General features: G+C 45.9%; 2 protein-coding genes and 1 pseudogene across 2 annotated transcripts; 1 reads left to right on the forward strand and 2 right to left on the reverse strand.

Moving 5' to 3' along the window:
* Positions 1-28,585: 28,585 nt before the first annotated feature.
* Positions 28,586-30,101, forward strand: LOC125361930 (olfactory receptor 52B4-like). Its single transcript, XM_048360552.1, has one exon. It carries the CDS (start codon positions 28,813-28,815, stop codon positions 29,755-29,757), a length of 945 nt encoding a protein of 314 aa, XP_048216509.1. The 5' UTR covers positions 28,586-28,812; the 3' UTR covers positions 29,758-30,101.
* Positions 30,102-37,938: 7,837 nt separating this feature from the next.
* Positions 37,939-40,277, reverse strand: LOC125362021 (annotated as a pseudogene).
* A 3,354-nt stretch (positions 40,278-43,631) lies between these two features.
* Positions 43,632-52,015, reverse strand: Trim21 (tripartite motif containing 21). Its single transcript, XM_048360551.1, has 7 exons — positions 51,961-52,015; positions 50,072-50,518; positions 49,629-49,724; positions 48,187-48,417; positions 46,108-46,130; positions 44,727-44,827; positions 43,632-44,429 (listed from the first exon to the last, which is right to left on the reverse strand). The coding sequence occupies exons 2-7, from the start codon at positions 50,480-50,482 to the stop codon at positions 43,861-43,863; spliced, it is 1,431 nt and encodes a 476-aa protein (XP_048216508.1). The 5' UTR covers positions 50,483-50,518; positions 51,961-52,015; the 3' UTR covers positions 43,632-43,860.
* Between the last annotated feature and the right edge of the window lie 12,847 nt (positions 52,016-64,862).

Genomic DNA, 64,862 nt, shown 5'->3' on the forward strand with positions numbered 1-64,862 from the left:
TGGCTATTCTAGGTTTTTTGCTGTTCCATATGAATTTATGGATTGGTTTCTCTATTTCAGTGAAGAATGTGGCTGGGATTTTGATAGGTATTGCATTGAATTTGTATAACAATTTGGGCAGTATGGCCATTTTCACTATATTGATTCTGCCTACCCATGAGCATGGGAGGTCTTTCCATCTCCTTGTGTCTTCTTTGATTTCCCTTATTAGATTTTTGTAGTTTTCATTGAATAGGTCCGTCACGTCCTTGGTTAAGTTGATCCCTAGGTACTTTATTCTTTTTTTGGCTACTGTAAATGGAATCGTTTCCATAATTTCCTTTTCTGTTTGTCTATTGCTGGTGTACAGAAAAGCTGCTGACTTTTGTGGATTGATTTTGTATCCTGCTACTTTGCCAAATTGGTTTATTAGATGTAGGAGTTTGGGTACTGAGTTTTTTGGGTCCTTGAGATATAAGATCATGTCGTCTGCGAATAGGGATAACTTGATTTCTTCCTTGCCGATGTGGATCCCTTTGATGTCTTCCTCTTGCCTTATTGCTATGGCTAGGGATTCCAGTACTATGTTGAACAGAAGTGGGGAGAGTGGGCATCCTTGTCTTGTTCCTGTGTTTAGGGGGAATGATTTAAGTTTCTCTCCATTTAATATGATATTAGCAGTTGGTCTGTTGTATATGGCTTTTATTGTTTTGAGGAATGTTCCATCTATTCCTGTTCTCTCCAAAGCTTTTAATAGGTATGGATGTTGTATTTTGTCAAAGGCTTTTTGGGCATCGACTGAGATAACAATGTGATTCTTGATTTTAGTTCTGTTTATGTGGTGAATTACATTGATTGATTTACGGATGTTGAACCATCCTTGTGACTGAGGGATGAAGCCTACTTGGTCATGATGTATGATATTCTTGATCACTTTCTGGATCCTGTTAGCTAATATTTTATTGAGGAGCTTTGCATCTGTGTTCATTAGTGATATTGGTCTGTAGTTCTCTTTTTTTGTTGGATCTTTGCCTGGTTTGGGGATGAGTATGATATTAGCTTCGTAGAATGAGTTCGGGATTTTTCCCTCCGTTTCTATTTCGCGGAAGAGTTTGAGGAGTATTGGAATTAGCTCCTCACTAAAGGTTTTGTAGAATTCATTGGTGAATCCATCTGGGCCTGGGCTTTTCTTAGTAGGGAGGTTCTTGATTACCTCCTGTATCTCACCGTAAGTTATTGGTTTATTTAGTTGATTTATTTCTTCTTGGTTCAGTTTGGGCAGTTTGTATTTCTCTAAGAATTGATCCATCTCTGTAAAATTATTGTTTTTTGTTGAGTAGAGGTTTTGGAAATAGCTCCTTATGATTGTTTGAATATCGTGTGTATTTGTTGTAATTTTTCCTGTGGAGTCCCTGATTTTACGAATATGAGTCTCTTCTCTTCTTTTTTTTGTGAGTCTTGCAAGGGGTCTGTCAATTTTGTTTATTTTCTCAAAGAACCAGCTTTTAGTCTTATTTATTTGTTGAATGGTCTTTCTATTTTCAATCAGATTTATCTCTTCTTTAATCTTTGTAATCTCTCCCCTCCTAGTCGTTTTAGATTCTGTCATTTCTTGTTTCTCCAGTTGTTTTAGTTTCATCGTGAGGGTATTCACCTGCTCTGCTTCCATTCTTTTAATGTGGGTACTGAGTGCAATGATCTTGCCCCTCAGTACTGCCTTAGCTGTGTCCCATAGGTTTCTTTGTGATGTGTTTTCTTTGTCATTGTGGCTTATGAATTCGTTGATTTCATCTTTAATTTGATCTGTGGCCCAAGTGTTGGATAGCAGCGTGGGGTTTAGCCTCCAAGAGTGTGTATAGGCTCTGTGGTATCCTTTGTTGTTGAGGGTTACCTTTAATCCACTGTGATCAGATATAATACATGGGATGATGTCAATTCTTTTGTATTTGCTGAGGTTCTTTGTGTGGGCTATGACGTGGTCTATTTTGGAATATGATCCATGGGCTGCTGAAAAGAAGGTGTATTGGGTCTCTGTAGGGTGGAAGGTTCTATATAGGTCTGTTAGATCCATTTGGGCAATGGTGTTATTTAGGTCCTCAGCTCCCTTACTAATCCTCTGGGTGTTGGATCTGTCTCTTGGAGAGAGAGGAGTATTAAAGTCACCCACTATGATTGTGTTTGCATCTATCTTGCTCTGTAATTCTGTGAGAATTTGCTTGACATATGTCGGGCCTCTTTTGTTCGGTGAGTATACATTTATCACCGTGATGTCTTGATTCTGGATTTTTCCTTGTATCAATATGTAGTGTCCTTCTTTGTCTTTTTGAGTGGACTTTAAAGAGAAATCCAGCTTGTCTGAGATCAGGATGGCTACACCTGCCTTTTTGGTGGGTGCATTTGCTTGGTAGATCTTGCTCCATCCTTTCATTCGAAGCCTGTTTTTGTCCCTTGCTGTAAGGTGGGTCTCTTGTAGACAACAGATGTCAACTTTTTGCTTGCGGATCCATTCTGCCAGTCTGCTCCTCTTGATCGGGGAGTTTAAGCCATTTATATTTAAAGAGATCAAGGATAAGGGTGTTTTTTCTCCTTCCATTTTCTTGTTGGGCTGTTTTTTTCCTGTTGTTTTTTTTTTTTTTTTTCTTCTTGTCTTTAGTGAGCTTGTGTTTCTGCTGGACTTTGGCTATTGAAGTTTCTTTCTGGATCTGTCTGTGTGTTTTTTACGATCTCTGTTGGGTGGGCTTCCCCTCTTAATATTCGCTGTAGGGCTGGTTTTTTATTCACATACTCCTTTAGCTCCTCTTTGGTGTGGAAAGATCTGGTTCTCCCTTCGAATGTGAACTCCAGTTTCGCTGGATATTTGATCCGAGGTTGTAAGTTGTTATTCTGAAGTACTTGGATGGTGTTCTTCCACTCACTTCGAGCTTGGTAAGTTTGTGTGGATAAGTCGGATGTTATTCGAATCCTCTTCCCATTGAAAAAAGTTTCCTTCTTCGCTTTGGCTGAATTCAGAATTTGCTCTTTAATCTTGAGGTCTGTAGTCTTGAATATTATGTGCCTTGGGGTGGTTTTCCTGGGGTCTGGCCTGCCAGGTGTCCTATAGGCTTCGGTTACCTGGATGGGGTCCCCTGTGAGATTGGGGAAGTTTTCTGCAATAACTTTATTGAGAACATGATTAAGCCCTCTGCTCTGATATTCGGCTCCTTCTTCTATTCCAATTATGCGCAGATTATATCTCTTGTCTTTGTCCATTAGTTCCTGGAGTAATCTTCCCTGAAGCTTCACCTTTTCTTGGAGTGTGGTCATTTTCTGGTTGTTGTCAGCTGCTTCATCGTCCAGGCGAGAGATTCTGGATTCCATATGGTCCACTCTTTGTGTTATGGTTTCAATTGCGGAGTTTATGGATGTCAGAGAGCTATTCATGGTTGTCATATCAGCTCTGATCGTGGAAATTTCTTCCTTTAAAGAGTTGTATTTTAAATCTATTTTTTCATGCATTTCAATTCTCAGGGTGTGGAGATTTTCTTTAAAGGCGGCTTGCATTGTATCCATTTTTGCTTCCATTTCTTTAAACGAGGCTTGCATTGTATCCAGTTTTGCTTCCATTTCTTTCTTGGCTTCCTGGGTGTCCTTCCAGATTTCCGCTCTAAACTCCTGGAATTGTTTTCTGATTTCATTTCTGACGGTTTCGATCATTCCTGTTAACATGTCCTCATTTGCTTTTTTATTCTCCATCTCCTCTCCAGTCGTGCTGCTTTTTGGAGCTGGCGAGTTGGCTTGTCCTTTGATGAACTGAGTTATGTTTCTTTGTGATTTGCGCATCTGGAAGTCTGTGTAGATCTTCCCTCCCTTCTGTGTAGGCGTGTCTGCGTCAGCAGGTGCTGTCGCTGTGGCCCCGCCCACCAGTGCAGGGCACGCCTACCAGCGCTTTCGCCGGGGCCCCGCCCTCCTGTGCACTGTGAGTCCCCTACAACAGGCACTTAAGTGGGGTCTGCCTCCCAGAGCGAGCCCTGGGTTGTTGGGTTGTGCTTGCGCCCTCCCGAGAGTCCGTTGGGGGGGGGAGGCAGTATGTGTGGGGCCCAGTGGGATCGACTGTCCGGGTGTGGCTTGGCACTCTCAGACCTCGCCTCCGCTGCGAGGAGGGGGAACGAGATCAGGCTCAGGTGACCCTGCTGGGCTGGTATTGCCCACCAGCGCCTGTGATTTTAGTTGTAAGAGTCCGCAAGGTCTAGGCGCCTCGGGTGGGGCTTGCCCTGCCGGCCGTCCCCGGCCCCTGTTGGGAAGGGGACGGGGCCGGTTCTGCCAGTTCAGGAACCTTTGGGGGCTTGGGGCTGTTCCGCCCTTCCCCTGCTAGACTGGCTTCCCAGCGCCTGATGGGAGCTTCCCCGCCTGATTTGGGGATCCTTTGTTCCCACGGGAGTGGGGAGGGGGAGGGAGGGAGCTATAGCTTCTTTGTCGGGCTTGGGTCTCCCGTTGGGGGAAGGGATTATGGGGGACTCACTTTTGCTGCTTTGTGTGTGTGTCCCGCACCGCCGTTGGCCCTTCAGGGGTTGGCGAAGTGTCGTGGTGGCTCCCCCGTTCCCTCTTTCTGCCGCGCTGGGTTCCCTTGTCCGAATCCGGTGTGGACCCGAACTTCTCGTCGCTGCCGGGTGTGTCTTGGTCCGCACCCTGCTTTGTGTCCGTGGGGTCTCCCGCTATATGGATTCTGCGCTCCTGGCAACCTGTCTGCCGATCGCCGGGTTTCCCTTTCCCAGCCTGACCCTGTTTGGGCCAGGGCCGGCTGGTGGGGGGAGGGTGCCCCAGTGAATCTCCGGCTCCGTGTAGGTTTTCGGTTCTTCTTTTTTGCTCCTTTTGTTTTCCTGCGTTTCTCCACTGCTTCTGGATGCTGGTTTTGCTGGGTTCTTGGTGGAGTGTTGGGTGTTGGAGTTCCCAGCTCGCTATTCAGTTGGTGCGAGTCGGGGTGCCTCCCTATTGTTTCGGCGCCATCTTTCTCCCCTCCCTCATTTAAATTCTTGATGAGGAAATATTACTGTAAAATAATCCTAGACTTGCCTATGTAAATATCACTACAAATCACTGAGGTTCTTTTCTTTTCTTTTGGCCAGGACTGGGGCTTGGACCCAGGGCCTGAGCACTGTCCCTGGCTTCTTTTTGCTCAAGTCTAGCACTCTGCCCCATGTTTTCATTTTTTAATAGTGGAGTGATATCCTATGACATACGCACAACATATAGTTGTTGGGCACCTTGACTGATTGCACGGTTTGTCGATTGTGAACAGAGGCCAGCAGTGCACATGCACATGGAGACCTCCCTCTTGCATATTGATTCATACCACTCAGATGTATGCCTAAGAGTAGCACGGCCTGGTCACGGGGTAGATCTATTCTTGTCTTTTTGAGGACCCTCCATACTGACTTCCCTTGTGGTTGCACCAGCTTACATTCCCATAATGTATGAAGATTCCCCCCCCCCCCCCATCTTTGTTGTTGGTTTTCTTGATTATTATTCTAACTCAGGTGAGATGGTGTAGTTTTTATTTGCATTTCTTTTATGACTAAGGCTGTTAAACATTTCTTTGCGTACTTACTAGTCAATTGTATTTCTTCTTCTGAGGACTGTCTTAATTTTCTGCTCACTTCTCTTTTGGCAGTCCTGGGGCTTGAACTCAGAGCCTGAGCTTCTTTCTGCTTAAGGCTAGCATTCTGCCACTTGAGCCACAGCGCTGCTTCTGGCTTTTTCCATATATGTGGTGCTGAGGAATCAAACCCAGGGCTTCATGTATATGAGGCAAGCACTCTACCACTAGGCCATATTCCCAGCCCCTGATAACTATTTCTTTTGAAGTACAGAAACGTTCATTTGTTAATTCTTGTCTTTAATTTATGGGTAAATGGAGTCCTGTTAAGAAAATACTGGACGCCAGTGGCTCACACTTAGAATCCTAGCTACTCCAGAGGCTGAGATCTGAGAATGGCAGTTTGAAGCCAGCCAGGGCAGGAAAGTCCACAAGACTGTTACCTCCACTAAACTACCAAAAAAAAAAAAAAAAAAAGAAAAAAGAAAAGAAAAGAAAAGAAAATCCAGAAGTGGGGTTGTGGCTCAAGTAGTAGGGTGCTAGACTTGAGCAAAAGAAGCTCCATGACAGAGCCTAGGCCCTGAGTTCAAGCTCCAGGACTGGTACATACACACAGAGAAGAAAATACAGGGTTGGATGTGTGGCTCAGATGATAGAGAGCCAGCCAATGAGTGAAAATATCAGATAGTGAGTTTGAGTCCTAGTTTTGGATAAAAAACAAAAGAGAGAGAGGGAGAGAAAATAATTACTGGGAGCTGGGCAGCAGTGGCTCACGCCTGTCATCCTAGCCACTCAGGAGGCTGAGACCTGAGGACTGCAGTTGAAAGGCCTCGTGGACAGGAAAGTCTAGTGAGACTTCTACCTCCAATTAGTAGCCAAAAAGCTAAGAGACAAAGTCCAGGCCCTGAGTTCAAAAGTTGGGAGGGGGGAGGGGAAGAAAAAGCAAAAGGAAATAACTACCTGTGCTTCTATCTTCCACTCCCTTCCCCCATTTCCTGCAGCAGTTTCGGTGTTTCATATCTGATATTTACATCTTGGAGCCATTGGAGTCGACATTTATGCAGTGTGATTGATAGGGCCTCAGTTTCAGTCTTCTATATGCAGATAACCAGTTTTCCTGGTACCATTTGTAAAAAATGATGGTCTTTTCTTCAGTATATGTTTTGGCTTTTTTTTTTTTTTGTCAAAAATTAGATTGTGGGGCTGGGGATATGGCCTAGTGGCAAGAGAGCTTGCCTCGTATACATGAGGCTCTGGGTTCAATTCCCCAGCACCACATATACAGAAAATGGCCAGAAGTGGCGCTGTGGCTCAAGTGGCAGAGTGCTAGCCTTGAGCGGGAAGAAGCCAGGGACAGTGCTCAGGCCCTGAGTCCAAGGCCCAGGACTGGCCAAAAAAAAAAAAAAAAAAAAATTAGATTGTGGTAGCTGTGTGTTTTCATTTCTTGTCTCCTGTTCTATTGATCTTTGTATTTACTTTTGTGACCCTGCTTTTGTGTATCTGCTTTTCCCCCTCTGATTCTGTAATATAACTTGAAATCTAGTATTGTGTCATCTCCAGCAACACTCATTTTCCTCAGGCTTATTATTATGATGATTATTTTGCCAGTCTTGGAGCTTGGACTCAGAGCCTGGGCACTGTCTCTGAGCTTCTTTGCTCAAGGCTAGCACTCTACCATTTGAGTCATAGCATCACTTCTGGCCTTTTCTGTTTATGTGGTATAAGGAATAGAACCCAGGCCTTCATGCACGCTACGCAAACACTCTACCACTAGGCCACATTTCCAGCCCTTACTCAGGATTATTTCTGAAGTTTGGGTTTTTTTGGTTGTTGTTGTTGGTCATGGGGCTTGAACTCTGCGACTGGGCGCTGTCCCTGAGCTCTTCAGCTACAGGCTAGTGCTCTACCGCTTTGAGCCACAGCGCCACTTCTGGTTTCCTGGTGGTTAATTGGAGAATAAGAGTCTCATGGACTTTTCCTGCCAAGGCTGGCTTTGAACCTCGATCCTCAGATCTCAGCTGCCTGAGTAGCTAGGATTATAGGCATGAGCCACTGGCACCTGGTGAAGTTGGGTTCTTTTATGTCTCCATATAAAGAGTTGTGCACTACCACAGCCAGCTTAGCCCCTCAAGTATGTGTCATTTTCACATAAAGTTTTAAGTTCATAGAAAAACTGAGCAGAACATACAGAGTTCTCCTATAGCTCCTATCCCCATACAGGTACAACCACTCACCGTACCTACCATATCAACACTTATTTTTAAATGTTTTAATTAGCATCAATTAGCTTTCATTTTGACATGTCCATAAGTGTGTGTGTGTGTGTGTGTACACACACACCCACTGTACTGAGATCAGACTCTTCTCCGTCACTCTCTCTTCCCCACTTTCCCAAGCCAAAATCTCAACAAGTTCACTGTTCTATTTTCACACACGCGGCTAAAGTAGGTTGTCCATTTTCATTTTGCTCCCATCTCTCCGATCACTATCCCCTTTCCCACGGGTGCCCATATCCTGGATCTGCCTTGCCTGGTGGGGGGTGGGGGGGGAGTTGAGGCCGAACATCTGGAGCAGGCGGCGGGGCAGCGAGATGCAGTTGAAGCGACCGAGAAACTGAAGAGCATGGCGGGCAGCACCAGGAGGCCCCGGGACTCCTGCAGCCCCGGGAAGCCACCAGGACGAAGCTGCTGTAGGACCCGTTGAAGCTGCCGTTGCTCCACCCGGACATTTTGGCCCCAAGATGGAAGAATGGTAGGATGTTGTTTTGTTTTTGGCCAGTCCTGGGCCTTGAACTCAGGGCCTGAGCACTGTCCCTGGCTTCTTTTTGCTCAAGGCTAGCACTCTACCACTTGAGCCGCAGCGCCACTTCTGGCTTTTTCTATATATGTGGTGCTGAGGAACCGAACCCAGGGCTTCATGTATACGAAGCGAGCACTTTCCCACTAGGCCATATTCCCAGCCCAAGATTCATAGTTTTGAATACATCCTTGCCTTGACGTCGCATCAGTTCCTCAAGGAAGATTTTGGAGGTGACCTTCCTGGGTCACATAACACAAATGGTTGACGGCGTCCGAGTGGGTTTCCGGGGAAGTGAGAGGGGCTCACACTGACTCACTGGTGCCCGTGTGGAACTCAAATGACTTAAAAGGTGAAAGCATCTCGTTGGGCGTATTCGCTTTGTGGATTGCTTGTTCCCGTGTAGGTAGAGAATGGGGGAGGGGGGCCTCTGGTGGCCAGGGCAGGCCGGCTTGGGGGTGGTGACCCGAGGGCCAACCTGAGGCCTGGGCTATGGCGAGATGATGCGGCTTGGATTCTGGGGCACCCCGCCTTGCTGGGCTGGGGAGGCAGCTTGGGGGTGCTCAGCGGACAGTCAGGGCTGGACAGCCTTGGGGACAGGAGAAGCCCTACGCGCCCTCCTCCAGACCCGTGTGTGGAGTTTATCAAGAAGAGGCCCTTCTTCACCCGTGGGGGGACTCACCGCCTGGGATCCTTCCCTGGGCCCAGCACCCCCAGGACTTGCTCCTCTCCCCGGGTGCCCTAGGCCCCTCTAGTCTGTCCCCATGTCATCCTCGCTCCTGTGGGGAGTCACCTGGGCCCGGCAGCTGCTCAGCGCCTCCTTTGGTGGCCCCAGGACCCCATTCCCGCTGCACACCCCCACTGCGCTCAACTCAGCCCTGGGAATCGGGTTTGCTGCAGGCTCTGTACGAGGGTCCTAGGGCTCCTCAAAAAATGGGTGCTTCAGACACAGTGTCCTCTCACAGAAGCCCCAGACCGCGGGGTCTGCAGGCCAGGCGCCCTGGGCAGACTTTAGAGGAGGTCGCGCCATGGTGGCTCCCCGAGTTCCTCGGCCTGTGAGGTGTCACGCAGCTCTGCCTGTCTTCACCCGTCTCCATTGACGGCTGGATTTACAGCCCATCTGGGTAACCCAACATGACCTCATCTGAAGATCCTGAAATGAGTCACATCCATCAAGACCCTTTTCCTAAAGAAGGCCACACTCACAGGCTCCTGGACCCGAACACGTGTGTGTGTGTGTGTGTGTGTGTGTGTGTGTGTGTGACCATTCAGTCTATTTCACCCTGGGGGAGCGGGGGTAGTGACTTGGCCTTGGCCGGCTTGGGGGCAGAGGGCTAATATAGGGGTGAGTGTGTCAGCCGTGGTGGGTGTTGGGGATTCATCTTGGCCTTAAGGGGGGAAGGGCGAGGAGAGCGCTCCCGAGACGCCGCCCTTCCCCCAGCCCTGGGTCAGTGTGGAAGTGAGCCACACCTATCTCCTTCTGGGTCCGGAACCAGAAGGGGTAGCTTTGAGACCATCCCCCACCTTGCGCCAGTGAGCACATGTGCTCCCTTTTCACGCGGGTTTTGCCCACAGGGCGGTTCTATGGGAAGTGACGTTAGCCCATGAGGGAGGTCCTTGGGAGCTGCTCTTGGATGGACAAGCTCGCCAGCCTATCGCCAGCTCCTGCTCAATCCTTGTCATCACTACTATATCACTGTGAGCCCCTCCTGATTAAATGAGATTGCTCTCCCAAGCGTCTCCGAGATCCGTCTGCGCCTGGCTTCCTTAGTGGGTAAGGAGGGAGGAAAAGGGGATCTCGTTCAGCCACGTGCACCTTAGGCTAGCCTGTGTCCCTTTGCCTCACCATGGATACCCGCGGGTCGGGCGCCCAGGGGAGAGGGTGAAAAGGGGAGCACTGATAAGGGAGTGAGCTTAGCATCCCCGCACCAGGGGAGGTGAATCTAGCCCGGCAGTGGGGAGCCAAGGCCTACTCCGAGGAGGCCCCCTCTGTTCCGTGATAAAGTCCTAGACTTCAGGGGAGCAGGTCAGAAGGGTGGGGCCCGGCCCAGTCATGGGTTTGGCAGAAGGCTTCACCCCTCAGTGGGTAAGCCTCAACAGCTTACTGCGGGGAAACACAGCCTCGGGAGGGTGGGGCGAGCGCTCAGGCCGAGGCGACACCTCGGGTCTCCTCCCCACCAGGCCCGCCTGGGTGCGTCTTTCCCGTGTCTTGTCACAGTGGAGTGGGCCTCTCTCAGGCTTGGGGAGCCCCCTGCAGGGGCGGCGTCCACTGAGGGGCAGGGCACCAAGGCAGGTTCTGAAGATCATGGCTGGGACTTTAAAGCAGGTCCACTGGGGAGGGGGAATGGAAGGTAGATGCCATCATGGCTGCCACTGGCCCTGCCCTCTCTGCCTGCTCCCAGGCTGGTCATCTCCTTTTACCTGTCTCCTCCCACCCTGTAGCCCAGGCTCAGTTTACCAGGCCACACTCAGTACTGGTAAGTAGCAGTGTTGGGATTTAGCTTAGAGTCAAGGCTGAGCCCTTAAGACTGTTGGCCCAGGGGTTGGAGGTGTGGGTCCGTCCACCCATGAGCAAAGTGTTGGATACCTTGAGTCCTGGTCTAAGGGGTGGGGTGGAGGGAGACTACGGGCCTGGGCCGGCTGAAGGGCATTCTGAAGGGACACTGCATACAGAGTCCACGAAAGCAGAACTGAGTCACGGCACTCTGCAGTTTTTGTTCAGGAGAGGGGGAGGGGCTTCCTGGGCATCCACCGTCCAGTGAGAGTCCAGGCCTTCGCCGGTGTGACCATGGGCCGCTTGCACCCCGCTGTGGCCTTAGGGACATGGAGAAAGGGTGGAAACAGTGCATTCCCGTGGTCCTTCCTGCTGAGCGTCCCAGCCCCAAGAAACAAGGCTTGGGACCGGGAGAGGGAGTGGGGTGAGGGGAATCTGGCAAATGGCTTGTGACATGGCTCCTTGTATGGAAGAGGCAGGTGAGAGGCTATCTGGGGCTGGTGTTCCAGAAAGTCACAGGGCCTCAGGACCCTATTGACACAGACAGCAACCAGCTGTACGAACTCCGTTCCTTCCAACCCAATACGCAAGTTATTTGGCTGTGGTGGTGGTGGGGGGGCTTTCTGAGCAAACCTCCTGGAGCAGCCTGTCCTTTGCATCCACGCCTAGGCTGGGGGAGGCCTCACCCAGGAGATGCCTCTTCTGGCCTCCAGACTGGCCTTGACCAGCAGCTTCCTGGTATGAGAGACTGCATTTCCCAAAGAAGCCACGAGGTGGCACCCAAGCACCACACACTGTGAGGCCGCTGTGCTCAGGCCTGTGCCCGTAGGACTGAGGCTGCTGGGAGACTACAGTGTGGCTTCTAGTTCTTGCAACAACCCAGTGTGCAGGTCCTATTATTATCTAACATGGAGGAGGGCACAAGTAAAGGCCTTTGCCCAGGGCCACACAATTAGAACTTGGACCCGGGCTGCCAACTCCTAAACCCAACACACTTAGGGATGGATATGGCTTCCTCCAGGAGTCCGGAGGACTTTGGGCCTTCCCCATCGGTCACCGCCAAGTCCCCACTCCTCCTGCAGGTTTGGTCCTGGTGGGGACTGGAAGGAAGGCCATTGGTCATCAAGAGACCACTGTAGGGCTGGGAATGTGGCTTAATGGTAGAGTGCTTGCCTACCGTGCATGAAGCCCTGGGTTTGAGTCCTCAGCACCACATACACAGGAAAAGCTGGAAGTGGCACTGTGTTTCAAATGGTAGGGAGCTAGCCTTGAGCAAAAGCTCAGGGACAGCGACTAGGTCCTGAGTTCAATCCCCAGGACTGGCACAAAAAAAAAAAAAAAGAAAGAAAGAAAAAGGGAGAGACCACTGTTGATTCATAGCTCCCCACAGGTCCCGGGCCCAGCTCACTTCTGCTGGAGGTAGGACTCAGGTCGTTAAAGAACATGGGCCAGAGGCCTGCATTCCGTTCTGGCCTTAGACATGAACACACAGGGCACAGAGTGGGACCTCTGAGCTGACACCCCTCCCCAAGAGTCAGTGCTGGGGGCGCTGAGAGCTCCTCCCTTGCCTGGCGAGGTGTAAAGCTGTGTTTGCTAGCACGCTCTCTGCTTCTGGAAGGTTGTGAGCTTATTTGGAGTGGTGGAAGTGGCAGAGAAAGAGAGAGAGAGAGGGAAAGAAAGAGAGAGAGAGAGAGAGAGAGAGAGAGAGAGAGTCCTTGAAGCTCACAGGAGACACCTAGAAGCAGGTCTGCTTGCACCAGGACCAGGCCTGTGTTTCCCTTTCACTGAGTCCTCTGAGCACCGCCTGCTGGGCCTACGACCGGATGCTATGCGTTCCCTGGGAGGAGGCCAGGCCTGTCTCCTACGGGGCCTGGGATCCTGCCTCTCAAGCACTGTCCAGCAGGAAAGCCCCGGGCTTCACGCCGGGCACGGCCGGCCTCCAGCTGTGCACCTTGAGCGGTGGTCTCGGGCTTGGCAACCTCATCTTTGAGGTGGCAGGGGCTATGGATCGTGCCGGCCACTGTTGAACGCCCCATGGAACTTGGCTTTCACCCTAAGCTGCGAGGACAGGCACCGCCCCATCTCACAGATGGCAAAGTTGGGCACAGAAAGCCGCACCGGGTCACACACCTGAGCCTGATCTCGCCTCCAGCGTCCACCGCGCTGCACTGCGTTCCCATCTTCCCCTTCCCAGACGCCATGCCTGCTACGCAAACTGACACCGAGCAAGGGAGCAGAACTTGGCCCTGAGTGTTGTGCTCTTTTCATTCCACCAAGACGTCACCCAGTCTATCACACCGCAGCCAAAGTCGCCATTTCCTGAATGGCTCCTGCGAGGCCAGGCCCACGTCAGGCCATTATAGACACTGTCTTCCATCTTTACAATGTTAGGAAGTAAAGGGAGGCGCGAACCCCCCTGCACAGATGAAGAAAAGCCTCACGGGAGGTAAATAACTAACGGGCGCGCTTGCATTGACGCAGCGAGCTGAGTGGCGGAGCCGGGGTCCAGCCCAGACTCCCCCAAACCTAGCTTTCTCTGCAGGGTATGGCTGCATGGGGTAGATGAGCTCCATGCCTTAGAATCTGTTTATTTATCTCCAAAACGGGGGTGGTAATGACGTCCCAGCGCTTCTCCGGAGGGCAAGGGGGCGATGCACGTATCTATGCCCTTTAGCTCCGAAATAGCAGCAGTTTCTCACATCACCCTGTGGCTGCCGAGGGGACCCGCCTGGGATGGGGTGTGTGTGGGGGGACCCTGCTCAGCTGCGTGGTCAGACCTCTTGGTTCCTTCTAGGCTGTAGTGCTTGGCCCTGGCCTTGTCCAGGCCGCCCCAGCGGTCTCAGGATGGGGCGGAGGGCAGAGCTGGGGTGCCCCCTCCCCCACGGAGGCCATGCTGGGAGCCTCGATGGCCAGGGAGAGGCAGTGCACCTGGGCACCCCAGGGACCTGCGTGTCCCTGAGGGCGGGACAAAGTTTGGGCTGCTGCAGAGCAAGTCGGAGGCCACGGGGGAGGAAGTCGTGATGGCTCCCACTTTTCCCCCTCTGAGCTCACCGCTCAGTCCCCGAGGCTCGCCGAGCCATCTGCCACTAATTAGGCCCTAATGAGCTGGACCGTGGTGAAGGAGAAGGGACGGGCTCAGTGGACACCCGGGGCCCAATTAGGGCAACCCGGCGTGATGCCAGGCCCAGCTGCGGCCCGCGCCCCCCAGGAGATGCCCTCGCCCCAGGCGCCCACTTTGCCAGCCTGGCCAAACTTTTAATGAGGAAAATGGCCGCATGTCTCCTTTGCCTGCTGATTGCCCGGGGCGGCCCTTCCTCATCCGCTGGTCCCTGGCCGGCCTTCTGTCTGCTCTGAGCGGGGCCCATCGAATACCACGCTGCTCACTGATGTTGCTCAACAGCCACTCGTTACACAAGGAGGGTGTGTGTGTGTGTGTGTGTGTGTGTGTGCAATGTCCACGCATGCGTGCACCGTGCCTTGATCATAGGCCGTGTGGGAGGAGACCGTTCTCACTCTGAGCTTAGCGCTCTGTCCCCGAGGCAGGCTTGCCGAGTGATTTGCAGACACTCCCATCCATCAGTTTCCTTCTCCTGTCTCAAACAAGCTTCCTGGTTCCACTTCACACATACACATCAAATGCATTGGCTCTGTTCGCCCATTCACCTTCTCCATCCCCGCCCCCCCAACCTATTTGTACCCACACCCCAGACAGGCCTCAGCCTGCCATTGACTTTTTGGTGAATACTGGTGGTTTAAAAGAGTTTTGCTATGCTCTGCCACCCAGGCCGACACAGCACTTCAACCAGGCTGACCCCCTGCGTGCTCTCACTTTCAGTGAGCTTCCCTTTGCTAACTTGGTTCACAACGTATCATTCACTCTCTGACGTTCCTTTTACTCTTCTCTAATCCTCCCAAACATTTCCACAGTTACAAATATTGTATATAATATAGTATACGTATGATATAGTATGCATATGTATATATTATATGCCCCTCCGTGTGTTTACATACCTGTTTATCTTTTTGGTCTCTCTCTTCCAGCCTAGCCTTCCCCTCCCCCTCTCCAGTGTTTCCTAGGTCTGCACACAGGTGAGGGCAGGGGCCTTTTATTACCTAGTGTTTACTGCACAGATGGAATGTAGGCCAGGGAGAAGCAGGCCCTGACGGGTACTCCTTCCTTTTCCAGGCTAGTTACAGTAATGCACTATGCACGTATAGCCCTGTCACAGCTTTGGACCGGATTCTCAGAGGTCCTGAGAGTATAGGTAGGTCTCCATCTGCCCACTTGCTTATTGTAGTTTATTTTGCAGACTCTAGTGCCTGAATGACTAGGTGCATGTACTGGTTTTTACTATTTTGTGGGTTCATCTTGTGCCTCTGTTTCCTTAGATGGAAAAACACTGACATTTACTGCATAGGCAGGTTGAACAAGAATCCACGTGAATCCATGCGAGATGTCTAGAACTGGGCCTAGGGTGCAGTGGCCTATCAATAATGAATATTAGACATCTTTCCAGTTATTATGGTTCAGTCATTAGGTTATCATATATTTATTGGGCTCCTAGTATGTGCTCAGCTTGATGATGCCAGTCCCTGTGGCAGAGCAGTGCCCACGGTTGGCCCCTAGGAGCTCAGTTTTATGGAGGAAATGGCACCTAAGGCTATACTTTCAAAACTAAAGGCAGGGGAAAAGCATGGGGCACACCAGCCTGGAGGTGGGAGGGAAGCACACTCATGGAAGGCTTCCCAGGGGAGTTGGAAGTGGGGTGCTTACTATATGGGCTGCATCTCACGCTAAGTGCTTTGCCTTCATTATCTCTCTATCCTTACATGACTGCTTTTTTTTTGGCCAGTCCTGGGCCTTGGACTCAGGGCCTGAGCACTGTCCCTGGTTTCCTTTTTGCTCAAGGCTAGCACTCTGCCACTTGAGCCACAGCGCCGCTTCTGGCTGTTTTCTGTATATGTGGTGCTGGGGAATCGAACCCAGGGCCTCATGTAAACGAGGCAAGCTCTCTTGCCACTAGGCCATATCCCCAGCCCCCATGACTGCTTTTTGTTTTTCTTCTTCCTGAAGAGGAACTGATGGTTACTTGTCTAAGGTCACACAGCCACTGAATGGTGAAATCAGGGTCAAATCTATAGCTATCTAGCCCCAAATCCTGTCCTCTTTCTCCTGTGAGGGTATTCATGGTGGTAGTTATACTAGGTAGTGACAGGAGGTATTAGGTAGACAAGAGACTCGTGTGTGTGTGTGTGTGTGTGTGTGTGTGCATGCCAGTCCTGGGGCTTGAACTCAGGGTTTAGTCACTGTCCTTGAGCTATTTTGCTCAAGGCTAGCTCTCTATCACGAGAGGCATACATCGACTTCCAGCTTTTTGGTGGTTGAGTGGAGATGAGAGTCTCTTGGGCCTTTCTGCCTGAGCTGGCTTTGAACCTTGATCCTCAGAGCTCAGCCTCCTGGGTGGCTAGGAACAAGCATGAGCCACTGGCGCCTGGCAAGAAGAGTCTCTTACAGGGAATTCTGGCTTAGCTACTGAGGGCCTGGTTCTGGGGTTTCTTGTGCACACATGGCCGAGGCAGGGTAGATACTACAGGGATACTATACTAGCATAGGCCCTGCCCTTGGCTGCCTGGGTTTCAGCTCACTAGCTACTAGTGCTAAGCACTGCATCTCGCTGCCTCAGTTTTCCTTCCTTGCAAAATGGGGGTGACAATATCAAATGCTTATTTAGTAATTCTAAGGACTTTAAAATTTTTATTTTTTCCTAAGAACTTTTTGAGTCCTGTAGATTTTTACATGGATTACTCATTTAATCCTCAGATATTAGTGCGTGCGTGTGTATACCTGGGTAATCTTGGAGATTGAAATGCTTGAGAAGCAGAGGCTGGGAGTCTCCAAGTTCAATGTCAGTGTGAGCAAAGTTAGTGTAACCCTATACCCAAAATAAAATACAAATGAAAGAGGCATGTGACTCAAGAGGCAGAGTACTTGCATGAAACCCTGGGTTCGATTCCTGGTAAGGGTGTGTGTGTGTGTGTTAGTGAGAGGAATAGCTAATGTTTGTCAGTTGGTGTCAGTTCTCAATGCCATATTCCCTTAAGGCCAGGGGCAGCACCCCTGAAAACAATGAACTTTTGAGGGGCCAGTGTGTTCCAAGGTGTATTTCACGAATTAGTTCCCCTGTATGTGAGTATCTTTTTTTTAAAAAAAGGACTCTCTGTTCAAATAAGCCTGGAAAGCTCCTGATTGAACCATGCTAAGCAGTTTTCTTCCCAGAGATTCCAACTCACCAACAGGAAGAGAATCAGCGGGATAAGTCACACAAAGCCCTTGCTTTATTCACAGGTTGCAAAACCTATGGAGGGGAGCCATTGCTGTCCTTACTGCTGTGAGCCGAGCTTTTCCAGCCCGGGGAAAGAGCTCGGGCACCCAGGCCGAGGGCGCTGACCTGGGTGCTCGCCCTGGCTGGGCCTCAGGGAAGGCCTGGGGTTCAGCGAAGGCCTCGGCGGCTCCCGCTATCCCACAATGCCCCGGGAGCCGGCGGCGGGGTGAGGGGTGTCGGGGGAAAAGAGACTCTCTGCTCCGCGGATCTCTATGGCGCCATCGCCGCGGGGCAGTATGGGAAGCGGCCCGCGGGAAGTTCGCGGGGAGGGACAGGGAGGGAGCCCGGAGCCCGCCTGAGGGACGGGGAGGGGGGGCGCGCTGGGTCGCCAACGCCGCGCTCCGGCGGGGCTCGTTAGCTCGCGGCCCGGCCCGGGGGGAGCCCCGCGACTTGGCAAACAAGCGCGGCCTGGCGCGCGCTGACGAGGCCCCGGGAGAGGCCCGGCGGCCCCGGGCCTCCGCGCGGACCCCGGGCTGGCGAGCGCTGGGCCTCGCGAGACCGGGCGCGGGGGAGTCGGGGCTGCGCCGCTCCGCCGCGGCCGCGCGGGGGCGCCCGAGCCCACGGAACGAGCCAGCGCGGAGCGGCCTTGGCCCCGAGCGGCCACCGGGACCGAGGCGCCGCTGCAGCGCGGCGTGTTCGCGCCCCGCATGGTCGCATGGTGGCCAGCGGCCTCGATCCGGCACACGTCTGTTTTTCTCGGCGACGGTTAGAAGTGGATCATCCTTTTCGGTGCAGCGTGCCCGTGAGCGCTGCCCGGCACCACCCCGGCTAGGATTCGCCCTCCTCCGCCGCCGGCCCAGCCCCACCCATCCTCTCCCGCAGTTTGCACTTGCTCTCTAGCTCCATCCTGCAGCCCCGAGCAAGGGAACGAGCGTTTGCGCTCATCAAGGCCCCAGTCAAGCTCGGGAGGAGCCCGAGATCACTGCCCTTGGGCCTCAGCTGCCTTTTGCCCCCCACCCCCCGTGTGGATCCACCACGGCCTGCCCTCCTCATTTGTAGTACTGTCCTCGTCTGCCTCGGCCTAGGAAGCCATAATGCTACTTGTTAGCTAATAGCTAATCCCAACACCTAAGTCCTCCTCTACGGCGTGCCCCCCTGGCTGTTGGGCCCACTGTACTGTCTGAGTTGGCAAGGAATATTCTACCTAACCATCTCTGGCTGCTATTATAAAATACAGACTAGGGAAGGTAAGCATTTCTGTCTCCCAGTCCTGGTGGCTGAGAAGTTCACCATCAAGGTGTTGACAGCTTCATTGTCAGAGAAGAAAGAGAGAGAGAAAAAAAGAGGAGTAACCCTTCTCGACTCCCGAATCCAGTTTACTCAGGGCCACACGAGACTTGTCACAGACAGCAGGGCTTTTGTATTGAAACTTCAGCCCGGGCTGGCAGATGTCAGCTAGCACAGAAGGATACAGCAATGATTTACTACTGACAGGGGAATCAGGCTTCTGATCAATAAGCAAAAGGGCAACAAGCTTTAATTGACTTTTTTTTTGGTAGGTGGGAGAGGCGGCTAAGATTTGGTGACTCATTGGTGATGGTTTTAGAAGATGCTTGCTTTCCTGTTTACAAGCGCTTTCTGGCCTTGAGGTTTTCAAGCTAACAGGGGACCCAGGTAACTCCGTGAGGGTGGAGTTACTCATCGTTTTGTTTAAATGAACCAGAGTTAGCGGGTTCAGTATGTCTACATGCAGAACCCACTGGCATCTGACCCGAGGGGTAAGACTGCACACAAAAAGACACAACACAAAGATGGATGCTGAGTCTTGTGCCCCCTTTTATCAGATATCTGTAGGAGGCTCCAATGAAGTCCTTTAAAAAATTCTAAGCAAAAGCATCCTTTAAGTTTCTGCAAAATAACCCACATAACTGGTAGCATGACCCAAGCACCACACGTATTTTCTACAGTGAAAACCAGTGTGAAACTAAGTGTATTGCTGAGCTGTGTGACACCAAAAATTAGTGACCTAAGGGCGAATAGAATTGTGCTGTGACAGACTGACATCAGGGTTGGTTCTGGGTGCTTCCTGTGGACTATTCACGAGGCAGGTTTTTCCCTGCTGTCATCTTTCCCCTTTGTGTTTATTATTTGTCATTTTGAATCCCACTAATTTTAACTTGGTCTGTCATAAGGGGCTTAGTCTAAACATTTGGATCCAATCTGGTGCTTTATGACAAATCTGCAGAAAGCATGTTTTTTTTTGGGGGGGGGGGGCGGGGGGAGCGGTGCTGCAGCTTGAACTCAGGGCTGGGGTGCTGTCCCTGAGCTTTTTTTTGCTCAAAGCTAGCATTCTACCACTTGAGCCACACTAAACATCTGGCTCTTTTGGTAATTAGATGTAAGAATCTGATGGTCTTTCCTGCCTGGACTGGCCCTGAACCAAGGTCCTCTGATCTCCGCCTTTGGAGTAGCCAGGTTTATAGGCGCCCTGTTGAAAGCATGCTTTTTATATGGGAACAGGTTAAGGGCCCAGAGATGACTTGCCTTGTGCTGGTCACTACCTGTCTCAAATAGACTAGAATAGGATAGGGAAGACTTTGCTGCTATGTGCCCTCTCTTTGTGGGTCTTCAAAATACTTTATTTTATAAGGTATTTTCTATTTCCCTTTCAAATGTACAGGCCACATTCGAACCCTACCTTCAAGGTAGGCTTGCCTGGATTCCAGAGGAACTTAGCCCCTGCTTTCTTTCTTTCTCTTTCTTTTTTGATAGTACTAGAGACTGAACTCAGGGCCTCATGCTTGCTAGGCAGGCAGTCTACCCCTTGAACTATACTTCCCGCTCCTTTTTGTATTGGGTAATTGTTTCCAGGTAAGGGCTCCCTGTTTGCTAGGGCTGGCCTGGGCTTTGATCCTTTTACTTGTGACCCTGGGGATGACAGGCACATGTCCACCGTGCCCAGACATTGTGCTTCTCTGCTAGCTGGAAAAATAGGAACATGCCACCATACTTGACATTGATTGAGTTGGAGGCCCATGAACTTTTACGCCCAGGCTGGCTTCTAACAGCATTCCCAAGGTCTGCAACTCTGAAGTAACTAGGGTTGCAGGCTTGAGATACTGCACACAGCTTTCCCCTAAGCATCTTCGTCACCATTTACTCTTGGTTGCCTCTTGAGGCTGCACCTAGGCTAACGGCAGTGTTCTTAGGTAAGGCTTGGTATTGGAACCCTGGCACTGTGTCATTAGGGAATGGTATGATACAGTGCATGACAACTGTTTGGCTCCAAGGCAGAGATTTTTTTTGTGAGGGGAAGGGTAGGCGATACCATGTGTTCCCACCCCTCCTGGCTTACTCTCTGAGATTGCAATCGTCACTGTAACTTCTGACAGCTGCACTGAAATAAGCACGTCCACACAGAGTGACAACAATAGCTTCTCTCTTTCCGAAGGTAGAGATGGTTCTGGAACCAGGCTGGTGTCTATAGGGCTTAGACACCTTGGTGGCACTGTCCTCCTGACCCCCCTCCCCCCACTGTATTCTGAGCAAAACAAAGCTGCCAACAAACCAAATCCCTGCAGTAGCCCTGCCGTGAGGCCAGCCAGGACGATCCCATCTGTAGTCCTTACTGTTTCCCAAGGCCTCGAAGTGGCCTACTTCTTGTTAAGGTTCCATGTCAGGGGAGGGAGCTGAGAACCGAGAAGGGAGGTTTCTTCCATGCTCAAAGGGTCTCTCCCGAGTCTGCAGAGCTAGTCTCTCACATGGAAGTTAGATACGGGTTCTACTTCTTTGCTCAGTCTCCAATTCACTGTGGTTATGGACAAGTCAGTTTTCAATCTTTATCAGAATCTTGGGCAAAATAATCTTTAAGAGAACTTTCAGTTCTTAAATGCCCCCATATCCTCATCTGAGCCTAGCGAGGCAGGAAGGAATGGACATCTTTGGCCTGCAGGAGGAAGGCCTTTTGTAAGAAATTGAGTACTACCCTGGATGGCAGAGTGACTTTTGGCTTGAAGATGGCCCAATGACCCTTGGTTCTCTCAAGACTTACAGAGGTGAACGTGGGCCATACATAGATGGGTTGGCTACAGCGCCTGTGTTTGGTTAATGGATTCTTAACTTGATGAGATACTTAGACGTGATGGGAACTTAGGAAGGGGACCTCGTTGAGGGGGCGAGTCATCAAAGATGTGTTCTTGGGCTTATATTTTGTTCTTCACTCCTTCCTCTCCGCTTGCTTTCTTCTTCTTGTAGGACTCAGGCCTGGGCACTGCCCCTCAGCCTTTTCACTCCAGGTCAGTGCTCTCCCACTTAAATCCCAGCCCCACTTCCAGCATTTTAGTGGTCAATTAGAGGTAAGCGTCTCATGCATTTTCTTGTCCAGATTGGCTTCAAATGCCAGTCATTAGCATCTCAGCCTCCTGAGTAGAGCGGATTATAGGTGTGAGCCACTGGTGCTTGGCTGTTCCCTGCTTCTTTATCTGCTAGAAAAGGAGCCCCGTGCTGTGCCCCGCCACACACTCTTGCCACCATGCTCTGCTTCGTCTTATGCTTAAAACAATGTAAGACAGCTGGCTAGGGACTTAGGACACCACAAGCCACAACCAATCTTTTCTCTCGTTGATGTGAGGTATTGTATCGCCATAACAAGCTGGGAAACATCCCGGAAGCCCTTCCTGTGGGCCATAGCTGATTTTGGGAAGCATTTAAGGGCAGCCTTGCTATTGAGCCCATGGGCCAGGTGTGAGGGAGCTTACTAAAATAGTGAAGCATGAGGTATAATTTGGAAATGGCTGAGGCCAGCCACTCTGGTTCTCTGGACTGTTTGTCTACCCTGGACTGTTTGTAGTCCATAGTCTATCAGCTCCTGTAGTCCTTGGGTCATGGTTCTTCTCTGGGTGTCCTCTCTTGGCCAGAAGGTGAACTTATCCAGGGAAACTGTTGGCATCCCCAGATGAACTTCTGGTTCCGTGGGCTGTGGCTTTGCCTCCACTAATGACCTGTAGGAGCTGACAGTCAGCACAGGTTTGCCTTGTTTAATGGCGGGGCTGCATTCTACGAAATTCCTATTAGGCAAATTCACTGTGTGAACATTGGAGTGTATGTACAGAACCTTGGACAGTCTATTATGCATCCTGGCTATATGGGGTATTGCACAGTGTAGCCTTTCACTGGTAATGATGAACAAAACAACACGAGGTTGGATTAAGCATGAGGAAATGATACAACTAAGACACAGGGTAAACAGCAGGTGCACGAGGTTCTGGTCAGTATAACGCTGGTTACTGCTTACAGCAAGGAGGAGCAGGCTGTAAAATAACAATGTGGGATGGGGGTGTAGCTTAGTGAGAGCACTTGCCTAGCATGTACAATACCCTGGGGATCGAGCCAGTACTGCCAAAAAAGAGACAAAAGTGTAGTATATAACCAGTAACATACTTGGTTACTATGATTGTGAAGGCCACACATGACTGGACGTGCTATAACTGGCACTTGTGTTACACAAGTGATATGCTGTGCTTCGACATGATGATGCCATAGGACAGGAAGAGTGAAGCTGTGCTGTAATCATTTCCGGCCCCTCTTGTACACTGGTTGTCACTGATAGACACATTGCTGTGCAGTGCACGGTCATATTGTGATACTCACCCTTGTACTGAGGGAGGAGGCAGGAGGGTAGGGGTTCTGTTCTGGGCACCTGGATTCTTCCCTCTAGTGACAGATCCTGGCAGGCATGCCATCGTTCTCAGCTGCAGTGAGGAGAGTTGCAGGTGCCAGTTCACAGTCCAGTTCACAGGGGGCTCTAATATCTACTCCCAAAGGTTGGCCACGAGTGTTCAGCAGACTGCCAGCTTCTTCTTTGCCATACTTGGCACGAGCTCCCTGCGCCACTCCTGGGAGCAGAGCCCTCCTGGGGGCCATTTCTGCCTCTGCCCTCTGTGAGAAGTTGGCAGGTCGAGGCTCCTTCTTGGAGAAGCTCCAGCTTCTCTCGGCCAGTTCCTGCCACAGCTAATCTCTTCCCTGTGGCCATTCCTGGCACGGTGCCCTCCTTGGCAGACAGACTATATGTGAAATATTTGTGTCAGGAAGGTCTGCTTCTATCGTTGGCAGTGCCTCCAGAATGTTCACATGCTAGCACAGCCCCTGGTCACCAACCTGGTTTCTCCCTTACGTGTCTCTACTATGTGCCAGGGGCTTTCACAGTTCATAATGCTCTTTCAGATATGATCTTATCAGCGGCTTATCGTTCAGCAACTACTTCAAGAACAAGTCATCTGTTTGAGACTCTGGAACAAGCAGTTCTGACTGTCTCTGGGCTGTTGGAAAGGCCGTTGTGTCTCGGAGAGCCCTTCCTTAGGCCTGTGGCTGGAGAAAGTGGCTGGCTGTGGGGTCTCTTCTTCCGGGAATCAGTCAGGTCAGGAGAATCTGGAGCTTCCGGTGTCCCCTCGGCTGCTGGACTGGACGCTAAGAGGGAAATTCTCTCACAAGAGAAGCAGCTTTGGTGTTAACTCGGGGCTGTAATCAGCCAGTAGATTTGAAAATTAGGTCTATATGTTATCCTGAATGCCAAATTTAGCGAGTCTGCGAGTCTTTTCTTTCCAACGAGTCACCAAAAAAGTGGAAGTGGAGCTTTCAGGAAAAAAAAAAAAAGGGCTGGATCTAGGGAAAGTGGCAGAGGGCTGGGTGTTACTGGGAATGGTGTGCTCAGAGAACCCGCCTGCAGATGGGATGAAGACAACAGACCTGACGCCCCTCCCTCTGAGGGCCAACAGGCTGTATGTGAGCAGGCAGCCCGAGGGCCATTCCCAAGAACTTAGCTTTCGTTCTACTCTCCAGAGGCGTGAGAACCTCTGCTGTGCGGCAAAGTTGGACAGGTTGGCATTTGAAGTGTGTGACTGTGTGTGTGTGTGTGTGTGTGTGATGGTGCATGTAGGGGGTGCAGTTTTACAGGACGGACCCTTTAACTTGGGGGGGTAAATTGTGATAATAATTGGGCAGTTAGAATTGAATTAAGTTATAGTACACCCAGTTGGCATTCAATAAATAAACAAACAAACAAATAAATAAACTACTTTGTGTAGGAAAAAGCAACCACACAAGTTTTTCCAAGGAAATATCAGAGACAATGATAGTAGTAGAAAATCAGTGGAGAAAATCAAGATTCTTCCTTACATGTCCTTACCCGGTTTTGATAAACAAAAACCTCTCCAGATCTTGGAAAATGGATTTGAGAGCCACTTTTCCTTTGTGTTATTTGAGGGCTGGTATTAGCAATGATAATGATAAACTTACACAATTAGAGATCAATGTCAGAAGCCCAGCATCTGACATACAACAGGGACACCATGTATGGACACAGATGTTTAGTATTATGTGATGAAATCCATTCTAGTGTGATGACCAAGGTCAGGGCTTCATTTCCAAAACTGGGGCAAAAGCAGGAGAAAATCCACTAAGGGATGATCCGAAAGTCTGATACTGTCAACTTGAAGGGAGGAGGTAAATAAAAATATGGTCGCCTTCACTCACTGTGGCTGAGATTTTAAGTTAAATATTTTGCCCCTTAGCTTAAGCACTATTTACATTATAACTGTTGGCCATCCTAAACACTACTATCTGCATTGAAAATGGATATGACTTTATGAATTGTTACTCTATTTCTGGAATACTCAAAGTATGTGCATAAATTTTATTTGGAGATTTCCCCCATCCTGTTTCTTATTAGTGATCTATGAAGGAGATTTATCCTCTGCACTTGGAACAAGTATGGGAGAGGGAAATATATCTCCCTTTCTTGCTTTCTTCCAGTTTTTGAATGGATAATTGGAGATAAGAGTCTTATAGGGACTTTTCTGCTTGGGTTGGCTTTGAACCATGATCCTCAAATCTCAGCCTTCTGATAGCTAGAATTACAGGTGTGAGCTACTGGCTTCTGGCTGGGATGAGGACTCTTGATATAGTTTTTGACTGGCTTGCCCTTCCAGCTTCTGCCACTTCAGATTCCAGCAAGAAGACTGACATTAGTCAAGAGACGATGGTGTCTTGGGCTTGAGACTGTGGGAAATTGTTGCGCTACACTGGTTTTGGGGACAGCCCTACACACTTCTCCCACCTTGCCGGCCACGGGAGGCTAGAGTGTGTCCCGGTTGGGGCTAAGCTGAGATGAGATGGGGCCGCCGAAACCCCCCGCATCCCCGCGCCGTCACCCCCCCCCCCCCCTTATGTGCAAGAGCAGACACTGGACATGGAGATTTCGGGAGAGCCGTCCGATGGTCTACCGGCTTCCAAAGGTTTTATTCAAGGGAGGGGTTTATATAACAGTAATGGCGGCAGGAAGAGGAGGGACTAACTGGGTATTAACGATTGGCTAATGAACTGTCCATCACGGTGATGTCATGGAACTTCCGGCAGAGGCGGAGACCACGGCCCACAGAACTGCCTTCTTGGGCTTGGCCAGGCGCCATTACGATAGCACATGTGGCCGAGGTGGAAGGCAGGGCTGGTTTGCTATCTCTTCCAGTAGAACCTGGAAGCGGGTAGGAGGGGATAGCAGCCAAGCAGCCCCAGGCCCAGAGAAGGGGCCTGTCTCTTAGGTATAGCCAGACCCCGACAGGAAATAAATTCCCATTGCTTATAAATTATACAGTCTATGTATTCTACTACCACCTAAAAACAGACCAAGCCACTCAGTCTCTGTGAGTAAGAAGGGAAGTCCTGATATATCTTTCCAGGCATGGCTACTTTAAACCACACAGATGTCAGCCATGTAGTCCTCTACCTGCTGGACCTCCCTGGCCTAGAAGACCAGTCCATGTGGCCTTCCATTCCTTTCTTCATTTTCTTTGCCATTGTTTGACTTGGGAACTTCTCATCTTCTTTGTCTGCATGAAGCAGACATCTCCCAGGAAACCTGGGGCCATGTGCCTCTTCTGCTACCTGCTGACCACAGAGGGCATTCCTCTGCATGCTCCAGGGTCTTGCTATCTTCTGGCTCCCTTAGAGGCCCCTGCATGGCTACGCCACTCAGTTCTCTTCATCCCTTCCACCTCCATTCCTGAGTCAGGGATCTTGCTGACAATAGGTTTTTTTTTTTGAGTGTTGAGAGTGCTTTGTGTATCATAGATATAAGTCTTTTATCAGATGCGTGCTTTACAAATACATATCTGGACTGCTATCTTCCTATTTATGCTTCCCTCGTAGCTGGGATGACAGGCATATGCCATCATGCCCTTGCATTTGTTAAGACGAGGTCTTGTGCCAGGTGCTGGTGGCTTATATCTGTAATCCTAGCTACTCAGGAGACTGAGGTCTGAGGACTGGTTTGAAGCCAGCCTGTGCAGGAATGTCTATGAAATGTTCATCTCCAATAAACCAGCCCCAAAACGTTGGAAGTAGAGCTGTGGCTCAGGTGGTAGAGTGCTAGCCTCGAGCAAAAGAAACTCAGGGATAATGCCCAGCCCTAGGACCAGCACGTGTGTGTGTGTGTGTGTGTGTGTGTGTATGTGCGCGCACACACGCGTGCATGATGAGATTTTGTGAACTTTTTGCCTGAGTTGGCCTGGAACCATGATCCTCTTGATCTCTGCCTCCCAAGAAGCTAGGATTATAGGTGGAAGGCTTCTTGCTCAGCAAATAATTATTTTCTTTTGCATGTAGAAACTTTTTATTGTGATACAATCCCATCCCAAGTTGTGTATATATGTATGTGCATATATAGATACATGCAAATATATATCCTGAAGATTAAACCAAGGGCCTCACACTTGGTAGGAAAATTACCATTGAGCCACATTCCACCTCAAATACATACTTCACATATCAATGTAAACAATGTATTTACTGAAAAGAATACAGGGACACATGTAATCTAGGGATGGATTGCACCACTAGATGTACTCCTCTCCAGGGAGGAGGTGGTGAGGGCAAGACTAAAGAAGTGGAATGACTTGACCCAAGTGCATTACTTCTGAGGTCCCTTGTGTATTAGCTGTGTGTGCCATCTTTAGACAAATAACCTGAAATATCTGGCTTCTTATGTTCATTGCTCAGCGTCCTCTGTGACTCATCCCATTCCAAACCATCAGGACTCCTGTTGAGGAAGGTGAGCGACTGCTTTTTTACTGTGGGATGAAATTTCCAGAGGAAGATTAGAGTTATGGGGGAGTAGATCCTAAGGTCAATGGCTGAGTATATATTAGAACCTTTGTATGGGATTAAGCGAGTAGAATGGGCGTGAAAGAGCAGGTGTGTGCTGGAGCCAGTTCATAACAGTTGATAAGAGTTTTTTCCCCCCAATTCTACCTAGAGGGACATTATATAGGCAGTTTGAAAATGCAGAAGACAAGTATTTTCTTTTTAAAAAATTTTTTATTGTCAAACTGATGTACAGACTGGTTACAGTTTCATATGGTAGGCATTGGATACATTTCTTGTACTCTTTGTTCCCTCCTCCCTCAGAAGGCAAGTATTTTCATGGAAGTAACTGCTAAACATTATAAAGTCTTCCCTTCCTAGCAGTTTACATATTTTTTAAGTGGTATCTTTTCAGTGGATAATGATGCAGTTCGGTGAAAGAACATTGCCTAGCCAGCTGGTATTGTTTAATTCTCATCACTACAAAAATAAAGTTGTATCTCTTCATAAATTTATTTATTGATTTACATTTTTATTTTTTGTTGGTTGTGGGGTTTGAACTCAGGGCCTGGGTGCTGTCCCTGAGCACTTTTGGTCAAGGCTAGTGCTCTACCACTTTGAGCCACGGCTCCTCTGCCAGTTTTCTGGTGGTTAATTGGAGATAAGAGTCTCATGGACTTTCCTTCCTGGGCTGGATTTGAACCATTAGCCTCAGATCTCAGCCTCCTGAGTAGCTAGGATTATAGGCATGAGTTACTGGCACCTGGCAACAACTTTATTTTTAATTGACAAATAATAGATTTGTGGGGTCCAATGTGGTATTTGAGTTTGAATATACATTATGGAATCATTAAATCAAGTGAATTAGTATATCCATCACCTCACATACTCAACATTTTTTTATTGTTAGGACACTTAAAATCTACTTCCTGAGTAATTTTGACATGTCATTACATTATTATTAGATTGTTAATAATAGTCATATTGTAGTAGATCTCAAATATTATTTTTCTCATCTAACCAAAACTAAGCAACTTTTTGACAAACATACATATTTCTCCTTCTCTCTCTAGCCTCTGGAAACCACTTTTATGTTTTCTAACTCTGTAAACTCAAGCTTTCTGGAGTCCACATACAAGTGAGATCATACAGTATTGTTCATACAGTATTATATTTGGATATGAGCTCATTCTCAAGTCTCTTACAAACATGAACCATAAGAATTATTTCTATTGGTTTCCCATATGAAGATTTTTTTCTTGTGTCACTAAAATGTCAATAATTTTATTTTCATTAGCTGCATATATGTCTATCTTATTTAGGGATTGAGACTGCATTCAGAAAACAGGCTATATTTGATTTCCTTTTATATAGCAAACTCAGTGGTACCCTCAGATTGGGGTAAAATTAGACACATGTGAAAATCCCCCAAGGAATACATGAAAATCTTTGAGTGTAATCTGGACTTTATTCTATGACTAGGAGGTGAGGTTTCCAGGTTATCTGTTTCACATATGACTACTTTAAATCACACTGGAATTAGCCACCCAGTCTTCCGGTTGCTGGGCATCCCTGGCTTAGAGGACCAGCACATCTGGATTTCCATCCCCTTCTTCATTTCCTACGTCACGGCTCTGTTTGGGAATGGCTTACTCATCTTTGTTATCCTCACTAAGCGAAGTCTCCATGGACCCATGTTCCTCTTCCTCTGCATGCTGGCGGGAGCAGACATTGTGCTCTCCACAACCACAGTGCCACAAGCTTTGGCCATCTTCTGGTTCCGTGCTGGGGAGATCTCCCTGGACCTCTGCATCACTCAGCTCTTCTTCACCCATTCCACCTTTGTCTCTGAGTCGGGGATCTTGTTGGCCATGGCGTTTGACCGCTACATTGCTATATGCTACCCACTGAGGTACACCACTATTCTTACAAACTCCTTCATTGGGAAAGTTGGAGTGACTGTCTTTCTGAGGAGTTATGGTACCATTTTTCCTATAATATTTTTAGCGAGGAGACTAACATTCTGCAAAAGTACTACCCTCCCAAACACAGGTTGTAAGCACATCGTCCTGGCTCATGCTTCCTGTGATGACATCCGCATCAACATCTGGTATGGGTTCTTTGTCCTCATGTCAACAGTGGTCTTAGATATCGTGCTAGTGTTTATTTCCTATGTGCTTATTCTCCGTACTGTCTTCCACATGCCATCCCAAGATGCTCGCCACAAAGCTCTCAATACTTGTGGCTCTCACGTCTGTGTCATCATCCTTTTTTATGGGCCTGGCATCTTTACCACCCTTACTCAGAGATTTGGACGCCACATCACACCACATGTCCATGTCCTGTTAGCCGATGTCTGCATTCTCTTTCCACCTATGCTGAATCCCATCATTTACGGGGTCAAGACCAAACAGATCCGGGACCAGGTGGCTCATGTGTTGTTTCTAAAGCAGAAATGACTGCTGCTGGAAGCTGGCATTCTTTATGGCTGAGCCATTTTCTCCATGTCTGAGGTAAGCTTTCATATCAGTACAAGGCAGCAGGTAAGCTATCAGACGAATTACTCTTGGTGTTGTGTGGGAGTCCCCCAAAGCCAAGCTGTGAGACGTGAAAGGATTGGGAGGATGGACTAGCTCCTCCCAGAACCCTCAGAACACCGAGAGTTTCCCCAAAAGGTCAATCAGTTCTGGCTTGAAGGGGATTCAGATTCCTATCCTGGGTGCAGGCTAATTCCACCCCAAACTTTCTGGGAACTTGGGGATACCCAAAAATGTATGCTAACCGTAAGTCATTTACTGCTTACACCTGCTTCTTAAGATAAAGAAGATACTTATCACTTGAGTGATGATATACCACATGATTGGTGTTTGTAGCTCCAAGGAAATTGTGACTTCACTCTTTACTCAATAAATAACTTGTAAAATGGAGCCAGGGCACTGGAAGCTGGCGGAAGCCTTCAGGCCCCAGGTGCCCCAAACCTCAGTTCCACGGTCTGGTGTCCATTATTGTCTTGTCCCCGGTTGCTGCAGGTTGTGAGAGTGTTGTGTCCCAAGTAGTTTCCTCAGTGAGCTTTTAGAGCATATTGATTCCAAAGCCTCTAATCTGACACTAAATAGCAGTGTCTTTGGGGGCTTAGTTTCCTTTTATTTTTTGCCCCATAGAGTTGTGAAGTATGTTGGACCATCTCATGAAATCTTTGTTGCCTCTGTAACCTTGGAGTAGAAGCTATGCCAGTGGCCTTTTCTGGCAATTGCAGAACTATCCTTTCTCAGGGAATCTGATGCTTTGAACCATCTTATCAAGCATAAAACATTCTTCTCTTTGTCCTCCACATTTTAAAGCTTTATTTATTTTGCCAGTCCTGGGGCTTGAACTCAGGGCCTGGGCACTGTCCCTGAGCTTCTTTTGCTCAAGGCTAGCACTCTACCAGTTGAGCCACTCCACCACTTCTGGCGTTTTCTGTTTATGTAGTACCGAGGAATCGAACCCAGGATTTCATGCATGCTAGGCAAGCTCTCTACCACTAAGCCACATTCCCAGCCCCTAAAGCTTTCTTCTTTACAGTTCATTCCTACCCCATTCATGACATTCTTTCTCCAGTGTAACAGCATAACAGAAAATTAAGAATCCTTGAATTCATCTTAAATTGCTGTTATTTTATTTATATTCTTCATCTTATAGTAAAGTATCATCTATGGCCTTTTCCTTTTATAGATTTCAGTTTTTGGTCCTCTACTGTTGACTCTACCCCATTTAGTTTTTGGTATTGGGGTTTGAAGTCAGGTCTTCATGCTTACTATGTAAGTGCTCTACCACCAAGCGATGACTCCAGCCCTTTCTGCTTTTATTGTTTTTTGGATGTGGACTCATTTTTTAGCTGGGCTTGGCTAGATTGAGATTTACAATTTCTCTCAAGTGGTTTGGGATTACAGACATGAGCCACCATGCCTGGCTTTACTTTGGCTTTTACTCATACATCTCAATGAAACTAAACTTGGCAGAGTCGTAATAATATTTTTTCTTTTTGGTTAACTATTTGTTTATTCCAACTAGAATATATGTGTAGGAGCTCAGCAGAAAACAGCTGCTTACATCTTTAAAGGTACATAAACTATATTGTATTTCTTGAGTTATATAATTGAGCTATTATTATCCTTAAGTTGTTATACAAAGGAGTTTTAATTCAACATGCTGGTTTATGAGTACAATGCATCTTGATCAATATGACTGCTTCTGTCATTCTCTCCACATCTCTTTTAGCCCCATCCATCCTCTCAAGATACCTGGTGCCATTTTCTGAAGTAGGTCAGGATTTTCATTTATTTTTTCCTTCTCCTCCTCTTCTTCCTTCTGCTCTCCCTCCATTTTCTTCTTGGAGGTACTGGGGTTTGAGCTCAGGGTTTCATACTTGCTCTGCTGACACTTGAGCTGTGCCTCTAGCCTGGTTATTTTGGAGATGGAGTCTCATGAAGAACTTTTTTTTTTTTTTTTTTGGTCTAGGCTGGTTTCAAGCAGTGATTCTCCATTTTATTTTATATCTTTAAGTAGTTGGACAAACAGGGTTTCAGGTCAGCATATGAATCTCTGAGGGGTGGGTGGGAAAGGTAGGGAGAGCGATGGAGGGGGCGGCGCTGATCAAGACGTCTTGCACTCGTAAATGGCGCCATGCAGCCAGATCACCTGTCTTCCTGTTCATGTTCACTCTTGGCTTTTTACATCAGTGTTTCTCATTTTTAAACGAGTTCACTGCTTGCACTTTTTGTTCTGTTTGTCTTAGCCTTTAAAACTGAAATTTATTAGACTAATGACATCTTTTCCTTACAAATACTTTATAAGTAAACATTATACTTCCAGATAGTCATTCCTATGAAATATGATTAATATCTAGAAAACATCTGTTTTTCAGCTTTTCTTTATATGCTATCATATAATGTTATTTAATTCTTAAGAATTGTTTCATTAACGTATACTGATAGTGCAAAGAAAGAGGTGTTACTATATTTCCAATCATGCTTATAATGTAATTTGTTCACGTGTCTTCCCTTTAGTCCTACTGCTGGTCTTCTCCTTCCTCTTTCCCTTTTTACCTCCCAGGTAGTCCACTTCTTACTTTCACCCGTTTTAAATTTATTTATTTATTTAATTACTTATGTGTTTATTTTTTGAGTTTGAGCTCAGGGCCTTGTGCTTGTTAGGCAAGTAAGTGCTCCACCACTGAAGATATATAAAAAGCCATTTTTTCTTTATGTTTTCAGATAGGATTTTTATACTTTTTGTCTGGGACAATCTTGGTCTTCTATCTTCCTACTTCCATCTGAGATTACAGGTCTGTGTTACTATGCTGTATCTGATAAGATGGAGTCTCTCAGGCTTTTGCCCAGGCTGGCCTCGAACAGTGATCTTCCCAATCACCACCTTCCAAGTAGCTGAGATGACAGGAATGAGATAAGTTTTTATTTAATGTTACACAGCAATAATTTTCTTTGGCATGTAAAATTCTACACAGTTATTTGAAGCTTCGCTCAATACTGCATGGTATCCAAAGAAATGTAAGTCAGGATATAAGGGAGGCACCGCACACCCATGCTTAGTGCAGCACAATAGTCAAGCTATGGAAACAGCCCAGACGCCCTACAGCTGATGAGTGGAGCAAGAAGATGTGGTACGTACACACAAGGAAATTTTAGTCAGAAAAAAAGGATAACAAAATGTCATCAGCAAGAACATAGATGGGTCTGGAGGCCATTAATGTATAATAGATAATAATACTGTTACATAAAATACACTATGCAGTTCATATGATCAATACGATTAAAGCATGGTATCTGCATGTGTGAGATATAACAGTGAATCCCCTTTGAAAAAGTAATGTACGTTTTTATTTTTAAAATTATCTTAAATCTTTAAGTAGTTGGGCAAAGAGGTTGCCATTTAACAAGGCAGTTGTAATATATCTTGATCAGTGGTACCCCTTTCAACATTCTCAACCAAACATGCATTTGTAACAAAAATGTTAGGGAGGGGAGACATGTCCTGTGGGTGTGGGTACTAGTGGGGGAGGGGGAGAGGGAAAACCAGAAGAGTGTAAGAGGAAGAATATGATCAAAATGCTTTATGTACAATTGTGAACATGGAACAATAAAGCTGGTTGAGACTGGTTTGTGAGGGGGTAGAGGAGATGAGGGAGAGAGACAGAGATGAGTCTGATCAAAGTATTTCTGATGTGCATATGGACATGTAAAAATGAAATGCTCTTGTGCAACTAATTGATGTTAATAAAAAAGAATTTTCTTTGGTGTGCAAAATAAGCCACACAACTATGAAGCTACATTTAATATCGCATGATATATTTTATATGATAATATGTTGTAAAATATAATGTGTTCCATTTAGCCTGCTACTAAATTCTTGTTGATGCTTTTCAAGTGGCTGCTAGTGTCAATAAAGTTGTAAAAACAATTGTCCTATACAAAACCATTTGGTGTAAACCAACTGCACAACTTTTGGGGGGAAGGGAGCAGGGGAAGGGGGGGAAATGAGGGAGGAGGTAACAAACAGAACAAGAAATGTACTCACTGCCTTTCATATGAATCTGCAACCCCTCTGTGTATCACACTTTGACAATAAAGAAAAAAAAGAATGAGAAAAAAGAAAAAAAAAACCCAATTGTCCTAAACTTTTGTCTCAGTTTTCCACTTTTTTTTTTTTGCACAGGTGCTTTTCTTAAAATTAAAAAAAATATTTCATTTATTTCTGGCCAAAATAAATGTGAACAAAGTGTCAAGAAAGTACATGTTAGCCAGGAGCTGGTGGCTCACGCCTGTAATCCTGGCTACTCAGAAGGCTGAGATCTGAGGATCGCAGTTTGAAGCCATCATTGGCAGAAAAGTCTCCATGAAACTCTTATCCCCAACTAACCACTCAAAATCCAGAAGTGGGGCTGTGGCCCAAGCGGTACAGTGCTAGCCTTGAGCACAGAGAGGCTCAGGGACAGTGCCTAGGCCCTGAGTTCAAGCCATACAACCGAAAAAAAAAAAAAGAAAACAAATAAGAAAGTACATGTTATAAATACTAATACCATGTTTTTTCATAGATGCTAGAAAGAATGAAAGTTGAAGCAAAACCAGGTACCAGTGGCTCACTCCTGTAATCCTAGCTACTCAGAAGGCTGGGATCTGAAGACTGAAATTTGAAGTCAGCTTGGGCAGGAAAACTTGTGAAGCCCTTATCTCCAATGAACTACCAGAAAGACTGCAAGTGGACCTATGGCTCAAATGATAGAGTGTTAGCCTTGAGTAAAAAAGCTCAGGGATGGTGCTCAGGCCCTGAGTTCAAGTCCCAGGACACACACACACACACACACACACACACACACACACACACACACACTTGCAAATTTGTTAAGATAAAAATTGTTCAGATGACAGTGCAAATTATGTCAGTCATTAAAGCTTCATAGATGTGGGTGTTATTGAACTTTGGTTATACTGCACTGCTTGCCAACCACAGGGATCTCAATAACTCCCAAGCTTGACGAAGCTTCCATGTGATGGCCCAGACTGGTTGGTGGAATTCTCTTAAAGGTTGAAAATTGAGATGATTACGTTCTCTCCTGTCTTTCAAATTCTAAGAAGCTCTCCTAGGGAGCGAGGCAGTGCTCTGTCTATCCTGTGTGAAGCCTAGCATTCTTCTACAAACCAGTCCTAGTTTGATGCCCAGAACAGTGAGTGAAGTGTTTACAGAGTAAGAAGTCCTTTCTAACGGGCCTATTTCATCTTTGCATATTGTTTTATTGTAGAAGTACGATAAAATTTATGTTCCATGATCTCACTTTCTCTTATAATTTTCAACAGACAAAAAAGAGTATGTATTTATAATATAAAAACAACAGGTGGAAGGAGGAGAATGAAGTCAGGACTTCATTGTATACATATCACAAAATTAAGAAAACAAAGCTAGGAGCTGATGGTTCATGTCTGTAATCCTAGCTATTCAGGAGGCTGAGATCTGAGGATCATGACTCAAAGTTAACCCAGGCAGGGAAGTCCATGAGACTCTTAGCTCTAATTAACCACCAGAAAACTAGAAGTGGCACTGTGGCTCAAAGTGGCAAAGTTCTAGCCTTGAGCAAAAAAAGGTCAGGGACAATGCCCAGACCCCAAGAAAAGTGGGGAAGGGGTGGATTGAAGGGGAGTGAGGATATTAAGGGGGGTGGTAAAACTGATCAAAGAGGCATTATATTCATAAATTGCTTTGTTAAGTGGCACCTGCCTTGTACAACTACTTAAAATAAAAATGATAACACTTGGAAAAATATAAACATACATACATACATACATACACATCAGATAGGCTGAAATAAGCGTTGCCTCATATGCTATAGTTTTTTCTCTTCTAATAAAGACCCTAATCCTTCCATGTTCACCTGAACAAAATCCCTTTTGCATGGAGCCCGAGACATAGTACATTTGTTTTCAGAAGCCATGTGCCCTGACTGGCACTAGCATGATGTGTGGAGCTGTGTGCTGGTCTTGGGATTTGTTTGGCTGCTCTGAACTGAGTTTCTCAGGTGCTGAGCCATTCATTCTATCTCTGGAAGACCACAGAGAAATCAGTGACTCTCAGGCTTTGCAAATTATTTTGTATCATAACTTGTAGCTTCTGACTATGCAAGTCTGAAAGAGAAGAATGTAAATCGTGTGATTTGTATTCGGTGAACAACCCTTGCATCTGAGCCTGAGCCCTCTTGTACTGGGATGGGACTCATGCGGTTCCTAAAGGGAAGGTGTAAGCTGGAAGGAAGACCAGGAAGTGGAAGCTCTTTAGTCTCCATGTTGGGCTGTGCTCTTCTGTGATCCACTCCTCAGTGGGTCATTCAAAGTGTTTAGGTCTCTTCACACACCAGACCATGCACTGACCAGACTCTTCGTGAACCTGTACTTTGCCTTAGGAACCTCCCAAGACTTGTAGAAAATGATTGTTCCATATCTAATCCTCATGTCATCTCTTCTGGGACCTTCTCTTGAGCCCTAAGTCCTTTTCAACATATTTAACCTGAAACTTCCTTCATGAGAAAAACAGCCTGTTGTCCACATTTTATGTTGTCATTTGACAAAAATCTATGGTGTTGTTTTTTTTGGTAGAAAACAGAAATTATCAAAAGAAAATTCTGGAATAAACTTACAAACCTATAATCCTATAACTCACAATTTTGTGATCACAAACTTCTTATAGCTGTACATTTGTCTTTAGATTTAAGTCCACGTATTTCCGTATGTGTAACTACCTAGTTCTGTACTTTATCTTCATTTATATTAACACCTTTGTCTGTTTGGAAATATATCATATGCTACAAACACAGTTATGATAAATAAAAACACGAAGTGAAGAATATCTGTGCAGCTAGGCACAGGTGACTCATGCCTGTAATCCTAGCTACTCAGGAGGATAAGATTTGAAGATTGCAATTTGAAGTTAACCTAGGCAGGCAAGTGTGTGAGACTTTAAACTCCAATAAAGTACCCCCAAAAAGGAGGATAAGAAATGTACTCACTGCCTTATGCATGTAGCTGTAACCCTTCTGTACATTACTTTGACAATAAAAAAGTTAAAAAAATAATATAAGAAATAAGTCAGAAGTGGATCTGTGGTTCAAGTGGTAGAGAGCTAGCTTTGAGCAATAAAAACTCAGAGACAGCACCCAGGTTCTGAGTTCAAGCCCCAGGATGACACCAAAAAAAGTCTCAACAGTTCTTTCAGGATGTTTTGTTTGTTTGTTTTCCACCAGTCCTGAGGCTTGGACTCAGGGCCTGAACACTGTCCCTGGCTTCTTTTTGTTCAAGGCTAGCACTCTGCCACTTGAGCCACAGCACCACTTCTAGCTGTTTTCTGTTTATGTGGTACTGAGGAATCGAACCCAGGGGTTTCATGTATATGAGGCAAGCACTTTACCACTAGGCCATATTCCCAGCCCTTTCAGGATGTTTTGCTGTAATGGAGAGGGAGTAGTAACAAGTGAGAATGGAAAGGACAGGGAGAAGAAGAGGAAAAGAGAGAACAGGGCTAGGGCAAAGGTGAGGCAGAGTGGGAGACAGGGAGGGAGAAGGAATAAAGAAAAGGAGGGGGAAGGGAAGAATGAAAGAGTACAAGAGAAATACGAATGCTGATTTTTTTCCTTTTCTTCTTCCATCTCTTTCCCTTCTTTCCTTTCTTTTTCCCATTAGGAAGAAAAATGTATGAAGATAGAAATGCTCCTGTAAAAGATAAAAATTTCAGAGGGATTGAAGGCAGAATATCTAGAGCAGTATCCCAGCACTTGCTTTGGCACACAAAGACATGAAACAAACCAGGAAAGAACAGTTCAGCAGCTATCCGTAGATCTTCTCTTTTCAAATAACGATAGAAGATGATAGACTTAGGGGTGATTTAAAAGGTTGAGCAGGTTTAATTCTAAGATTTTGAGTGAGAAAATTCATTTGCTGTCCAAGAATTCGATCTCTTATTATTGATTAGTGAGTTTAGAGGCAATGGCATTGCTATATCTAGTCTCAGCTGTCCCTTACCTACTGTGGTTGCTGAAGTTTACCGCATGCATACCTAGAAATATTCAGAATGTAACAGTTGTTTTAACATTTCTGAAGTCATATAGCTTTTGGAAACAATATGCGAGGCACTTGGTTCCAAATCTGTTTGGTTTTGACCCCATCAATGATGGAATTCTGCATAGGTGGAGACAGAACACAGAAACCTGCTAGAAGAACATGTTGAAACATGTTGTCCAAACCAGTGAGTAGGGATGGAGAAGATCCCAGGCCCATAGAAGAAGAGTATAACACAGACATAGGAGCCACACATATTGAGAGCTTTGTGATGAGCCTCTTGAGATGGGATGCGGAAGTCAGCATGGGGAATAAGCATATAGGAAGCAAAAATTAACACCATATCTAAACTTAGAGTTGACTCGAATGCCATTGCAAGTATATTTGGCCAAACCAATGTGCTCACCACCAATGTTGGGGAGAATGTTACTTCTGCAAAGTGTTGATCTTTTCAAAAGAAACACTTTAGGGAACAACTTCTTAGAAAGACAGTTGCTCCAATTTTTCCACTGGGGGAGTCGGTAGGAATAGTGGTGAACCTCAGTGAGTAGCATATAGCAATGTAGCGATCAAACACCATTACCAACAAGACCCCCCCAACTCATAGCTGAAGGTGCAATGGAGGAAGAAGACTTGTGTGACGCAGGAATGCCGAGAGACCTCCCTTGCTTGGAACCCTAAGATGGCCAAGGCCTGAGGAATTGTGGCTGTGGAGAGAACAATGTCAGTTCCCACCAGCATGCGGAGGAAGAAGTCCATGGGTCCATGGAGACTGCTTAGTGAGGATAATGAAGATGAGCAGGGAGTTTCCAGACAGAGCAGTGACAAAGGACCGGAAGAATGGGATTGAAATTCAAACGTGTTTGTCTTCAAAGCCAGGGATGCCCAGCAAGTGGAAGACTGTGTAGCTAATGCCCTGTGTTTTATGGTAGCCATACCTGAGGCAGATGAACTGGGAGACAGAGTTAAGACCTCATCTCATACTCCAAGCAGAGAAACTTACATTGTGTGACTGAGTATTAATCACAGACAGTGTGCCTGGGTGTAGATTATTGTCATTGCTTCAGTACAAGATAGTTTTACACAGATTGCTAAAATAATGTATCAAGGGAACATACTCATATACAAAAAAAAGGTCTATGGGAATACAAAGGAAAGTGTCATTTGTTCTGCTTATTTGTACGATCTTGTTGGATGTAGGTGAATGAGGTGAGGAATGGGGTAAAGTCATTTGAGAGATTAAGAAAAGTCTATCACCCTACAAATATTTAATGCATTAAGGCAGGTGTGTGATTGCATATGCAATGGTAAAAAGATAGAAACAAAAGTATACCAGCTATAATTACAAGTTGAGGAGCAAGGACATTATCCAGAAAGGATATGGGCAACCACTGTGGATTTCTAAGCTTTTGAAGGGCATTAATTGGATGCTCTGTAGTAGTTAAAGAGAACAGATTAGAAAAGAGAAATAGTTTTTAAAGGAATGTGTCGGCTTTTCTTTACTAGAATAAATATGGGATTGACACATGAATTTTTTTTACAGTGAAATAGAATTCATAAAACAATTTTTAAGATAATATCTGTATCAGGCACAGGTATAAGAACACATCACATGCAGTACCTCCTTTATGTTTGAAACAGTGCAGGGAAGTAGATGTTATCATCTTTAAATATTCAGAGTAAACAGTTGAGTGTTGTCGAACTTGGTTCAGCTGGAAAGGAACACAGCTTGTAGTTAAAGTTTCTTTAAGTGTAGAGTACACCATTTTCTGCCTTGTGAACTAAATCAAGGGCAAGTGACTTTAGAGAACTGAGAAAAATAGACAAGTCTGTGTTTGGGGATCAAACTTTGAGGGCAGCCCTGAGTAGATAGCCAGTCTTTCCATCTTCTTTCCATACAACAGATCAAATACCACACGCAAGTGGAAAGAATTGGTGATCAAAATTCCAGCAGGTTTTGATATTTCTGTTTTCTGTGTGCAGAAAAATAATTATGTACCCAGGTAAGTTGAATGTTGAGAAACAGAAAAGGCTGTCTTGCACAAAGCCCAGAAAGAAAGGTGCCCAGCTGCTAGCAAAGCACAGCGTCAAATGGACCCAATCTAAATGATGTGGAGATGAATAAGTCAAGCAGATTCCGATTTAAATAATCTAGAGGAGACCCCAGTGATTTAATAGCCAGAGGATGAATTATTACCCAAGACAATAAATGCTTTTATTTTCAAGGCCAATGTCTAGGTCAATGGTCTTCAAATGGCAGTAATTTCATTCCCCAATAAACATTTAGGAATTTCTGGGGACTTCTTGGTTGTCTTTCCTGGCATCTAGTGGGCAGAGACCAGAGATGCGACTGCATCCGCCAGTGCGTAGGCTAACGTCATCGACACTCACCTCAGTCAAAATGTCAGCAGCCCAAGGCTGAGAAGTTCTGCTCCAGGGCATTCTCTCTCCACACCATCACAGACGTGCATTAAATTTGATCTGCACATTCCCAGTCTCGAGAATGCGCAGAGCCCCATGCAGTGACAAGTTCACAGGTGATGAGGCATTTGGGGAGCCAAGAGATGAGGAAGCACTAATGTCCATCCGCTAGATTCTGCGGTGACTTAGTGATGCTTGCCTCTGTGCCTAGTGCATCGTGATTACACATAATCATTCAGTCCTTCCCTTTTGCCATTTCTGCCCCACTCTGAGGAAAATCCTGAACTATATTGGCAAGAAAGCCATGTAGCAGAAAGTCAGGACAGACTTGCGCTGGGGCAGGTGTGGGTGGGGACCAGTTGATCAAGCCCTACTGTGGACTTTTGACTACCACACACCAGTCTGGTACACAGACAACATGAAAATATATGCTCCCCTGCTTTGAGAAAGCCTTCCTTCTAGAGGAAGGTGACAAGAATAAAAACAAATATGAAAATTCTAGAAGGGGTTGCAAACTGTGTGTACCGCACTCTTGAACAAAAAGCATTGAAAAGGAGATGCAGAGAAAGCCAAATAATTCTGAGTCAATAAAGAGGAGCTATCAAAAGGACTAGCTTCTACCCACCAGTGGGTGTTGAATGCTCTTGGAGAACAAAAAGGGGAAGTCTTGACTCCTTTGACAAGGAGTTAAGCTTCCTGTGGAAATCCCCATTTACTTATTCAGAGTTTGTTCATTTCTGAGACTTGTTTTTCTTATACGTATTTTCAGAATGTAACATGCTGGGTGACCCAGTAAAGAAGTGACAGGATACACTCATCAGGACCTACATAAACCTTCTTAGGAGAGGTGTAGAGGACTGGAAATCTCCCTCCCCCCCAGCTGTCCCATTCTGTTCTCTCCTCCTCCTCCCAGGCACATTTCCACTCTACTCATTCCTCATTCCTTCTTAGGATTTGACTTTTCACTTTTTCTGGTTTACTCTAGGCAAAGCTCTGAATACTATCAGACACCCATCATGAGTCACGTTAAGTCCACCCTGTAGTCTTATTGTGATACACATCTATTCCCCTGCAAAATATTTCCACACACATCAATCAGTAACTTACTTGCTTTGAATTCAGTTTTCAAAGCCTAGGAGAACTGGCTTAGTGGTAGAGTGCTTGCCTAGCATGCATGAAGCCCTGGGTTCAATTCCTCAGTACCACATCAAGAAAAAAAGCCGAGTGGTGCTGTGGCTCAAGTGCTAGCCTTGAGCAAAAAGAATTTCGTGGACAGTGCTCAAGCCCTGAATGCAAGGGCATAAAAAACAAAAACAGAAAACAACCCCAAACCCTGGCTTATCTTTATGCAGAACATAGCTCTTGACATCCTCTGAATTGAACGGTATAACGCAGGTGGCCAAAGTACTGGTGGCAGCAAAGAACACCTCTGAGTGTAGTCTGTATTTATGTGTGTCTGTGTATAGATAGGTGGTGGTGGTCTTGTCACATGGCTGCCCTAAATCATAGCGGTGTTAGTCATACCATCTTCTGCTTGCTGGGCATCCCTGGCTTAGAGGACTAGCACATCTGGATTTAGGTCCTTTCCTTCATGTCCTATGTCACTGCTTTGAATGTGATGAAATATGAGTAAATATCTGATATTGTTGGTTTGTCTTCATGTCAACAGTGATCCTAGACCATTGCTATTGCGTTGATTGTTCTGATTCTCCACGCGATTTTCCACATCCCTTCCCAAGATGCACTCCACAGGCTCTCAGCACCTGCGGCTCCCACGTCCGAGTCATCAAGCGCTTAGGTGAGCCTGGCGTCTCCTCAGCTCCCCCTTCGCACTTCGGAAGACAGCTTCCACCTCAGGCTCGTATCCTGCCGGCCAGTGTGTGCGTGCTGGCTCTACCCGTGCTGAATGCCAGCCTTCGTGGGGTCAAGACAAAACAGATGCCAGACCAAACGGTTTATATCTTGTTTTCAAAGCAGAAATGATTTTAAGGATGGAAGGGATGGATTCTGTAATACTGGAAGTGACATTGGGAGTAGATTATGGAATATGAAGACCTTTTTTTGAAATTAGAATATATTAATTGCACATAGCAAGGGGGATGTTATGACATATTCACAGATGAGTATGATATCGTTGGATCATCCATTGGATGGAACTGGATACCATGATATTAAAGGACATAAACCAGCTCCACCAGGATGGGTGCTGCAGGTGTTTGTTCTGTCATCAGTGGAACCTGGTGGGAGGAGACGTGAGAGTAAAAGAGGACAGGAAGGGTATGGAAGGGGGAGGAAGAGTTTGCCATCTTCTGGGAAAAACACTGAAATTAGAGGCATCCCAACTTGTCCCTCTATGGACAGAGAGCTCCAGAAACTGATGTGATCTCTGGGAGATGCATGGGAAAATGGCTAGAAACGGTCTCAGGTCTCTAAGTATCAGCGACAGAAGTCAAGTCTTTCAAAATAATGAACTTCACTGTGAGGAGGGAACATCCCTTTGGGTGGCGAATGGCCTTTAGCACCATAGTAACTGCTATGGGGCATCTTGATATTCTTTTTTTTTTTTTTCCAGTCCTGGGGCTTGGGACTCAGGGCCTAAGCACTGTCCCTGGCTTCTTTTTTCTCAGGCTAGCACTCTGCCACCTGAGCCACAGCGCCACTTCTGGCCGTTTTCTGTATATGTGGTGCTGGGGAATCGAACCCAGGGCTTCATGTATGCGAGGCAAGCACTCTTGCCACTAGGCCATATTCCCAGCCCGGCATCTTGATATTCTTGATCTGTGCCTTCAGATGTCAACATGGACAGGCCACTCCAGGTATGGGCAGAACATGTGCACTTTTAAAGGCACATCAACATCAGTCATGTATTTGGAGTCCCCTAAGGGCCAGTACTGAGTGACTGAATGGGACAGACGTAGGCTTTTTTTTGGAGTGTGGGGGAGGCTGTGAAAGATACAATAATGGAGAGGTGACCAAAAGCAATGGCCTAGCGACAGAGACAAAAAAACAAAGCAAGTCAGACAATGGAGGCAGAAACATTGTGTGTGTGTGTGTGTGTGTGTGTGTGTGTGTGTGTGTGTGTGTGTGCCAGTACTGAGGCTTGAACTCAGGGCCTGTGCTCTTGTTTGGCCATTTTTTTCATGGCTGGTACTCTACCATTCAAGCCATGCCTCCACTTCTGGCTTTTTTTTTTTTTTTTTTTTTGCTGGTTAACTGGAGATACAATCTCATCGATTTGTCTGCTGGGCTGGCTTTGAACCCTGTCTCTAGTCTCGACCTCCTGAGTAGCAAGGCACTGGTGTCTGGCTAGTAACGAGTTTGGGCCAAATCTGAGGAGTTACTTCAGGAGATGGAATCATAAAGGACTCCAGGGCTAGGGTGTTGTGTTGGAGGTTTTTTTTACATGAACTTTCAGTGCCAAAACTTGGGCTCATCATGACCTCTGGAAGAAAAGGGGTTTCACAGTTAATAAGAAAAGGAGGCAGAGCTCCTGGCTGAGAGGGTCACCAACAGGAAGGGGGTGACAGTGTCCTGGGGAAGCCTTCAGTCATCTGCGGATGCTGGTCTTCCCATCTTGAGGGGACAGAGGGTCAGAGGGGCTGCGTTTCCTCCTCCGTCGTTGAAACCAGGGCTGAAGAAGGGCCGCAGGGGCCCACCGAAATGACACTCAGGGAAGGTGTAGATGAGGGAGCCGTGGTCAGTGACGTTGTAGAAGGAGACAATGCCAGCCTCATAGTCCAGGAAAATGCCGATTTGACACGGCGGCACCTGAAGGTGGAGAGAGGACTGGGGGCAGGTGCCGGCCTCGTACTTCTCGTTTTTCCACAACCAAATGGTCCAGAAGCCATTGTCAGGGCTCAGCAAAAAATGTCCCTTCCTCTGCACAGAGTTCCTACAAACCCCCAGGTCCCAGGACTCTTTTCCTGTCACATCTACCTCCCAGTAGACTTTCCCAGAGGTGATGAGCTGGGTACCCAGGACCATGGGGTACGAATCAAATCTCGCTTCATTCTCGGGCACCTCTTGTTGCATGTTTCCAAGCCTCACTTGTCTCCGATCCTCAGAAAGGATGAGCCAGGGGTTGGCGGTGTCTTGATCCAGAGTGATGTATACTGCGGAAAGGTGAGAAAGATGGTGACAGTCAGGAGTGCGCATGCGTGGGGATGGGGCGAGTCAGTAACCACGCACCCGTGGGTGAGAGGGCTGAGCTTGGCGTTCATCGTGGCAGGAAATGCCGCGCAGACAACTTGGGCTCTTTCTCTCATCTTTGAGGGACATTTTCTCAATCTGTTTTTGTCCCACCTACTTCAACCCTCCGACTCTCCTCCATGCTGCCTTCCGTCTCTTCTCCCTGAGCCTACATCCACCCTTCTCTCCTGCTCCAGCCCAGTGCTTAGAAGCCGCCTCACCTCCGTATGTCCTCAGCATCTTCTTCAGCCCTGGCACGTGGCACACACTTCTTATGTCTGGGGAGATAATGTCCAGCTTCTTCAGCTTCCAGGATTCAATCCTGGGGGAAAGAGAGTTGGAGACCATTCTTTCCCCTTGCCCTAGGGCCCAAGGACCACCTTTGTGGAAGAGTCTGATAATTTAATTCAATACAAATTTACTAACACCCGTTACACCTCAAGCATGCAGATAAAAGGCAAAAATAAAGTAGGGTTCAGTTTCTATCCAGGAGTTCCTGGTTCCGTGAATGTCTGTAGCACACGGTCTCTCTCTAAAGCTCAGGTTAACATGCAGATGCATTCTATTTGAGTTTATCAGCTGGGTAGGCATCTGGTACAGGCTGAGCTGCTTCTATAGTATCCCTCAAGGAGTCTTATCCATGCTGCAGATCTTACTCATGACTCATTCTGAGAGTTTTCTAACTTGTTAGATTCCAGTTATAAAAAGAGCCCCGTGTCAGGCTCCAGTAGCTCACACCTGTAATCCTAGATCCCTGAGAAGGCTGAGATGTGAGGATCACAGTTTGTATCCAGAGTGGGCAGGAAAGTCTGTGATTCTCTGAGCTCTAATTAGCCACCCAGAAGCCAGAAGTGGAGCTGTGGCGCAAGTGGTAGAGTGCTAACCTTGAGTGAAAAAGCTCAGGGGCAGTGCCAAGGTCCTGAGTTCAAGCCCTAGGGTCTACACAAAAACAAACAAACAAAACCCCCAAGTTTCTTAGCCAAGGTGTGGTAGTTTATGCTTATAGTTCTAGGTACTCATGAGGGAGAGATTGGGAGGATTGTGGCTTGAAACTAGTCTTGAGGGAAAAGTAAGTATGACTCTATCTCAGTCAATAAGCTCGGTATGGTGCTGCGTGCATTCGTTTCAACTACAGGAGGTGCAGATAGGATTGGGGTATAAGACTGGCCCTGCTAAAAATATGAGACTCCATCTGAAAAATAACTAATGCAATAAAGGGCTGGGCACGGGGCTCAAGTAATACAGTGCCTGCAAGAATGCAAGGCTCTGAGTTCAAGTCCCAGTGCTTCTAAAAAACAAACGGAAAAGAAAAAAAGGAGTTCAGGAAGCTATAGACTCAGAACTTTCCAGATGTCCTTATTTGTTGGGCCATACTATGTGAAAATATTATAAATTGGGGTAATTTTCTAGTTGAGATGACCATTTATTAGTCTTCTGGGACCAGAAGTTTGTTTTTTAAATAAATAGAGGATCAGTTCTTTGAGAATAAATAATGAAGCACAGGAGAAATTTCAGTGCATGTATTCCTAACTCAAAAACCCTTTTCATAGGCAGGCATGGCCTTTTCCACCCTCTCTGCCAAGGAAGAAAACGTCTCCTTACCTTTCCAGTACAATTCTCACCTCCTGAGGAAAAAAGAGACAAAGAGTTAAGGGTTGGCGATGCTGGTCCACTACTGAGATTTCACACAGGTAAGGGCCAGGCCGCCTCAGGGCTCTTGTCTGATGTCTCCAGACAAGTCTGACCAGCTTGCATGGGAAGGGATGTGTGCACATGTATGGAGTAACCGGAAACCCAGCAACACTATGACCTATAGCTAGAAAAACCCTCAGGTTAAAGATTCTGATGCCAAAAGCCAAAAGGAAGGCCAGATTCTTGGTTGGAGGAATGGAGTAGAGCAAAGAGCACAACCTGGCTGAAACCCAGAGATGGTTATTGGGGAAAAAAAACAGCCAAAGTCAGATGCCCAGAACGGCTTCCTTTCACTTGCGGGCTCGAGTTGTTTGGGAGAAAGGATTGGTTGGCTAAAGCTCTATCTTGTATATTACTGGTTGGTTAGAGCTCTCTCTTGTATATGAAGTTAAACCAGCTGAGAATGTTATTTGGTAGGGATTAGGAAGGTCTCACGTGAAAAGCTCCTAAGCCCAAAGTGGGATCTAAAAATTCAATATGGGGCAAGAAGAGAACCTGTTGGGTGAAATGAATACAATCAGATGCTTTACACAGCCAGAAAGAAACATCTTCATGATTCTAACCAAGGGACCGTGAGAAAGTATGGAAAAAGAATTCTAGAATGTTAGAGCAGCATGGACTTCTGAACCCAGGAAGTCCATAGTTTGCCAAACGGAGGCCAACGTATCACTGCTGGAAGCCAGAAGATTTCCAGTAGAATGGGCTTCGATGTCTTCTTAAAAAGTTACAGGCTTATTTTAATCTGAACTCTTCCAATTACCACTCTGGTGAACCAATCGAGTCATTTAGCTTTAATGTCTCGCTAAGTCTCTTTGCATCTCTCTTTCATTTTCTCACCTAAAAAATGGCATTCTTATTCCCACCTGAATTTTGGGGAGTGCTAGCTAGGAATGTGCTGTTACGATTACTGGTAGGAATAAGTTAAAATGACTCCTCTCTGCTCCCCCCGCCCCCCCAGCAGTTACATCAATACATGATATTTTAGCTAGTACTTCTTTGGGGAAAAAAATTGTCTTAAGCTCAATTTATTCAGGGAAAAGTGTAAGATAATGTGTAAGATATATGTTAAGATCATTTACTAGTCCAGAGAAACTGCAGGAAGTGTAAAGATGCATGTATGACTAACAGGGAGAATTCTTGATAGTCCGGTCATTCCATTCTTTCAGAAATTGAGAAATTGGATCTAGACAGAAGAAATGGTCTAACTTATTTCCACAATGCATAGTTATGTAGAGAACTAGGGAATGAAGCTACTGACTCAATTTTCAGTTCAGTATTTTTAGGCTGAACAGTAAGACCATAACAATGAAACTAATTTTTATAGTGTTATCACAGGCAGATATTCATTTAAAAGCTATAGTGCATTTCCTCATATAATTCTCTCCCAATCCATGTAGGTATGCAATGTTACAAAATCCATTTAAGCTGGGTGCTCCTGGTTGTTTCCACCTGCCATCTAAGCTACTCTGGAAGCAGAGATCTGAAGATTGCAGTTTGAAGCCAGCCTGGGTGGGAGATTCTCATTGCCTATTAGCCGCCAAAAAACTGCAAGTAGAACTATAGTTTAAGTGGCAGCATGCCAGCCTTGAATGTAAAAGGTAAGGCTTTAAAATCAAGCTCTAGTTCTCTCTCTCTGTCTCTCTCTCTCTGTCACACACACACACATACACACACACACACACACACACACACACACACACACACACACAATCTGTTTAAGGTATGAGAAATCTGATGCCCAGAAAGATTGAGGAACTTTCTCAAGTTTCCCTACTTGCTAAATGTTAGATGCTTACCAAGGATGCTGATTCCTGTTATTTGTTGTGCAGAATATTTCTTCCTAAATCTACTGTCTTCTATGCCTTGAGTGTATACCATTCATGAGCTGAATTCCTATTTAAGAATACCCCAAGGATTAGGATTCTGCTTGTTGTAAGAGTTGCTTTTGGCTTTTCTCGGTTACTCCTTGAATCTCTCTCCTAGTTTTACCTGTAACATCTCCACTGCTGAACTCCGACTCCTCCACTCCAGCTCTGAGATTAGCTCCTGGAGGGCCTGGCTCTGCCGGGCCAGCTCCGCCTCTGCCTCCCCCAGGATTCTCAGCTCTTCTCGCTCATCCTTCTCCAGCTTCTGCATCTGCCTCTGTTCCTCTTCAGCCAGGAAGCTTTTCTGCTGTGCAAACTCTGCGTGAATCCTCAGTCTGTGTGTCTCAACCTTCCGCTTTGGTGTCAAGAAAAGGAAAGAGAGCGTTTTCACTGAATGTTCTGGATCTTTGGAGATGGAGGTGTTTCTCTCTCTGGGAGACTCATCGTTCTGGTTAGGTTTGGGAATACAAACACGGGACACTCAACGTTGCAGGGGAGATAAGGCAGGTGAGTACGTGAGGCTCCTGGGGACACTTATGTGTCCTACAACCATAGCTATAGTAACTGCTGCCACCAGAAGACTCTTTTCTATACCACTTCCAAAACCTAGTCACCACCCAAATGAGTCTCTTTTCTCAGTGAGTTATAGAGTGAAAGCCATCCCTACTCCTGACGACTTCCAAAGGATGGGCTCTCAATACTATTCCTACGTCCTGGGGTAAGGGTGGCATGGACATTCTTTGCCTGCTCTTGTTGGCAGCTGGGGGTCACCTGTGACACAGGATGGTGTCCTGTGTCACCACAACCTGGCTCAGCCTTCCTCAATCCCAATTCTTTCTCTTCTGATAGCTACTGGTTGTAAGCTCCTTCTATTCCTTTCCTACTAGCAAATCACCAGTGCGGAACAGGCTTTAGTTTTCCATTAGACTTTGAACCAGTGATCTGGTCGCGGCTAAGAAATTAAGCGGCCAGACTGGTTTTTCTACCTCAAAGCTTGATAGATCTTTGAAGTCTGTTTTTTTCCCAATTCTTCTTTATCATTTTCTTTTTTTTTTTGCCAGTCCTGGGGATTGGACTCAGGACCTGAGCACTGTCCCTGGCTTCTTTTTGCTCAAGGCTAGCACTCTGCCACTTGAGCCACAGCGTCACTTCTGGCCATTTTCTACATACGTGGTGCAGGGGAATTGAATCCAGGGCTTCATGTACACGAGGCAAGGACTCTTGCCACTAGGCCATAGTCCCAGCCCTTCTTTATCATTTTCTAAAAGGCCTAACAGTTGGGCTTTTTTCTCTGTAGAGATTGGGCTCAGAGCGGTGAGGACTTAAAAAAAAAACACAGCTTGAGCCTTTCAGCATCAGCACCCTTTCCCAGTGATTGGTGATCTTTGTGCCTCAGTGGGAGTTTTCTTTGAGTGAGTTGACTTCCCTGTATCTGCAGATAGAGGAGAGATGTTCTTGGATAGTTAGATATATACCAACTCCATCACTACTTAGATAAGACAAAGGTTTGGTGAAGGGTTTCTTGAGCCTAAGTCCCTAGACCCTGCCCAGCCTCTGGGCTCTTGCCTTCCAGTCTTTTCTCTTTATCTCAAGATCCATCTCCAACTTCTCAGTCCACAGCTGCTCTTGTCTCAGTTTTCCTAAGGCCGTTTGGAGCTTTTCCTGTGGAAAAGAAGAGATGGTTACTCCTCAGACAGGTTAAGAAAGTGTGTGTGTGTGTGTGTGTGTGTGTGTGTGTGTGTGTGTGTAGGAGTAGGGCTTGATCACTGGAAAAAAGCTGAATTGAGGGGAGGAAAGAGGGAGGACTAGAGTCTGATTGGAACAGGAATTCTATTTCCTGATGGCAAAGCTCCTGCGGAATGGGGAGGTTAATGTTTAGCCTGAAATGTTCTCTTGCTTCCCAGCTTCTCAACTCCATCCGTGGCTCTCTCCTATCCCCTCTTTGGGGGAAACAAGGCATTTATCAGGATCCACCTTTATACCTATTTGTCCCTGCGTTAGGGTCTTACCTGGTACACCTGAGCAGCCTCCTCAATAGGGACCATGGTGTGATCTCGGTGTTTCCGGGATTGGACGCACACCCAGCAAAGGGCCTGTTCATCTTTCTCACAAAACAGGTGAAGCTTTTCTCCATGAGTCACACACGGTTTCCCTTGGGTGCCCTTCTTGGTATTATCCTGGCCTATTTGTTTAAGGTTTTCCACCATGTTGGCTAGGTGTCGGTTGGGCCTGAAGTTCTTGAGCAGAAAGCGTTTCCGGCACACAGGACACGAACTACCTCCATCTTTCCCCACCTGAGAGATGCATTCCTGGCAAAAGCTGTGGCCACAGTCAATGCTCACCGGCTCCACCATGGGATCCAAGCAGATAGAACAGGTGACCTCCTCCCACATCTTTGCCAGGGGCATTTCTGTGTCCATTGATGCGATGTCCCCGTGAAGGAGCACTGTTGAGACCTTGAGGGATGGGGAGAGAAAAGGTTTGCATGTGAAAAACAAAACGAGCCAGGTGTGGTGGTACATGACTGTAACGTCAGCACTAGGACGCAGAGGCGGGGAGGGTCAAGACTTTGAGACCAATCTGAACTACATAGCAAGTTCTAGGCCATTCTGGTTGACACAGCCAGACGCTGTCTCCAAAAACCAACTTCCCTGAAACAACGTAAAGGAAAACATGTGGGAAAATAAAAATAGAGGAGTAAAAATGAGGGAAGGCAAGAATGTCAACCTGAGACTTTCCTCCATAGTGTGGCCTATTGATCCAGACCAACAAGAAAAGAAATGGAGTTTCCAGAAAAAACAGAGAATCGTGATGGGCATGTCAGAAACCAAACATCACATCCACCCCTGCATACATCCTCACTGTCGGTGCTTTCCCCACTGTCTCCCATTGTACCGCCATGTTGCAGAGAATCAGAGCAGTGACCATTTGCGTGCACCTTCCCATTGGCAGTCAGGAGAACGGCAGTCACGTGCCGCATGGCATTCTGGTCAATGATGGACTGTGTGCAGTATATGAGGCTGTCGTGATGGCGTATGCCGTACAGCCTAGGTGTGTAGCAGGTGAGGCTCTAGGTTAACCTAAATCCACTCCGTGAGGTTTGCACACACAGTGAATCACCTAAGAGCGCATTTCTCAGATTAGATCCTTGTCCTTAAAGTTGAGGGACGCATGGCTACATAAAACATGTATACACACGTGTGTTTATCCTGATATAGTCTCATATATGTGAGGCTATATATATGAGTCTCATATATATGAGACTATATCCACACCTATATACATAGACTATATCTCTATAGGTGTATTATGTGCTTATAAGTGTACAAGTGTATATGTCTATGTGTGCATGTGTGTTCATGCATGTGTGTGCAGTGAGCAACTGCCTGAGATTTTTTTTTTTTTTCTGAGCTGCTCAAAACCTAGTTCCTATCTCAGTTTCCTCTAGGGCACTGAGCCCACAGAAGCCACAGAAGTTTCTAGCTGACCACCCCAAGCAGGCAGCCCCTCCCCTCCCTCATCAGGAAGGGTCAGGGTCTCCAGGGGTCTGGATTTTCCCACTTTCCCCAGCCCCCTGGGGCCCCAGCTCAGGTGACAGCAGCATCAGGCTGGCCGGAGCCCTGGCAGCAGCAGCAGCAGAGCCTGAAGTCACAACTCAGAGCCCGGCCTCCGCCCAGCCAGCCCGCCAGCCAGCCAGCCGGGCAGGCCGGGGTGCAAGAGGGCGCTGGGCCACCTGCAGCGACTCTAGCTTCAAAGAAGGACCGAGGGGGAAGGCTCTAGGAGGGTGACTGGAGGGAGGGGAGGGGGCCCTCAGATCGGGGGCGGGGAGGGGGGGGGCCCAGGGTCCCTAGGGCGGGGGTGGGGGGGATGGGTATCACCATCAGGCAGCTTCCCTCACCTGACCAGGGCACTCAGAGTCGGCGGCCAGCTCCTTATTTCACTTTCAATTTCCTCCCAGTGGCGCGTCCACAGGGGCGGGGGAGGAGGAGGGGACCGGGGAGGGGGAGTGGGAGGAGAGAGGGCGGAGCAGGGGGAGGGCGGTCCCAGCCTCCGCTGTCCCAGCCTGGAGCTTCCGGGGGAGATCCAGGCTGGACGGGAGGAAGCTCACCTTGTCCTTGGAGGTCATAGAAAATCACATTTTAGGAAATGAACTCCGAGGGATGTGTTGTTGTTGTCGTCTTCTTTCCCCTTTGTCTTTGACTCGGGTCTTCACCTGACCCTGGGAGGCTCTGTGTGAGGTCCGGATGCCCTCCCTCCCCCCACGTGTCATCATCACCCGCTTCTTATTCCCAGAGTCTTACTCCTTTCCACCTGACTTAGGGGCCTTTCAGATCTGAGAACATCGTTCTGCCTGACCTCCAAGTGGGTGTCGCTCCAGTGAGTGGTAAGAGGAGGCTGGCGTTTAATGAGCGCCCACTGTATTCTTGTCACTGGACACGGAATAATTTCAGGCCACATTAATTGTCATAAGGTAGAACATGATAGATAGGACATGATAAAGCATCCTCATAGTCTCCCCAATTCTGATTAACATATGTCAGTTGTACAGAGGCGTTTCGTGGTGCTGTTTCCACGTAGGCATATAATGTATCCCGAAAAAACCCATCTCCTCCTCTATCACTCTCTTTCCTCTCCCCTCTCTCCTTCTTGGGCGATCTTAGAATTTTTTGGGGGGGGGGGGGGTTGGTCCTAGGGCTTGAACTCAGGACCTAGGCACTGAACCTGAGGGTTTTTGTTTTTTTTTTTGCTCAAGGCTAGCTATCTACCACTTTGAGCCACAGTTCCATTTCCATTTTTCAGACAATTAGAGATAAGAGTCTCAGGGACTTTGCTGCCTGGGCTGAGTTTCGAAGCATGATCCTCAGATCTCAGCCTCTTGAGTAGCTGGGATTGCAAGTGTGAGCTAGCCATCCTAGAATTTTTTAGGTGAACAGTTTAGTGCTAATGAGGACACTCATATTGTTGTGCAACCATCCCATAACCCATTTCTAAGAGCTTTTCTTTCTTCAGTTATTTTTCCTATCTTTAAGTAGTTGTACAAAGGAGGTGCCATTTAATAAAGCTGTTCATGAATATAATGAGTCCTGATCAGTGTCACCCCTTCAACATTCTCATCCCCCTCCAACCCACTCCTTCCCGTACTTTTCTTAATTTTGTGGTATATACAATGAATTCTCATCCAGAACTTTTTCCTATCCTAACTTGAGATTCTCTACCCATTAAACATTAAATATACACATTTCTACCACTCTACTTTTTGTTGCTATGAGTTTGAACTGTACCCCTTGTAAGTGGAACGGAAGCATTTGTCCTTTTCTGATTGGTTATTTCACTTATGCACTCAGCACATTGTCCTCTACATTCATCCATTTGGTATCCTATGTCAGGACTGGCTTCCTCTTTAATACTGACATGTCACTGTATGCATATACATTTTGTTTATCTGTTCATCTGTTGCTGGACTGTTGGGCTGCTTTCCCCTCTTGGCTGTTTGGTTTAATGATGTACATCAGATCAGGTTATTTAAGCTCTGCCAATCACTTCTACCTACAGAGGGAGACACTAAAGCTGAACGGAGCAAAGCTATTTGCTGGGGATGACCTAGGCAGAGGAGAGTTAATATCCAAGATCTGAGGCCTCACTTTAGGGATAACCCCCAGAATAACAGAAACTGCGAGGCAGCCAGCAGGGGTGATCGTACACTACATAGAAAGGTGGTGAGGACAGTTTCTCAATTCTTTCCAACCTATATAATTATCTTTGCTTTTTGTCCTCTGTAACTTAAGGTAAAACACATTAGTTGAACTTTCATTAATATTTGTAGGTCTAGGAAATGTAAAAACACATCAGTCCCTGTGGACATCAGATTCCGGCTCCTCAGCCTTCGGCTGTGGACTTGCCCCCAAGATCTCTGTAAGGGCTTTCAGCCTTGAACTGGAGATACACCAATGGTCTTTCTCTTGTTCTGAGACTTCTGAGGTCTTGAACTGAAGAGCTATTGGTTTCTGTGTTTCTTCAGACTGGAAGTGGCTAAGGTAACACTTTTGTTTTTTTTTGTTTGTTTATTTGGTGTGTGCTGGTCCTGAGGCTTGAACTCAAGGCTTAGGCCCAGTCCTGTCTCCCTCCTTCCCTCCCTCCCTCCCTCCCTCCCTTGCTTCCTTTTTTTCTTTCTGCTCAAGGCTAGTGCTTTACCACTTGAGCCATAGCGTATAATCTTTTGATGGTTAAATCTGACTTTGCTGTGAGCAGGAAAGTCCTGAGAACTGTGATCCTCAGATCTTAGCCCCTGTAGTTAGGATAACAGGCTCAAGCACCAGTACCTGGCAGAATGTAAAACTTTAATTTTTGGTGCCAGTCCTGATGTTTGAACTCAAGACCTGAGCACAGTCCCATTGGCACATAGCCCAACGAAAGATTTTAAAGCCCCTGTGAGCATATGAATTAATCCAATAAATGTCATGTTATAGGTATGTATTTTCTGTTGCTTCTCTTGCTCTAGAAAACTCTCACTAATATAGGAGTTAGTTTTCCATAGTGTGAACATTGATCAGTGAGAAATGGAAACCATGAGTTTTCCTTCCTTCCCTTCCTATCTTCCTTCCTTCCTGTTTCCTTCCTCTTCCCATTATCCTTCCCCTTCCTTTCTCTTTTTATCTCTTATGCTTCATCCTTCCTCCACTTCCTCACCCCCCATCCTTTTCCCCCTCCCCCCTCTCATCTCCAACAAGGTCTTACTGGCCTTAAACTCATTATCTTCTTGCCTCTGCTAGGATTATAGGCACCACCCAGCTTCCCTTTTCTTCTCTATGGATGATTTGAAGGTGTCATTCCTCTTTGTGATTCTTCTGATGAGCAAGCCTATCCTGAGGGAGCTGCTGTGTCTTTTTTGAAAGTAATTTTGCATTCTTATTCAGTGTAATAAGTCTATTGCCTTATTTTGCATTTTCCTTGTCTTTCTTTCCTTTCACCTACTTCTGATTGCTTGTTTTTTAACCTCTCATTGCCTTCTAAACTAAGTATCATTAGTTTAATCTTACCTCAAGCTCATCTAAAGGATCTGATTAACTTCTCTCCAATATTTGCAATGCATCAATCCAGTTGGCAACCAGATTCTAAGAAATCCTGAGAACCTCAGCAGGTGTAATTAACTCACTTGCAAGGAGGAGCAGAGCAGGGAAAAGAAGTGGATCTGAGAGCACATGGGCTAAAGATCTAGTTAGTGTTTTGTAAATAGCATTAATTTTACATAGCAGTATTGGATAAAATTGTCCTAGGTCTAGTTGGTTAGTTAGGAACTTAGGTCTTGCCGTATATAATGGTATTATCCATAATGATGACAAGCCTTTTATTTTTACATTTTTTGAGGCCAACACACTCTTAAAAATAATCCTTCCTTATATAAAGATTTCCTTATTTGCCAGAAAGTAATGTCAGCTATTCTTTTTTTTTGCACATGGGCAGTACTGTCTTTCAGGTTCATAAAATACCTGAGATTGATTTGGTACATGGCTAACCTGTAGATGAAACATAGTAAATAAAAGAACTCCAATTATGTGAACCATTTAAAATAATGATTGGCTAATACAGGTTTTAGAATGAGCAGAATGGAGCAGCCTCTCTGTGAGCAGATAGAATTGATCTTGTGTTTTACCTGTCACTTTCATTTACCATTTTCCCCTTTCATCTTAGATTTGAGAGACAAGTAGGCATTGTCATTTTCATTGCTTTAAAAAAATCATTAAGTAGTTGTACAAAGAAGTTTCAATTCAACCTATCACTTTGCAAGTACAATGGATCTTGTTCAATTGTCACTCCTTTCCATTTGCTAGTTTTAAAGCCAAAAAGAATCCTAGAGTGAAGTTCTCCAGAAACTGAAGATTTCAGCAGAGGGATACATTTTAAACACAGGTCTGAATTCTTTAAAAATATTTTCTTAACTTTAGAACATAAAATAATTCTAGCTTAAATCTCAATACATGGAAGTGAAGTCGTATGTCAGTGTACGGTTCATAGAGGGCAGAGATTGGACCCCAGGTGGAAAGAAGCATTGGGTGATCTCAGAACATGCTAGGGGCCTCAAGCTAACAAAACCTGGACATACTCTGTTTTCTAGTTTCCAGAACATATTAGGGCCTACAGGGAAATGAAAAGAATTTAGAACACTGCTAGTACAGCATGCTACCTCTAGACTGTTTACCTCTCCATGATGAAATGAGAATGGGGGTGGTTGAAGATGACAAATTAAAAAAACTCACTTTCTACACAATGCCTCCACGGTACTTAGCAAGAGCCTCAAGGTCATGGAAGCAGGAAAAGATTGAGAAACTATTACAGAACAAGGGAGAGTAAAGAGCCATCATGATGAAATGCAATGTGATGTACTGAATCAGACCCTGGAAAAGGAAAAAGAAACTAGTGGGAAAACTCTGAAATTCAAATAAAGTCTAGGCTACAGTTAACACAGTAGCATTACCTCCTGGCTTTGACAAATGTACTGATGTATGATACTAACATTAAGGGAATGGGGGCAAGGATGTGCAAAAACTCTTTACACTATCCAGACTTTTCTGTGGATCTAAAATTATCCCAAAATAAAAAAAAATAAAAAAATCCAAACCAATGAATGTGGGAAGACTAGTGTGATATGTTTGATATGTCGGGTTTAGAAGAATCCAGCTCTTCCTGTTGGGAAGTACAAAGTGCAGATGTAAAGCTTGTAAGCCCATTTGCTAGTACCTTCATGTATCCTAATGTCATTCTAACAGTGAGTCCCATAAAGCAGCTATTATTCCAAGCTAATAAAGACTAAGAGGGGGGAAGAAATTTGCTCATTATCATAGAGCTAGTAAGTGACAGAAATAGATGATAGGTTTTCCACTACATCATACTTGAGGAGGATCTCCAAGGGTATTACTGGGAGAGAAAGAGAGATTGCTTCATCAGTATAGCTTCCTTTTTAACCATCCTCATTCCATAACTACAACCTTCAAGTCAGATGGAGAGCCACTCTTTTCCTAACATGCTTCCTCCAGTCTAAAGCACCCCCCCCACACCTCTAGCTACACTGATTGATTGATATCTTTTGGCAGAATTTGGCAACGGTCTGCCCATTCTTTTTAGAAGTACAAGTTCCTTGTGCTCTGTTTCCCCAGAAGGACAGGTCCCAGTTTCTATTTATCTTCTTGACCGCCGATTGCCTTCATAGAGTTCTATGCCAGTCATAGGGATAGCGCTTTGGGACGAACATGTATTCAGAATGGGGAATCTTAGTGCCTCCTAAGAAAACTCATCCGGTGCTAAATCATCTGGGTGCACTGCCTTTACTCACCCCCTCCCCCAAGTCCCAGAGCTGCCTGGCCCAGAACTCAGGGGGCTCAGGAAGATCAGCTACGTAAATCTCATGGATTTGCACTTGGATCCCAACAGACCTGTTATTTCTCTATGTCTACCAGGAAGATTATAAGTCATTGGCCTTTCTAGACAAAAACAAAAAAATGCTTTTCACAGGCAGAGGAACAGATGAGAGGAGACTCGAGTTCTGGGACTATGGTAAGTGCAGGGATGAGGGTGTCAGGCTGGGCCCCGGGTGAGGGCTGCCAAGGCCTTATACCACCAGCCAGTACCGGCATGTCTACAGCTGAGCAGACCTGAACCGTTTCTCTTCAGGGCAGGCAACTTCCCTCTAGGTCTTTCCATACTGTGAGGTGACAGTTACTTTAAGACCGTTCTGATTCTCAGTTTTTAGATAATGGGTTTAGTGGGCCTGTTGTGTGGGCTTGGCTATTTTCTTCATTGTCTGGGCCAAAGACCATGGTTACTTCAAGATGAACAGAAATACTGTCTCCCTTCAATTCTTAACCCTCAACCAACTGATTAAATCGATGCATAATTCAACAACAATGTATGCATGTTTCTTCAGGATCTTCTTCAGTGACTGTAAAGCAGATTCGGACAGGTCTTATAGATAATAAGCAGTAAAATATGGATTCAAATCTTTGTTTCTAAGACAAGAACTCATCGAGTACAAGACTAGCTTTGTTCTCAAATCTTCCTGGCTCAGTTTCTTGAATGCTGGGATTCAGATATATACCACTACACCTAGCTACTGAAGATGTTCAGGGAACTTAATGGGAGATCACAATTGCCATAGCACAGACTCCCTTATCTGTTAATCCTGGAGAGAAGAGTGCAAGGCCCAGTTACAAAGTATTAATGGCTTCCAGTGATTTTTTTTACCTGAGAAAACCTCTAGACCATGTAGATTCCATTCTATTCCATTCCTATTCTATTCTATTCTTTTTTTCTTATTTTCATTTCCTTCCTTCCTTCCTTCCTTCCTTCCTTCCTTCCTTCCTTTCCTTTCTTCCTTCTTCCTTCCTTCCTTCTTCAATGTATGTATGTATGTATGTATGTATGTATGTATGTATGTATCTATATCTGCCCATCCATCACCTTAAATATCTTACAATAGTAGATATATTCTAACTCATTTCAGATCCTGGCTTTAACCAAAGATTTTGGTCATTAACTTTCAAACAAAGGTGATATTTATACCATTGGATTTGAAGGTAATCTAGAATAATGAGATCCATTAAATTATTTAAAAAGGGAGGAGGGGAATATAAAAGAGTGATTCAAGGAATATTAGATTAAAATACATTATATGCTTGTATGGAAATACCACAATAAAACTCCCTTATGCAATTACTATATGCTAATAAGACAGAAGGAATGAAAACAAATTAATTTAACAAAAATATTTAAAGCGATTAAGTAGAACAGGAGAAAGACTGACAGGATCAAATTTATTTAATTATGATTTTTTTCTTATAGCAATCCAAAATTCATAAAAACAAACCAAGAAGTCCTTATGAAATACTCTGATTTTATTCCTGTAATTAGATTTGATTAGATTTTATTGGCAGCATTTCAGATCTAAATGTCATGTTAATATTGCTCAGTAGCCTCTGAGTATCTCCCAGTTTGTAAATGGTAAGAAGGAAGGAAATATGGAGAACAAGTACATTTCTCACCTCCTGCATTGATTTCCTTCTTTTTTCTTTCTTTCTTTCTTTCTTTCTTTCTTTCTTTCTTTCTTTCTTTCTTTCTTTCTTTCTTTCTTCTTTCTTTCTTTCTTTCTTTCTTTCTTTCTTTCTTTCTTTCTTTCTTTCTTTCTTTCTTTCTTTCTTTCTCTCTCTCTCTCTGTCTCTCTCTGTCTCTCTCTTTCTTTCTTTCTTTCTTTCTTTTTTGTGGGTCATGAAGTTTGAACTCAGGGCCTGAGCACTGTCCTTGAGCTTCTTCACTCAAGGCAAGGACTCTACCATTTTGAGCTACAGCTCCACTTCCAGTTTTCTGGTGGTTAATTGGAGTTAAGAGTCTCATGGACTTTCCTGCCTGGACTGGCTTTGGACCATGATCCTCAGATTTCATCCTCTTGTGTAGCTAGGATTATAGGTATGAGCCTTTGGCACCTGGCTTTCCTACATGCATTTCTTTTTTTTAAACTTAATTTTATTGTCAAGGTGATGTACAGAGGGGTTACAGTTACATAATAAGGTAGTGAGTACATTTCTTGTCATACTTGTTATACCCTCCCTCATTTTTCTCTCACCTTCCCTCCCTCTAGCCTGCTAGTTGTACAGTTCCTTTCCAACATAATGTCTTATGAGTATCGCTATTGCATTGGTTCTCCCTTTATTCTTTGTCTCACCATTCTGATGTTCCCATTCCCTTCCTTAATTTGGGTAAACATATCTACAATACCCAGTGTACCAAAATCATACATAGTCCTGCATGCATTTCTTTTTTTTCTTTCTTTCTTTTTTTTTGGCCAGTCCCGGGCCTTGGACTCAGGGCCTGAGCACCATCCCTGGCTTCCCGCTCAAAGCCAGCACTCTGCCACCTGAGCCACAGCGCCCCTTCTGGCCGTTTTCCATATATGTGGTGCTGGGGAATCGAACCGAGAGCTTCATGTGTAGGAGACAAGCACTCTTGCCACTAGGCCATATTCCCAGCCCCCTGCATGCATTTCTAACACACAACAAGAACTTGAAACAGTTAGAAAGCAATGGGAGGTGAAATGGGTTGTTTAGAGGGATCTGGGGATTCATAATCTGCTACTGTCTGGTTAAAAATGTCTGACCTGGACAGGTTTACAAAAGCTTATCTCTGAGCAGTGCAGAGAAGGGCAGAATTAGGCCAATTTGACTAAAGCATATAGCATCACGAACTTGGGGGAAACTTGCGTTTCTGGCTCCTGGTAGTTTTTGCTAGATTAGGGCTGCAGTGCCATCACCTATTTTGGTGTAACTTCCCTTTTTGGTCCCAGGACTCAGTTGGCAAAGCCAGAGGCTTAATGCCTCATATTTTCCCTTGAGTGTTGGAAACTGATGCTTGGTTACTATAGAAACCTTCTTAGGTGGGAGAATCTCCATTCATATCTAAGCTGGGTTATTTCTTTTTAGGGCGTTTGGGGATAAGCTTCTGGTGAAAAAAATTAATACTCTTCTGTAACCTGTGGGAGTGGGAGAGTAGGACAGAAAGTAGACTCTGGTTTTCATTTCCTCAGTCTTTACTGATTCTCTGCCCATTCATTCTTCCATCCCTCCATATAACCCTCAGTTACCTATCCTGTGTCTCTTTCCACCTTCTTCATTTTTCTGCCCGCACATTGTTTTTACCAAGTATATAGGTTGCTCTCTCAAAAAGATTACAACCTTGAGGAGGAAATTCTTCTTCCTAAGCTAAGACCCTAACTCGCACAACATACACACAAGGTAGTCAGTAAAGTGCACGGGGCTCATTATGGTCTTAGGACTTTCCTATGGGGACTGTCGAGGCATGATGCCTGTGAGTGGCTGGGGATTATATAATTATATAAGGCAACAGAGGCATAGGGAAAGACGCAGCAAGGTTGTAATCCCTTCCTTCTCTTTGGGGATAGGTATGTTCACTATTGTGACTGTTAATAATCATCACACAGAGTAGAAAGAAGAAGCATAATGTAGTGCTTAAGCACGCGGGCTGGGAAAACTGCCAGGACGTGTATTCTGGCTCATGCATGTTCTAACTTGGTGATCTTAGACGCGTTATCTAGCCATGTGCAACACAGGTTGGTAACCATGTCCATCTTATGAGGTAGTGAATTTTCAATAAGTACTAGCCATTTTAGTGCTGATTAGGTGCCAAGAATTGTTTTCTTTTTTCTTTTTTTTTTGGCCAGTCCTGAGTCTTGGACTCAGGGCCTGAGCACTGTCCCTGGCTTCTTTTTGCTCAAGGCTAGCACTCTACCACTTGAGCCACAGCCCCACTTCTGGCCATTTTCCATATATGGGGTGCTGGGTAATTGAACCCAGGGTTTCATGTATGGGAGTCAAACACTCTTGCCACTAGGCCATATTCCCAGCCTTGTTTTTAACTCATTTATACACATTCTCATTTAATCTTTATAACCATCAAGAGATAAATATTTTTTTAAGAGATGAAATAAATATTTTTTTAGGGGTGAAAATGCAGAGCAGCACACACAGGCATGGACTTTGGAGCCATAGAGCACTTCCTCAGCTTTCTCTTCATGAATGAAAATTTCTCACCTCTCAGGTTCTACTTTCTTGTCTGCAGAAAGGAGACGATGTCACCTGCTTTGGAAGCAGGGAAGACTTGAGGAGATAGTGGCTATGAGGTCGTAGGCTACTGGCTGGTTATCATCATACTCTAGGCAGGACCTACTATTCCCTCTTCACAAGCACTCTGGGAGGTCAGTGCTATTGTCCTTTTATGACAGTCAAAGGACAGAGCTTTCCAATGAGTGTCTATGTTACCCCACAGCACTGGAGCAGAGGAAGGAGTGTATGATCTCCTTCGTATCAGATATTACTCATTCTTAGGTCCTGGATACAGTTAGGAGGGGGCAGTAGTTTCTACATTGTCTACCAAGAACGAGCCACAATATATGTGGGAAGGTGGGGAAAAAAATGGTTGTGATAGGAGGTAAGCTTTTTTTTTTCTGGATTGGTCTAGATTGGTCAGTTTTGGGGCTGACTTTGTTCCTGTCTCATCTTCTTTAAAAGAAAATGGGGTTGGAAGGACAGCACAGAAAAACTGGTTTTTCGATCGCTCGTGGGCAGAGGTTCTGATAATTATGAAATGTCAAGAGTCAAGAGTCGCTGGTGCCGGTGGCTCACCCCTGTAATCCTAGCTACTTAGGAGGTTGAGATCTGAGGATCATGGTTCAAAGCCAGCCTGGGCAGGAAAGTTTGTGAGACTCTAATGTCCAATAAATTACTCAAAAAAAAGCTGGAAGTGGAACAGTGGCTCAAGTGGTAGAGCACTAGCCTTGAGCAAAAGAAGCTCAGGAACAATGTCCAAGCCCAGAGTTCAAGTCCCAGGATGGGCAAAAACATCATCAACAATAAAAAATACACAAAAACAAAAACAAACAAAAACGTCAAGAGTCACTCTTAACTAATGTGAAGCCATTGAGTGAATAGCTTTGGTTTTTAGAGTAACTTAAATTTAAATCCTGCCTCTTCCACCTAGCTTCACAACTTTGGGAAAGACATTTACCCTCCCTCACTCCAATTTCCTGAACAGAAAACAGAAAAAATATAACCTACAAGAATAGGGGATTAAGTAAAGCATATGACTAAAATGCATGTGTGAGAGACAAGCATGTCTTTTGCTGATTCTTACTGTTACTTAATGAATGAAGACAATAAAGATCTGTCAGAGCCTGGAGCCAGTGGCTCATGGCCCTAGAATCCTAGCTGCTCAAGAGGCTGAGATGTGAGGATTGTGGTTTGAAGCTAGCCCAGGCAGGAAAAGCCTGTGAGCTTCTTATCTCCAATTAAACACCAAAAAGTCAGAATTGGAGCTGGGTTTCATGTGGTAGAGTGCTAACCTTGAGCACAAAAGCTTAGGGGCAGTGCCAGGTCCTGAGTTCAAGTCCCAGGGATGGCACACACACACACACACACACACACACACACACACACACACACACAGAGATATATCAGAAAGCAAAGAACATGACAAAAAGGAAAAGACTAGGCAGATCATGGTAGCCTTAATCTACCACAGTAAGTCTGTAGGAACCACAAAGAAAGAGATTATTTTCCTTATCTCAGGCTCTGGGGGGGCAGCTGTCTGCCTTTTCTTTTTTCAAATTAATTTTTTTATTGTCAAGGTGAAGTACAGAGGGGTTACAGTTACCTGCGTTAGGTAGTGAGTACATTTCTTGCCCATTTTGTTACCCCTCCCTCATTTGTCTTTAGTCGGGATTGTAGACTTGTGGTTATCACTTTGGGCTGCTGTGGACAAAAGGTAGGTCAGCTCTACACGACACTGGCAGACACTATGGTTGGTACTAGATGTGTAACACAAAGGAAGACAAATAGTCTGTTTCAAGATGCAAGTGTTTTCTCCCACTCTCTCATCTGAGTCGCCTCACCTGATCTCTGTGGGCATATTATCACATTCGTTGCTCCCGCCCTCTGTTGTAATGCCTATTATCTGACTCCTACCAACGAGGAAGATAGAATCAGCAGTACAGTTTCTGGCTTTTGGATGTGGCGGTCCACTGTGGCGTCACTGGTCGAGAACCACCCTTGCTGAAGAAGTCAAGCTTCTTTGTGCCAAAGAAGCTCAGAGACAGTGCCCAGGCCTTGAGTTCAAAGCCTCAGGACTGGCAGAGAGAGAGAGAGAGAGAGAGACAGACAGACAGACAGACAGACACAGAGAGAGACAGAGAGACAGAGAGACAGAGACAGAGACAGAGAGAGAGATGAAATAAAGTAGGGAAAAGCATGCTGGAAATGAGATATTTAAGAGGAAATTCCTTCTCCTTGAGCCTACAGCAACAGGCCTGTTGTGAAGACAGGGTTGGAATGAAATGTGCAAGCTTTAAGTAGCCAATGAGGGGGAGGAAAGTTTGGGAAAGAAACACTAACAAACTTGAATGCATTTTGTTACTTACAATCATGCTTACAGGCTTAAGTTTGAAGAACTGTTAAATATTTCCTCTTCAAGTAGATAATTTGTCACCTCTGAGTATTTAAGGTAGCTAGTTTGATTAGTACAGAGTCTAGACATGTACTGAAACATTACAGCGTAAGTGCATTAAGCATGCACTTATTCTATGTTCACTAAAATGTTTAAAAGTCTCTCTCTCTCTCTCTCTCTCTCTCTCTCTCTCTCTCTCTCTCTATATATATATATATATATATATATATATATATATATATATATATATATATTTGTTCTTTTTGGCCAGTCCTGGGCCTTGGACTCAGGGCCTGAGCACCATCCCTGGCTTCTTCCCGCTCAAGGCTAGCACTCTGCCACCTGAGCCACAGCGCCCCTTCTGGCCGTTTTCCATATATGTGGTGCTGGGGAATTGAACCGAGAGCTTCATGTGTAGGAGGCAAGCACTCTTGCCACTAGGCCATATTCCCAGCCCTAAAAGTCTATATTTGGCTTAAGCAACAAAACAACAAAAAAGGAGATTGTTTAGGGAAGGTAACTGCTTAGTGGCTAAAGAAATAATGAAAAACCATGATGAATTAGACAAGACTAAATATTCACACGGCGAGACCAAAGGAGGATATTCTTAGAAGAGGATCACAAAAGGCTCAACAGCTATGTGCATACAAAATCATACAAAATGATGTTGGTTGAAATGAACTCCAAGAAATGAACACAAGAGTCTTTTTTAAATTTTAGGTTTTTTTTGTCCCCCTCCTCTTTTGTCACTGTTTTTGATTTCTGTCCATTTTGTCTTGTATGTAAGTTTGTCTGTTTGGG

Source organism: Perognathus longimembris, chromosome 13, assembly GCF_023159225.1.
Source record: "Perognathus longimembris pacificus isolate PPM17 chromosome 13, ASM2315922v1, whole genome shotgun sequence".
Lineage (NCBI taxonomy): Eukaryota > Metazoa > Chordata > Mammalia > Rodentia > Heteromyidae > Perognathus > Perognathus longimembris.

Bases quoted from the DNA above. Each gene is read 5' to 3' on its own strand.
- LOC125361930 (XM_048360552.1), top strand. From the start codon at position 28,813: ATGACTACTTTAAATCACACTGGAATTAGCCACCCAGTCTTCCGGTTG.
- Trim21 (XM_048360551.1), bottom strand. From the start codon at position 50,482: ATGGACACAGAAATGCCCCTGGCAAAGATGTGGGAGGAGGTCACCTGT. The intron at 49,725-50,071 runs GTAAGACCCTAA...TCTTTTCCACAG, and splicing joins AGGCTGCTCAGGTGTACCAG to GAAAAGCTCCAAACGGCCTT. The intron at 46,131-48,186 runs GTAAAACTAGGA...TTTTTTCCTCAG, and splicing joins CAGCAGTGGAGATGTTACAG to GAGGTGAGAATTGTACTGGA.